General features: G+C 44.0%; 1 protein-coding gene across 2 annotated transcripts; it reads right to left on the reverse strand.

Annotated features, from left to right (window-relative positions):
• Positions 1-5573: 5573 nt before the first annotated feature.
• Positions 5574-56926, reverse strand: LOC138266670 (pulmonary surfactant-associated protein B-like). 2 transcript variants are annotated; one of them, XM_069215474.1, is made up of 11 exons: positions 56726-56926; positions 49027-49172; positions 41120-41302; positions 40362-40527; positions 28101-28246; positions 23163-23369; positions 22112-22298; positions 19558-19715; positions 14747-14827; positions 6376-6427; positions 5574-5742 (listed from the first exon to the last, which is right to left on the reverse strand). In XM_069215474.1, exons 1-11 carry the CDS (start codon positions 56781-56783, stop codon positions 5675-5677), a joined length of 1452 nt encoding a protein of 483 aa, XP_069071575.1. In that variant the 5' UTR covers positions 56784-56926; the 3' UTR covers positions 5574-5674. The 2 variants fall into 2 exon arrangements, with proteins under 2 accessions (XP_069071575.1, XP_069071576.1); XM_069215475.1 differs by lacking the exon at positions 19558-19715.
• Positions 56927-72089: the final 15163 nt, after the last annotated feature.

Here is a 72089-nt window from a genome sequence, read left to right on the forward strand (position 1 = left end):
CGCTCTTAAAGGGGTTTGGACATGGTGTATTAATGAAAACCGTCCAACTCAAAGAATACCAAAAATTATGAAGTTCATAAAAAGAGATTGGAGTTAACATTCTGAAGATATAGTCCAAAGGAAGAACCTCAGTACATGAATTCATTCTAAAGTATGTATTAACAAATATTCCCCTTATAATTTACCCAAACTGGAAAGCCTGTGAACATTGAAAAACAATTATTAACAACCAAGCCATACCAAAGGAAGAAATCAGGGCCTGTGACTCTATACATGAAGCTGGCCATCAAGACAGGTGGGACGGCCCCTGTTGATGTTTAATATTTATACTATAATATTCACTCTTGATTACATCATGCGAGGGGATTATGACATGCTAAACAGAACTAACATACTACGTTTACTAAAAAATATTCCATCATTAGTATACCTCGCCTCACAAAAATTAAAAACATTGTATTTTAAAACATGCCCCTGGATTGGCCCCAAGAAATCGACGATACTAAAGGAAAGCAAGTACTTTGAGGCATGGGGAATATGAATTAACATTCTGGTGACAGAAAAGTACCCTCACATGCTATCACAGATTTCAAATACAAGCCGAAGCCCTGGGGAGGTAATGGCATCCTGCGAGGTACAAAACAGCAGAGAAAAATAACAGTCCACCTTACAAATAGTCTGGGCAACAGTATTTCTGCCAGTCATCCAGTAGAAAACCTCTCATTGGACGAGCAGCCCAACTGCAGATGGCTACCAGCATCTTCAACATCTAAGGACCAGCAGCATCCCTGGTACTACGAAACAAAATAAAAAACGGGTCAGAGAGAGTGTTAGGGTGACCAGCTGGAAAGTGGCAGGCATAGCAAGTCTTCTAGAGCAAAAAGAAGCCGTCACCTTTCTGACCACTACCAATATTCTGTGCTTACTGTAAACTTTTGGCCAGATGTAAAAATGTAAGTGCGATTACAAAATAGTGAATTTTTGCGAATCGCTATTGGTAATCGCAAACACATATGTAAGGAAGTGTGTTTGACACTTTTTGCGATTCCGAGTGGGTCGCAAATAGATCTACCTCATTAATATTCATGAGGTAGGTCACACTTCGCGAACCATTGGGCATGACAAAAATCACCTGAATTGTGACCTGCTGGGGTCAGCAGACCACCATGTCTGTGATTGATTTTAAATAAATAAATCTGTTTTTTTTAACGAAGCAAGTTTTCCTTAAAGAAAAATGGAATGTGTTTCAAAAATAAAAATGAAAAGTTTTCTTTTTATTTTTTAAGAGTAGGCGCTGCCTGCTCATAAAACAGTTTTTTACAACCATTATCAAAGGCGAATCGGGTCCCTTCAAGACCCCTTCCCATTTGCGAATGGGTTACCACTTACTTGAAGTAGGTGGTAAAATGCAAATGTTTTGCAGCTGCATTTTGGGCACAAAACATTCACACGGACCAATGTAATTTGGTATTCGGAAGGGACGCCCTAAACACTTCCTTATCTAATATCGAACCGCAAACCCTATTTGCAAATTGGTAATATGTTACCAAATCGCAAATAAGGCTTTTGACATACAGAAATACTTTCTAGCAATCACAAGCAGCCCAATTCTCTGAATCGGACCGTTTGCAACTGTTAAAAAGTTTTGTACATCTGACCCCTGGTCCAAAGTGGTTGCTTCAATACCAGGTTACTATGCATTTCACAAAACTGCCCAGAAGACCAATCTCTTTAAAAGGCCGACTGGTAAGCTATCAACATTCATGAAACTCAATCATCAACTTAAAAAAAAAGAGATAAAAGTCTCCGGCCACGACTTGCAAGGACTCTCACTCAGCGGCTTGGGGGCCAATCCATCAGTATAATAGTTCTCAATAAATACAACAATCCAAATAAAGAAAGCAAAAAAAAGATTGGTATGGAAGCTTGTGATCTAATACAGGAAATTGTTTATCAAAATCCAGATCGTGAGATTATCCTCGCAGGCGACTTCAACACGTGAAGTTAGGGAAATCAGAAGATGTCCAGAAGGAGGTCAATCGGCACCTCCTAGAGGACTACTTTAAGGAACTTGACCTACACACAAGTGACAAACTGGATACCACTAACAGCAGACCAAATATACAAGGAAGGGGATTTTTTGTAAAGACGGGGTGCTCACTATCGTGTGAAAAAATGTGTATTTAGTGGACGGTGATTCCCAAGGTTGTTCCCCTAAACAACCTTGAATCAGAAAGCCTGAAAGCAATCCCTAGCTAAGCAAACCATTGGAAGCACTCAAGTCCATGTAAACGTATTAATAAAAGCCACAGTTCCAAATTGACATGTTCATCATCTTCTTTAATGTTTCTTTTAGCAGCTACAGCCAAGCCAACACGTGTTTCATCTGGGTAAACATCCCCCCACAGACTTTATCAGGGCTTCTCACAACTGGTACGTTGAACCCCGTATTTATCCTTAACTGTAAAACTAAATCCAGTATATCCCATCTCGCGTATACCAATTGATAGTTATCTTTTAGTAAATTATATTTATCTCTCTCTTGTAACAGAGTCCCGTTAAATGTGGTAGAGGACCGAGTACACGCGTTTGGTTAGACTTGTCGACACTCGATCACAAACTGTAACATTATATACAAAGGAGGCATAGCGCACAACGAGACAGTCCTAACTTGGCTCTGCTTACGTATGTAGATTGAGAACAGATGGGGGGGCTGAATAGAAGTGACCTCAATGATATTCAGCTGTGGTTCACTTATGTGAACTAATCCATGCACAAGGAGTGATGGCGATGTTTGCATTTTTTTTTTTATCTCACTGGAGTTCAGAAGACAAAAGTTAAGTATCAATACCTATTTCATAGATCTTGGCAGCTAGACTGAGATAATTCAGAGTTTTAGACATGCCTCTTTTGGAGAACCCCCTTCCTTATTTTGATACTACTTAAAACAGAGAAGCAGTGTTATGCGAAAAGGAATAATCCGCAGTTGTGGCCACTTTTTTTATGGTGCCCGGGCCTATTTTTCATGCCAATCCGACCCTGCACAATGCCCCGCAAACCTCCAACTTTGCTTGAAATCACACATTATTCCCACATTTTTGTGATGAAACCTTCCACAATCTGCAGGAATCCACAAAATTCCTACCACCCAGTATTGTCGCTTCTATACCAATAAAGATTCTGCCCCTCTTGTCAGCCTAAAATGTTTTTTTTTCAAACTGCCCTTTTGGACCCACTTTGGTTCACCCTCAATTTCGACATGTTTTTGGCTCTTCCCTTTCACAGGCACTTTGCCCACCTACACAAGTGAGGTAAAGTTCTTATTGGGAGACCGAGAGGAATGTTGGGTGGTAGGAAATTTGTGCCAATGCGGTGATTCCACACAGAAATGTGGTGAAATGTTATTTTCTTTTAGCTAAATTTGAGGTTTGCTTAGGATTCTGGGTAAGACTGGAGGATCTATGCAAGTCACACCTTCCTTGACTCCCTTGAGTGTCTAGTTTTCAGAAATGTTTGAGTTTGGTAGGTTTCCCTAGATGGCTGCTGAGCCCAGGACCAAAAACGCAGGTCCCCTCTGCCCAGCAAAAACAGGTAGTTTTGTATCTGATCATTTTGATGTGTCCACGTAGTGTTTTGGGACATTTCCTGTCGCAGGCACTAGGCCTACCCACACAAGAGGTACCATTTTTATCAAGAGATGTGGGGGAATGCTGGGTAGAAGGATGTTTGTGGTTCCCCTCAGATTCCAGAACTTTGCAGTGGTGAAATGTGAGGAAAATGTGTTACTTTTTTTACAAATTTTGAAGTTCGCTAAGGATACTGGCTTACTGAACCTGGTGAGAACACCACAAGTTACCCCATCCTGGGTTCCCATAGGTGTCTAGTTTTCAGAAATATCCAGGTTTGCTCGGTTTCTCTAGGTGTCGCCTGAGCTAGAGACCAAAATCCACAGCTAGGCACTTTCCAAAAAACATGTCAGTTGTCAATGTAAACATTTGATGTGTCCATGTTGCGTTTTGGGGTGTTTCCAGTCGTGGGCAGTAGGACTAGCAACACAAGTGAGGTACCATTTTTATCGGGAGACTTGGGGAAATGCTGGGTGGAAGGAAATTTGTGGCTCCTCTCAGATTCCAGAACTTTCTATCACCGAAATGTGAGGAAAAAGTGTTTTTTTGCAAAATGTGAGGTTTGCAAAGGATTCTGGGTAACAGAACCTGATGAGAGCCCCACAAGTCACCCCATTCTGGATTTCCCTAGGCGTCTAGTTTTCAAAAATGTACAGGTGTGGTAGGTTTCTCTAGGTGCAGGCTGAGCTACAGGCCAAAATCCACAGTGAGGCACTTTCCAAGAAACACATCAGATTTCAATGTAAAAATGTGATGTGTCCATGATGCGTTTACTGTCGCGAGCATTAGGCCTACTCACACAAGTGAGGTTCCATTTTTATCGGGAGACTTGGGAGAATACAGAATAGAAGAACACGTGTTATTGTCCTTTATCTTTCTCTAAATTTTTACCTTCAAAATGTAAGACAGTGTGTAAAAAAGACGCCTATTTGAGAAATGCTCTGTAATTCCCATGCAATTATGGGGACCCCGGAATTCAGAGATGTGCAAATAACTCCTGCTTCTCAACACCTAATCTTGAGCCCATTTTGGAAATACAAATGTTTCCTTGATACCTATTTTTCACTCTTTATATTTCACCAAATGAATTGCTGTATACCCATTATACAATGAAAACCCATTGCAAGATGCAGCTCCTTTATTGGCTCTGGGTACTTAGGGTTCACAATGAACCTACAAACCCTATATATCCCCACAACCAGAAGAGTCCAGCAGATGTAATGGTATCTTGCTTTTGAAAAGTCTGTCATAGCTGGAAAAAGTTCTAGAAGAAAACGTGGACAGGAATGGTTCTTTTTTCTCCTCAACTTCAATATTTGTTTTTATTATAGCTGTTACTTTGTATAGGAAAACCTTGAAGGATCTACACAAATGACCCCTTGTTGAATTAAAAATGTTGTCTACTTTTCAGAAATGTTTAGCTGTCCGGGATCCAGCCTCGGTTTCATACCCATTACTGACACTAACTGGAAGGAAATTGAAAGCACAAATAAATAGTAAAAATGGGGTATGTCCCTGTAAAATGCCAAAATTGTGTTGTAAAATGTGGTTTTCTGATTCAAGTCTGCCTGTTCCTGAAAGCTGGGAAGATGGTGATTTTACCACCACAAACCCTTTGTTGATGCCATTTTCAAGGAAAAACACAAAAGCTTTCTTCTGCAGCCCTTTTTTCCCATTAATTTTTTTTTTAAAACTTTTTTGGCTAATTTCGTGGTCTTCTCCAGGGGAACCCACAAACTCTGGGTACTACTAGAATCCCTAGAGTATTTGAAAAAAGGACACAAATTTGGCATGGGTAGCTCATGTGGACAAAACGCTCTCAAAATAGTACTTCTTAGTCCCATTAACTCATGTGCATGATGTACACCAATAGTACCCTCCTTCTGCAGATTGCATCCAATAACAGGAACCACAATACAAGTAGACAAGAAGAAACTTTATTCCTCTCCATTGTAGAAGCATCAGCAGAACTGCAGGTGCCAAAATGTTACGCCACTTGCGAAGCTTGAGCACAGTTATTCACGAAGATCATGGGAGGACGGTTAACCTCAGTCATTGACCATTAGCAGCTGAGTGGAATATGTATCTTCTAGGCTTTTATGTTGCGAGGCAGCACCTTTTGAATCAGGGAAAAAAGATCTCCATCAGTAAGGATCAAGTTTTACTATTGCCATATCAAGGCCAATAATATCACATAACGTCATAAGGCTTGCATTCTCCCTCATCAAGTTTCCCATGTCTGTCTCACTGTAATCTAGAATTTTAGTTCAGTTGAGGTTGTGTAGGACTACAATTTCTAAATACATACCCAGGCAACCTAATATTGCCTAATCTCCTCTAGCTCATCTATTAACCCCACCAAACATCTGCATGAACTTCACATATCCACCTTTCCCCAATAATGATCACACATAACTCCTATTACTTTAACCTACCACAAAGAAACTGGAGTGAATGCATAGAATGGTTTGCTTGAGAAGACTAATCCCAATATTCAAGAACCACTGGATTAAACACTAAACCTTGAGTTCTAACGCAGTGTGCTGTCAGCCCGACATTAAGCACTTCAACGCCTCTTCAGGAGTAGCGAGTGCAATGTAAATGCAGATACAATAGAGTAAAATAAGAATCCCACATTTTGCTTAATCATTTGTATACCGTGGTGTCCCAGAAAGAGGGCTGTTTGCCAGCTTTGGATAAGCAACATTTGGAAGGTTGTATGCACTAGCGTAAGGCACGTGTTACTCACGTTTCACACCAGACTGTGACATTGAGATTTCCGCCTCACACGCGCCAATCTCCTGTAAAAGCAAGATTCAGGTCATTATTCTTGCAAGTGCACTCCTTCATTAGAAGTCAATGAGGGCAATAGAGCCTTGGGGGTGGAGAAGGGTCAGAAGAGAAGGCGCTTCAATGTCATTGAGACTTTATCCACAGCCTTTCAGATAGGAAATGGATGACTAGTAGGATGACATACTGTGGTGCTCTACGGAAAAAAACACCCCTAGCTGCCATCCCCCAAAGACTATAACCTATTTACCCCAACAATATATTTACATTAAGGATGGTTTGTCCATATAGAATGTTCACTACTATCATATGTAAGGTAGCTTCTGCCCATTTGACTTTAAGTTGCTTTTAACACAGTCATTGCAGTCACTAATTAGCAACTATATAGCACTATATTTAAAGGGTTGTGTTATGGTATGATGTAATAACTTGTAAAGCATTTCATGCCCTCCTGAAGCTGCCTCAAAGTCCAAGGAAATTTGGGGCTGGCGCCTGAATGGCTGTGACAGTGACAGTGCAGAAGAGGTGGGCTGGAAAGGAAGGTCCCAGACAAGGGTTAGGATTAGGAGAGCAGACGTGAGAGCTGAGCCATTTAAACAGAATGATCTTCAACAAAGTGCTCACACCTCACAAGACATTTGCCAACCCCGCACCAATTTAGGTGGTAGGCTACCAACACAGGCACAGTGAAAACCTTAAAACAAGCCCCTCACAGCCATGAGGGCTGTCTAACATATGGAGTAAATCCTGGAAGCCAATCAGCTGCTGTTACACTTCTGGTCAGCTGGTGATTGGTGCGTTTGCCATTGTCTGGAGCTTTAGGCTTCATGGCACAGCAGTGAAAATATGTGTCTATCACTATGAGGAGAACAAATCACAGCCACAGGAGAAATCGTCTGCAAGACTCTTATCTATAAAAAACATCAGGAAGCACAGGTGTTCACTGGCACTAATGGTAATTTGTAAACGTTTCACCTGGCAGTGATGTGCGAAAAATGTAAAAAGTAATGACAAAAGGAAGCATTTAAAAAAATACTGTAAGCCTTTAAAGAGCATGCTACATGGGAAAATCTCCCAATAAGTGTGAAATGGTTGTACCTTTCAGTTATTAGTGGAATAATAAATAATGCCACAGTTTGTGTATCTGTGATTTTTCAGAGATTGAAAAAAGTGTTACTTTCTTATCTGGGTATCTAAGCTTGTAGCTACAGCCTTGATTGTAATGTGCTGTATGTGCTATTATAAAAACGTAGTGCAAGGAACTTTACGCACACAACGCCTCTACAGGGGTAGTAAGCACAATAGTTCTGCAATTCAGTTTCAATACATTGAAATACATGTGTTAAATAGGACATAGGCCCTCATTATGACCCTGGCGGTCTGAATACCGCCAGGGCCGTGGTGGCAGTCTCACTGCCGAGGGGCCGGCGGTGAAGACCGCCACATTATAAGTGTGGCGGTTTGGCCTGTGTCAGACCTCTGCATCCCCGCTGGTACCGCCAGAGCGGTTTGACAACCGGGCCAGAGATCAAAATCTACGACCCGGCAGTCCACCCAATACTGCCAGTGGCATCACAAGTCCCCTTTCTTTAAGGGATTTTGTGGCGGTAGCACCGCCATGAAATTCTTGGCAGAAATGCTACCAGTGATAGTAATTTGCATTCCTGGTAGATGACTAACCCACCCCCGCCTACTCAAAGGCTCCCCCACCCCCTTCCCTTAAAATATTCCCACCCCCCACCTCCTCAAACCACCAGTAACACCCACCCCTCCGCTCCCAGTAGTGACCCCCCTATCTCCTGCATACACGTACATACCCACAGACACGCACACCCTGACACGCACTCACACTCACTACACCCTTACACTCACGCGCATACACTCACAACACCCTTGCGCTCAAACACACACACACGCAACCCCCCAAATCCATACACACATACACGCACACACACACAACACCCCCACTCACACACGCACTCACTACATTTACCCCATTGACACACATACGCACTTCATCCCTCACCCCCTCTTTTCCTCAACGTACAGACGCAACCCCCACCCCTGTCTAAACCCATGCACACACACACCCTGACCCAGCATTCACATTCACCCACACACACCTCGCCATCACCACATTTACACACAGACACACATGCATGCACAAACACTCCCACTCCCTCCCCCCATTTCTGACACGCATGCACACACTCACACACATCCATTCACACTCCCCACCCTCCTCCCCTTGCAGAGGACACTTACCTCGTCTGACGAGGTGCTCCTCCCTGAGGGGACGGAACCTGGCGCTCCCACCAGCGGCAGCAGCCCACCATTAGGGCACCGCCAGGCCGTATTACAGGTCGTAATATGGCTATCTGAGTCCTTTTGGCAGAGCCGGCGGTGGAACCACCTCTGCGCCTTTGACTACCAGCACGACTACTGGAGTATTTCCACCCAAATTGTGGTGCAAATCCTTCAGTAATCGTAATATAGTGGTCTTCTGGAGCCCGTGGCTTCGGCGGTCTTAGGAAAATTCTGCCAAAGTCATAATTAGGGCCATAGTCCTGAATATAACAAATACGTATCGTTCAGTAGACAAAGTGGACACAACGGACAGAATGCTGTAAAAATGACACACGTAGTGTACAGGTAGTAAGGATACAGTAGTGTCACATATTACTAAGATAGTATATGGTTTTAAAAACACACAGTAGTTACTGGCCGTAATCTTTTGAATTATACTAAATTGAACTAAAGTGCTGGATGGTTGGGTGTAGACGATGTAAAACACATAATAGAAAAAAGATGAGTGATAACTAAGAGGATGATTTTTATAACCAAACTTGAAGCCCACGATTTATAAAGTATAGAGTAACACTGGTGGTGGGCGGTCTGTACAACAATAAACAGAAGAGAGACAGGGCGATTGAGAGTGAACGGACTCAATAGAGCACAAAGGGAAGCAAGGAAAGAAGACAGCCAACAGTGGGTCCGGTGTAAGGCAGGGGCTGTCGATTTTCCAGAGGCTGTATTTTAAAATCGCTGACCTTTCACACTTTTGCAGGTTAGACAAATAAACAAGGGACCATGCTCCTTGTCATGTGAGTGACACCGGTGGATGAAGTGACATGTTAATGCATTTGTTTCCTGCTAACAGTGTGCTGCAATATAAAGCGTGAAGAAATCACATGGTGACTCCAACTAGGGTACCCGTGTAGATGGCATTTCAAGGAAGCGGCATCGTTGCATACAGTTACAGCCCACATAGACTGCTGGCAGCCTTCTGGTTGAATACAGATCCATGCCTTTAAAAGATACAATTGAAAAAAGCCACCAGCCAAGTAGGATTTCCTGAAATGCATGCCAACAATAGTCAAATTACCCTCGAAAATTCCCATTTTATTTTCATTTTAGATCTGTAGTAGTATGTAGGCCTTGTCAGAGATCTATGCAGAACACCTCGAAGTGAACAAAAAACTCCTTCACGCTACATGGAGTTCCGCGAAGTGGCAGTTTTTGTGAAATTGCGCCGTTTGCACTGATTTTTAGCACTGGGTGTTTGTCCCGTGCTGTAAAATCAGCGTAAATGGCATCATGCGCATCTCAAGAGGGCGCTGCTTCTTTTCTGCCGCTCGACTAGATTTTCTACTTGAGCTGTAGCTTCCTCAACACGAATGGAAGGTTTCCCCGTGTAAGCGGAAGGGACCATCTGAGACAGCCCGCATTGAGAAATCTCGCCGGGAGATTGTCTGGAGTAAGATTTTCCTCGCTCGTGCCCGCAAACTTAACGTTGCAGCGTTTTTCAGAACACCACACTTTAAGCAGAGACCAGAGTGGGAAGAAATCCACAAACTCTGCGAGCAGAGTGGAGGTCACCACCCACTCCTAGTAGTATGTAAAACAGTGTATTACAGTGTATTATACGGGTACCAGGTTCCATATTCCTAAATGTGGTTTTGAATAGGGCTTGAAGATTTCCAGATCAAGGTTTGTGAATTTCATTTTGGAGTACTGCAAAATGGCTTCTCTGAGCAGGTCTCCATTTATGTTTTATTGAATGCCCCTCATACTTTGCTTGACTTATTGTAATGGAATGAAGCCAGAAGAGGAGTTTTAGCCAAAGAGATGAGACTGGTAATGTTGCCTTTTCACGATTACTTATTGTTGTTTACATTTGTTGAACGCAGTGTGTGGCAAGTCAACAAAATAGTGCTCACAATGAGAATCGAAAGTCTTAGCATCACATCTCACCACTTTTAGAACTGAAAATGCACCTACTCTGTTAGGAAGCTGATAGCTCCATTGTGTTTCCTTGTACAATATCTTAGTGTCATGATGTCTTGGGGAGCAGGTTTCGATGCTTTATAAATGTCCACACACCCACTTGATATCAGGTATTGCTGGTCATCTTAAAATCACTGGCATTGGAACTTCTTATTTATTACTTTGTTTACTTTATTTAGGCATTTATCATAGTACAGTAACTTTAGAAATGCTAGCAGGAGCGGCTCGCGGGGTGGCACAGGGTCGCAGGTGGTGCGGGGGGCATTGGGCAAATTTCTAAAACAAAATAAAAACAAAAAATCACTCACCTGCCCCACTCACATACTGCAGTGGTCGTCTCCTGTCGCTGCAGACAGGCACAGGCTCCCAGCCTCCCCTGCGCCTAATCCTGACGCTGCTCAGAGCAGACTGGGAGCCTGTGCATGCTCTTGCCAACTGTGTTGCTGGGTTGGAGAGAGCCTACTGGGCATGTATGTTTGACTGAACACACATGCGCAGTGAGGGGAGCACACAGTGCACTCCCCTCATCTCGTCATCCCCAATGCCCCGCCCCTTTAACAAACGAAAGGATAATAAACATGGTTTATTATCTTTTCGTTTGTTAAAGGCGATTTGCAGCGGCCACTGCTGGCGGGGGTGGGGGTGCCACGCCCTAACGGAGGAGCCATGCCTGAGTGCTAGCACAGACCGGAAAAACAGAACAGGAGGATATAAAGACTAAAAGGTTATTGACCAGACCACTAGACTCCACTCTGGTGGGCTGATCTTGCCTTCCAGAATTCTTAAGTTGTTACCCCTGTGAAAGCCTTAGGTATACACCTTCATAAAATGTTTGGGATTTAGCTGATTCCAGAATCAGAGATATAGCAGTGGGTGGCATAACACAACGATGCCCCCCCAACCGCAGAATGTGGTGAGAGGCCTGTGAGACTCTCGTATCTCTCATAAATTCATAGGCCGAAGACTAAGTGGAGAAGGGAGATCAGGGGCCTGTGTTGGGCTCCTGATCGGTAGTTAGATTTGCGCTCTCAGGGATATCCCCTGATGGTTGAAGAAACATGTTGGGAACTAGACGTGACATTGCTGACCATTAATTTCTGGTGAGGGTGCAGTACTGAGCCAGATTTTGTAAACATGATGGGCATTTATTCCAGCAGGCCGTGTGTATGGTGCACATACTTATCTTTTAAATTTCTATATTTGCATTTTGAATATTGTCTGTGATTATATATAGATGTGCAGATAGATTCTCAGTTATATTAGACATGTGCCTGTTTCTGATAAATAATTTGTCTCTCACCTCTCAAAGTATATAAAAACTTGTTGTCTTATTCCTCACTCAAGCACTAACACTCAGTTGATCTTTGTTGGTTCTTCCATTGTTTTCGCTGCACCCTTAGGTAATTTGTCTCAACTCTGTTCCTTTCAATAAGGTTTTGGGTGGTCATAGTTACTGAGGCACGTTGACCTGTAGCCCCAGTAGGGGATCAATCCACCCACTTCAAGGGTGTCTTAGTATCATCCTTTTCAGCAAGACTCAGGAGAACCCCCTTCCATTCTATTATTCAAAGCTGTCCACCCTCCTGCCCATTGTTCTTGATCTATACCTTTCCTTTGGCCTCCACTCACTTAGAGCGCTCTCCTTGCCAGTTGCAGTTGGATGTTCGAGGTTTGCTTTCACTTTTCCATGATACTGGTAGCTGCCTCTTGGTCAGTAGAAGGGCCAAGCCTGGAAATCTACATGCCAGAATACATCTAATGGCCCTCCCTAATAAACCTCGCATACCTCTTTTGGAATTTCTTTCCACCCTGGCGTTTGCAATCCTTTCTTTCCTATATTAATTTATAGTTGGACTTCACTTCACTAAAATGTATGTAGCAGGTCATCTTCTATAACTTGGCATCTTGGGCATGCGCTTGATGATGAGGAACATATCTTGTGGAAACAGGTGGGTGTCAAATAAGTGCGGTGTAAGGTGCTGTATGACTTTTAATCTAGCTTTCCTGGACACCGCTTTTGGGTACTCCAGTACTTTTTACCGCTCCACATCTGTCAAGTCTAGTACCACGTGATTTGGATCATCTCACCCGTAGAGTAAGCAACTCTGCCTTGATCATGTCCAGCAACACCTGGTATAATTGTGTTACTGCTCTTCTTCCATTTCCTAATCGCAGCACGGCAGAAGCTTTGACAGCTCAAGTTCAGTATTCTGCATCTCTTCGAATAAGGCTACCGATGCAGTGAAAGCATCCCTCCAGGATGACCATTTCAATCTGAGGATCTATAACATTTGCATTCTTTTATCATTCACTAGATCTCCAATGTCTGTGTGTCGCCACCTGTCCTAACATCTATGTCAATTCTCCTGCCCATCTTCACGAAGTCCACCAGAGTACAGAGTGGTAAGTGAGGGGGGTTATGCCACCTTTGTATTTGTGTGCCTATGGGCTCTTATCCTAGAGTTCCTGGCTACTTCCAGTAATGCAAGTCATTTTTCATGTTTATGTGTAGGTGCAAATAGTTGTGTGACCAACAAGGCATAAGGTGATATCCCAGTAATTTTGTTAGACTCCAGCAAGTCGTGTAAGGATATCCCTGTGGCTATCCATTGGCACAGTGCCACCAAATAGTTCTGATCCTTGTCTGGCTACTAAGACCTCCCTCTGAGATAGGGAGTTGTAAATCAATCAAAGATGTTTGTGTCTACGCTTGTGCCTACGTAAAGTCGCCGGCATACTGTTAAGCTTCCCAAAAAGACCTGTGGAGAATCCAGATACAAGTAGAGACTTTTCTGAGCTGGTTTGATAAGGTTGTGCTTATGTAAATAGAGGCATATCTTCACAGATCCATTATAGGGGTGGGCATAACTGGCATAATTCTCTCTAATGTAATTATTTGTAATTACAGCAAAATTAATTGTAATTATGCATAGTTAAGTGAGAGGCATGATGCAGCATTTAGGGCTATTTTCTTAGCACACAATGCGCCCTTGCCTCCACAATGGGTCTGAAGATGTATTTTGCACTAAGAGAATAGCACTAAGTGCTACAAGACATAAACAGCAGTAGCCAGCAGCCACTCTCTCTCTCTTAGTTCCTTTGCTTATGCAGTTGGATCTTTGCTCCAAATAACTCTTAATTACTCAAGCTGGTGTAATTGCATAATTTTACATCACAAGAGTAATGCATAATTACTCCACGTACTCTAGCATAATTAAACTTTTCTCCCAGGACTCCTTAATTTCAAAATCTCTAAAGTCAAATTCTTTGGCAGACCTGTGTAAATTACGTTGCAATAGTTATGGCAATAATTGTCACTCATATTATCTGTAAAATAGCACATAATAATACTTTGTTATAAAGTGAAAGTGTATATGCACTGCCTTTGTAAGTGAGGCACGGGTCCACATTTTCACCTGAAGATAAGAGATTCTCTGATGTTTTTGTCCGATTCCTAACACACTTCCCCACATAAGCAAAAATCGATAGGATGGTTGTTACCACAGTAGTTTTGGGAAATACGAGAATAACTTTATTGTTATCCAATCGGAAAAGTTGGAGCAACCATAATATATAGAAGACATCAGTTCTCAATCCTGCATGTACTGAGGAATGGTCTTTATTCCATGAGAAGGGGCCAACAAAGTGCGGTCTCTGCTGGTAGATCTATTTCATAGGGTGCGGTCTCTAATCAGTTAATTAACAGATTCTAGGGTGGTAAAGTTATGCCATGAGCACCCATTCATCTCAAGCTCTAGATACAGTTCATTCCAGCACAATGGTCCTCAAAGTCATAAAAGTTTGATGTCCTGATCCAAGCATCCTGAAATGGCAGATAGACCCTTAATAACAGCTTAAAGATACCTTGGTTGGGAGGTGAGATTACCCTGGTAGCTTCAATACCAGGCCATGGTTCTGAGGCTAGGTTAATCAATTATGAGAAGCTCACCGCCCATTTACTCATGTTGTTTATCTCTGGACTTCTAGAGGTCTCAAGCATACTTCTGTGCCCTGCTGGTCCTTTCCACAGCTCTATCACTTACCCGGCAGGTGGTGACTTGGTCCCAGGGCTTTAGCAGGACCTGCTTTACCACTGTGCCATAAGTTGAAAGGAAGCCGTTGCACTATGGGGGAAACATAAAAAGGTAGAATGAAACTTTAGTAGAGAGACGAATGGAGGAGCCTTTAAACATAAGAAGCACAAAAGGAATGTAAAATTGCAGAGCAAAACAGGGAGAGATTCAATGAATAAGTCTAACTACACACTACAGATAAAATGGATATCAGTTGGACCTCACTTCACGAGTTTCCTGGCCGAGTGTGTTCATTGTAGTATGCACGCATTCCGAGTCCCACAGTCTGACCACAAATCACTGTCTGAGTCACATATTCTCCCCTCTCTCTCTCTCTCTCTCTCTCTCTCTCTCTCTCTCTCTCTCTCTCTCTCTCTCTCTCTCATCTCAGAGCCCCTTTACCTGACCACACACCCTAATATCAGCACCCTTTATTCCATCCTAGAGATACCCACCTCAGAGCCTCCCACTTTGGCTGCACAACATGTATCAGAGACCCTTATACTGACACCCACACACCTTTGCCAATCTCCCATACCCTGAGCATACACCCCAGACTAAGATCTCCCAATCCTGACTACAGTCTCTCTATCCTCAGAAGTTCCTTAACCAGGCCCACTCTGCCCATTTTTGGGTTCCGTCTTCTGAGCGAGCCCCTTATTCAAACTGCACTCCCTGAGCTCGATGTGCCTCACCCTGACCAAGTCTCCAGCTCATTAGTACTAGTCTCCAAAATATTTATCTGTGTTCAGACATTTTATTTCCCACTTTTAGGTTCTTGTAGACACAAAAGTACTGTGGTATCCAACGACTATGGCAGACATTGCCTATTGACACATTTTCTTAGTGTACCAAAATATCTGACTTTGTCAATTTTCACTAGACTCCTATCTGATCCACATAAAAATCAATTAATTTTCCTCATATTTCTGATAAAGCCTTTGCTAATGCTAATACAAGAGCCAAAACCCACTGACAATATTATGCACAGACTTATTTTATATAGATATTTTTATTAGCATTTGCAACACAAAACACACAATACCTGTGGGCCAGTCAACAAGCCCCCCCCCACTCTCTCCACCTCCCAACATAAACTTTGCCCAGACAGGCAGCGTAAAATTGCAAATGATAAGATCTGGTATGGACTTGGAGCTCCAGGGAACCGCATGGCTCTTCATTCCTCTAGAAATTCCAGACTCTCTCAAATTTGCGGGAGAAGCCTCAGGCTTTGTATACCAGCTCCTCCGCCCTCATACACTAGTCAAAGTTTGATTCTCACTCCTGCACCTTGGGCATAGAGGGGCTGCCCTATTGTTTGATTAGGTCCTGTCGGGCAACTACCAGGACTATGTTGCAGAAGAGCAGTGTGTATCGTTCCATTGTTTGCTAGCCTCATATACCAAATGTGACCAACTGGGGCATGAGGTGTAACTGTGTCACCCGCCATTTTACCTAAATCCCTATCCACCTGTGTCTGAGTGAGTCTAGGGGGAGGAAACTTTGAGCTAGGAGTGAGTTAGGAGTGTTGTGTAGACTAGTGAAATGGCATGGTTGTGCAAAGCAGAGACCAGTAACCTATACTCAGGGGGTGATTCCTCCAGCTGGTCCTCCAGTGGGGGTTACGCTTCTTAAGGATGTGCAGCATCTGCAGGTATTTCAGGAACTGACTACTCATCAGATCATATTTGGCCTGAAGCTCTGTGAAGTGATTAAACTGTCCTTCCTTCCAGACATCCTCAACTCTGAGATACCCAGCATGTCCCATTTTTGTAGCCCTCAATCTCTTGAAGGTCCCTTAGGGCCTCTGACTCCCACAACGGACGTCATCATCATTATCTTCCCTTGCCAGCCTGTGACTCTCACCTTCTCCTCCAGATATCCACCACAATACTATGATTACTGCTTGTAATGAGATCCCTTATGTCTTCCCTACCCAGTACAGGTGACAGAGATAGCCCACCAGGTCTAAGGCCCTTCTATCTGCCAGAAGGGATGGCTTGTGCCGTTCAAAAAAAAAAAATTATTCCCCACCATCAGCTGTGCCACCTAGTAGTACAGCCACATGATCGGCAGCGCTATGCCCCCCGCCCATGTTTTCATTATCATCTTCACTGGGGCAATCCGTGGGACCCTCGCACCCAGATTGTTTCTTCGAGTGACCTCATCCACGTGCCAGAAAAACCTATACAGAACAGCATAAGATTTATTTTAGAGGACATAGAGGAATTTGGTCAGGTACATAATTTTGTATAATGTTGCTTTGCCCAGCTGTGGCAATGGGAGACTCTGCCAATGGCCTATGTCCTGCCTATATGCCTCCAGGATTCTTCCCAAGTTCTCCTGGAAGAACTTTTCCTGATCAGTCATTACATAAATACCTGGTTACTTGAAACCAGCTGACTCTCAGTGGACCAGAATGTGTCCTGATGTGGAGGCACCTATCTGTCAGGGGATAAGCCACCAATTTTCTCCAGTTGATCCGAAGCATCATGAATGCTCCAAAGACTTGCAGTGTCTCTCTCTTATCTGGGAGGGACTGGCCCAGATCAGCCAGATAAAGAGGGATGCCATCTGGGTACAAAGAGATTGCATCCTCCCAATCTGGGTCCCAGCACAGGCTCCGAATTTGGGCATTGCTACACATCCATATCTAAGTGGCTCAAGGGCCACTGCAAAAAGTAGTGGAACATCCCTGCCACATGCCCCTTTCTATCCATATTTTCTCCAAAAGTGTGCCATTCGCACCATTGCCCCGGGGTCCCAGTAGAGCAGTGTGACCCACTCTAGAAAAATTCCTTCCAAAGCCCATTTTCTCTAGGGCAATTTCACTGAATCAAGTGCTTTTTCTGCATCTAGCGATAAAATCACCACTGGTTCCTCAATTCTCTCTCTCTGCAGGCCAAGCAACAGAATAGGCACCTGAGGTTGTGTCACGTCACTGTATGTGGCATGAAGCGCAACTGGTCCACTGTCACCATAGATTCTATTACCTGAAGCATGTGACTCGAAACAACCCCAGGCAACACCCTCACTTCCATATTTAGCAGCGAGATGGATTGATAGGATGTGCAGTCCTACTGGATTTTCCTGCATTGTATATGGGTCTCCTTCCTGCCTGGCACTCCTGAGCAATTCCCAAGTTGGGGTACAATCTGAGCATGGAGGCACCTAAAAAATTCAGGCGAATAGCTGTTAAGACCCAGTCCTTCCCACTCTTTAAGTGGGTCAGGGACTCTGCTATTGCAGAGTCTGATATCTCAGCCTCCAGTGTTTTTCAAGCCACTAATAAACTACATTTATTATTGTTTTGTAGTAAAAGGGCGGGGCCATGGGTTATGATGGGAATCAGTGTGCATGTATGTTTGGCCGGCCGTCTCGAGCCAGCCAAACATACATGCGCACTGGGCTTTCTCCAGCCCAGCAACACAATTGCTGGGCTGGGGAGAGCAGGCACAGGTTTTCAGTCTGCTTGGGAGCACCCTGGCTGGGCCCTCCCAGCCAGTCCAAATGCTGCTGTCAGCAGTGTTCGGATTGGCTGCAGGACAGGCTCGGAGCCTGTGCCTATAGTGGAGGAGAGGAGTGGCGGCAGCAGCGGCAAGGCAGTTAAGTAATTTTTAAAATTATTTTTTAAATTAATTTCTCCCGCCTGAATACCCCTGCCCCATTCGACACTCCTCCCCAACAAAGCCCTGCGAGCCGCTTCTGGTAGCTCCTGCGAGCCGCATGAGGCATGCATGCGGTACACATCCCGCAAATGTGCTGTTATCTTCCAGGCTGTGCTTCTCGCCATACCACCATCCCTCCATCTCAGCCTGCGTATCTATTTCTGTCCTGCCCTTGTTTTGCCGATAGCGAGCCCTAGCTTCCTGCCATATCAGGTGTCTGTAGTCCTCTTAGTTCTTCTCTATCTTATTTGTCAATTACGGAGTTGGCAAAGTTATGTACTCTGCCTCCATTTGCACTGTTTCATATCTAAATCCCAACACTCCTGCTCTCTCCACTTTTCTTCCCCCAAAGTGTGGGAGATCAGTTGCCTTCAGATTAACCTCTTATATGCTTTCTTACATGTGGCTATAGATGCTATAGTGTGACTACCAGATTAAATGGAAGGGTATTGTCTATGAAGTAACAAAATTGTTCCATAGAGCAGTCAGGAACGCTATCAGAGCACTAAAGATAAATCTGTAACTTAGGTTTCATATTTCCTTCCAGCACCTATACTGGCTTACAGCGATGTTCAGACTTCTTTAGTTAATTACAGATTTTCTAATTCTCGTTTGCAGGTGTTTTCTTGAGTTTTAGTTTTATATGACATACATCTGTGAATTTATATTTAAATTTAAATTTATGTAGACCATATCAGTTCTACTCCTGAAAAGGTAAAGAAGCAAATGTAGCAGATTTCATTCATAAATAGCTTGGCTTTTCAAGTTATTCAGAGGTAATATGTTTTGATTGTGTGAAATGTTTTCACAAAACATATTTCTTCCGTGAAAAGGTGTTGGATGGCTAATGAAATTACAACATTCTCAATAGGAACATTTAACATTGATGTGATCTATCTGGCCTGAGGTTTATGGGATTATCATTTACTCTTGGAAAACTCTCCTCAAAAGGTGACATTTCAAGTCATAAACGCATAGGGTATATGGACATCATGACTGGCACTTTGCGTGTATGAGGAATAATTCCCACATTGATTCGTCAACTCTTCACTCGCCATCAAGTACATTTTCTCTTGAAATACTAAAAGGGAACATAATTGCAGCAGCCCTTACCGTAGTCGAATTACCAAAGTGTTCCATGCAGAAACCTGCCAGCACTTGCCCAGTGGCTTTATTTTGCACTTTCTCAGTAAGCAGAGGTTTCACAAAGCTGATGAATGCTTGGCAAAAGATACAGGTCGGACCAACCCTTGGCGCCGGGAGTTGGGGACCTGGGACAGGAGACACAAGGACCATTCTAACTGATAATCTTGTTAACAAAGCTGCCTACAAGGTGGGTATCCTCATTGTGAGTTGCCTCATGAGTATCACATTAAATACTCTCTTTTCGATACATATCCATATCTGTCTATCTGGCGCTTGTATATAGATAACTAAAGATGGTGTGTGTGTGTGTGTATATATATATATATATATATATATATATATATATATATATATATATATGTGTTTGTGTGTGTGTGTGTGTGCGCGTGTCTGTCTATTTATGCCTGTCTTACTATGGCTAGCTACCTAGCAATATATAGAAAGATATCTACATACTTATGTACCAAAACACTCTAAGTAACTATCAACTGACAGAAAGATGGATATATTCGTATCTAAGGATAGATAGATAGATAGATAGATAGATAGATAGATAGATAGATAGATAGATAGATAGATAGATAGATAGAAGTCATACAGTGTAGTTGGCTAATGCAGCCAATTCTATCTGAAGGAGAACATCTCAAGAAGAAAGTTAGCAGTTATGTAGACCCTACAAAAAGAAATCTGTAATATCGAAAATGAGTTCTTTCTGGCACCACTGTGTTCATCTCCACACATTCTGACTGTCCCATTAACAATAACACTCCAGTATATGAGTAGTATAGTTACGTTGACTACTTGAATGTCAATCCAGCTGGAACTCTTTCCTCTAATGGCTCTTTCATCTTTAAAAAGTACATTAACCAAAATCATTTGATACCTTTAAGGATTTGAATTTTGGCATATCATTGGCAAACTATTATTTTGGACAATAGTCACAAATCTCCACATCTTCAAAATGAGTGCTATTTTTTTTAATTTCAGAAATAGTTAGGAGTATTTTAAATATAAAAGCTTCATGAAACATTGTGAGTCAACATTGGTGAGGAGAGGCACTGAATAGTATAGCTTTTTAGAGAGAACTGAAGGCACTCGATGAATGAGCCTTAGATTTGATCATTTTAGAAAATAAACCATCTGAGAAGGCAAGGGAAGGTTCTCAGTGTTTTAAGGGTAGGAAGGATCCTGTTAAGGCATATAGTGGTGTGGAGTTTGAGGTGGCAGAGTAGACCAGGTAAAAGGAAGGCAATGAAGAAGGCAGATTCAGAGTTTCTGATAGTCGTGATCTTATTATGGATTGTTATTTGTGGTTAAGGTGGTCTGTGGAGAAGATCAGTGGTTGGGATGGGGGTGCGAGGAGTGAGTTCACTGTGTGGGACAAATACTTTATGAGGATCTAAAGAGATATAATAAGGTCTTGATAGCACCTTGGCCTCATTAAGGGCAGCATTCATGGTGTCAAGTGCAGATTTGTACAATTCAGGATTATCACTAGTGAATGATTTTCTCCATAGCAGGTGCACATCATGGTACTGAGGAGCAAAATATTGGGAGACATCAATTGTGATGAGGTGGATCAGGTGAAAATGAGAAGTGGCTGTGGACATTGAGGGTGGAATGTAGTGTGCTTTCTGAATGTTGTTTAGAGTTTTCATCCACCTAGAAACAAAGCGTTGTCAGCCATGGACTCCTTTTTCAGAAGAACATATGAGTTGAGGTTACTAGTTCTATAGCCATTCACAGGTTCCAACTTGCTGAGGAGTCACTGGACACCAGAAAAAATTAGATCAGCAGATGTTAACTGGAGAATCAGTCTTGCAAGAATGAGGACCATCTCCAGAAGAAGCAACTAGTTCTTGATATCATTAGAACATCTTCTTCCTAGAGAAGGCATTGAACTCCAGCACCTATAGTGATCAACAGGATAACCGTCCTCTAGGGGCAGAGTTTACAAAGATTATAGGTGGGCCAAGGTGATAATCAGAGATCCCTATCAGATTGTGAACTCCCAGAAGAAGGGATCCGAGATCACTCTACCAACCAAAGATCCCTATTAAATAACTCCCACACAGAATCAGAGATCAGACATCATCTGGGTTGCTCCAGATTCATAAGAAAACACTCTTCAACTTCCAAGAGAAGGAAATGGAGACTATGGAGACATTAGAGATGTTAATGCAAGTACCTACAACATAAACAGCAAGGGGAAAAGCCAGTTCTACTAGATCTAAGGGAACTCTTCCCTCCAGAACAGGCTTAATAGTACAGGCTAACAGTAATAGACTCATAAGAACGCCCAATCCCAGGGACAGGAAGCAGATGCCTATGTGGTAGCAAAAGGTCCATGAGAAAATGTTCTCCCTGTAGTAAATGGACAATCTCAGGATTCCAGTCTTCATAGGTGACGTGCAAGATGATGTGATAATATCAGAGCCCAAGGGTTCTGACTTATCACCTCAAGGTCTAGGTTATCATAGCACCTTGGAAGTGCAGGAGGCACCCCATCCCATCACCTTACCCTCACTTTCCTCCAACTCTTGGCCCTCACACAACTGAATCTGTGTGCAGACGTCTTTTGGGCTACCCCCATTCTTCACAGCTGCTACTAGGTCATCCTTGCTTTTCTCCTTCATGGTTGTGCAGATTTTCATGATACTGTCATCCACCTTATCGCACATGGAATCAACAGCTCCTTTGATGGTGTCCTATAAAAATATAGGATGTGTTAAACACACAAATGAAATGTAATGTGGAGAGTCTAAAATACTTTCTACAAGGTAAAGAGTGAAAGAGAGAAACATACAATGAGTGATCAGCACCCGTCAATACCACATAACATGCCATTCCATCAGTGATTCCCACCACCATTGGCTTTTTGTTACGGATCTCGTTATATGACTTCTCATTGTGACATTAAAAATATTTTTTTTAGACCCTGCTTATAATTATGCAAAGTTTGGTACATATGTTAGGCTGCATTACTTTGGACATTTTGTAAGTGCTTTGCTTTTTCAACAGAGAAGAGAAAAAGCACAGGCGTAGGTAATAGGTATTTGTCTGTGTTTATATCAGACAGCTCGTCATAAACTCAGTTTGGACTATGAGAGCATATTTAGCTTTCTGAATTGTTGTGATTGGTGGCCAAAGGTAACATGTAATTTCTAGAGATCCAGGGCATTAGCCTGGAAGGATAAAATTATTATTTGTTTGTTCTAGCAATTACTTTCCAGGGATCAGCTAATATTCCACTTAACCATGAAATTATGAAAAACAAACTTCAACTTTAAACATGGCTCATAGACCATCTTTGAGTTCTGGAATAGCTTTCCCCTTTCATTCTGCTTGCCCCTCCACCTCACTCACCAAAAGTTCTGTGTAGTTACTCGGCCTCGAGTAGAATGGAGTAGAAAGGGGGTGCCCCTGGTCACTCACTACAGAGATAAGGGTATTAGGGATGGATTGGTGTACCTGGTGAGCAACACCAAGGAGAGACTGGTAAAAGTGGAAAGGTACGCTTTAGTCTAGACCTCAAGCCCAGATATTTCTGATGCCAAGTTTAGGTCACTCACGTCATCAAGTTTTCCCCCGACATAATTCTTCAGGTTTGTCACAATCTGGGTGCAGCCTGAGCATTTCACAGCAGTTTTCTCTTTTCTCTTGTTTTTCTTGCCCTTCTTTCCTTTCTTGTCTTGCTTCCCTTTCTTGTTCTTCTTCTTCTTTTTCCTCTTCTCGTCCTCAGTTGCATCTTCAGGACCGCCATGTGAAGAGGCCTCGAGCTGTAGAAGTGACAGAAAGAAGACTACAAATCACTGAGACATTGACCTCGATTTAGTAGGGGTTTCACAGGTACTTGTGCTGTGCTGCACAATTTCCTGCGGTGTAGCAGGCATTCTTAATTGTAAGTTGATCTAATAGTTTGCATCACATTTCATCGCTTTCTGCCACTTTGCTCCACACACAACACATTAGTAGATAACTCCATTAGAGAAGTCAAAGGATGGGCTAAAAATAAGGAACTAGTGTGAAGGGCGTACATGCAATACAGTAGGCGTTCAAACACTCCCAATGACCTGCCATTCCTTTTTTTATTAACTTGTACAATGTGTACTTGATGTACTAGTTGTGTCACACACATACACAATTTCCAACCTTGCCATCCCAGAAGAACTTGCAGTAGGGCCCTTTTACCAGGAACCTGCCCCTTGGAGTCTGACCTGGTTGTAACGAATGATGCAGGCATATATTTTTCTGCCAGGGATGGTCTAATTCAATCCACCCTAAGATATCTTCAGCACTTATTGGCCTTCTCTCTGATCCCCTTTATGTATAGAGAGTGGTGAAGAGCATGTACCTCTCTAAAGAGATTCACCCAGATCAATTGTACATAATGGGCCTGATTTACAAAGCAGTTTTGGTCATAAACATATGTAGCTGAAAATTGCTGAATTTGGGCCTGCTAGATAACACAAAGAACGTGTAAATCCATGTATTCTTCTGTAATTAACAATAACCAATAACACTAGTTTAACCACTAACCTTGAGTCTGGTGCACTATACTGCCCAGTGTAAAGCACTTCAATGCCTCATCAGGAGAGTGAGCACTATCTAACTGCAATTACAAGCACAACTGTACATTATAATTATATGCAATTACACTTCTCTGTGAGGGGTGGAAAGTGGTTGCTACAAGGCACGGTTCAACTTTTTGGACGCCCAATACTGAAAGTTTAAAAGCATTCTAAAAGTTTTTTCGATTTCGATCAGGGTAGGAAGGGGCAGAGCACCCTCAAGTTTCATGGTGATGTAGGGAAGGGTTTTCTACACTGGGAAAAATAGTTTACATCTAAGATAAAACAAAGCAAGAAAATCAACACTTGCACATAGATGCTGGAACCTGTGGGAATCAGCGGTGGTCGCCGCAAATCTCAAGGGGAGGGGCGAGGGGTAGGGTACGGAGATGGAGGGGAGAAAATAAAAAATAAAATAAAATAAACTTACCTTACCGCTGTCTCTATCTCCTGACGCCTCACACTCCTCTTTCCTCCATGTGGTGTCCCAGCATTTGCTGGGACACCAGCACAGGCTCCCCAGCAATCCTGGTGCTGCTTTCATGCCAACCATAGCATGAATGCAGTGCCAGGATTGGTCTCAGACAGTGCCTTGGGGTCTGTGCAGTTTCTGCAGCTCTCCCGTTAAGCACAGCCGAGCTGGAGAAACCTAAGTGCGCATTTGTGTTTGGCCGGCCTAAGACGGTTAAGTGCGCATTTGTGTTTGGCCAGAGACGTCCTGAGACGGCTGGCCAAACACACATTCACACTTAGGTGCACACTCTCTCCTCCTTCCCCCTCCCACCTCCTGTGGCCCTGCCCCGCCCTTCCCTGTACTTCTGGCTGAGCCAGCAGATGTAAAATAAAACGATAGTGCAACTATCGTTTTTTTTTAACATCCTAGCTCTTGGCCAGGGCGGCAACACTCCTTCGCCATAGCGAAGGAACCACCCCTGATGGGAATACGAAATGTAAAAATGCCTTATAACTGTCAAAGACCTACACTTGTAAAGCTTTAACTGGTACAGCTTTTTGGAGAAGTACATCTGGGAAGTTGTGTAAATTCCCGAAAGTTATACATTTAGCCCCGTGAGCAGAAGTACATTTATGGGTGCAGATTTACAACTTTTGCATACGAATCGTGCCCCAAGTGTTAGGGAGTGAGTGGAGCGGTTAGAGTATGAGATATGGGCAGGTGTGCCTGTGTCTGCATCTTGTATGCATGTAGACAAAGTGATATATTCCGCAGCTATCCATGGCTGTCCTTTGTCTTGCTTGGAATGTGCCTTTGTAGTCTCCACATTTCCCTACAGGACATGATGTAACAGCATCCTTTGACATTAGATCCCCCTCGGGGTGAGATCATAGGTGAGCAATGGATGCCGGCATCACTAATCATATATTTTGCACCGCCCACTCTCTTACAAGGCGGGAAATCCTAAACCAGCTAATCAAAGATGTCTTTCTCTAGATTTAACGATGGCTAATGTGTCCCTGAGATGAGAGTCAATATTTGTAAATGTAATCCCCACGTACCTTGCTGCCTAGGGAGATAAAATGTATCTTATCACAGAGAATAATCTATCTAGGAGTGTTACATGTTACCTTAGTTGATGGCTGACTTCAAAGTTTAATGTTATTCAGTTTGGGGACTTGGTACTCTCTTGACCTCAGAGCAATGCACTGGGGTTTTAGGCAGGAACCGCATGCAGTACAGGATCAGGAATGTTATTCCTCATTTTGGGCCCAGCAATTTGTGAAGGCGCGTAGCTGGAGTGGAGTTTTTGGCTGGAATTGATAATTCTCCTAGTTTAGTTGGGCAATCTCAGAAGGAGGCCCCATATGCTCTCCTAAGTCTGTTTACAAAATGCCTTTTCTACGCTTCATTCAAATGGATAAAACAAAATAAACACATACATGGTAGGTAAAAAGGACATGCGATAAGCCCACCTGTATTCCTATCTGCAACCTGGTCACTAAGAGATAAATAAACACTGCTCTCCATTGTACTGACTCTAAATTAATGAATTCTCTAATAGATACGTACTTCTTTTTTCCTGAAAGGTACTGCTGGAATTATAAGTTCCGTTACTTGATTGAGATGACTTTTTTCTAGGGACATTATTTTCCCATTAAATTCTGGTAATATTACTTTTTGGCAGTGCCTCATATCATTAAAGAATCAGTTGTATCCGACTTCGTCACAGTGGTGCACTATATTACGCATTCTAAGAAACTTATTGAAAAAACAACCACTGGCAAAGGCAAAGGGTCTGGTTTTGGCTGCCGGCGTGTTGACTTTGTCAGTGCTACTTTTGCTTTGTCATGGTTTTTATAGAATTTTATTGTCCGGCATGCTACTGGGCCCTCGTCAATCTAAAAAAAAATCATTGGTTAAAAGCAAAATTATTTTTGGTCTAAAAAATTATTCATTGCCATAGTAGGTACTGGCATGTAAGGGAACTACTTTGTGTGTGGTGGGTGTGTGTGTGTGTAAGTGTTTGTGAAAAGGCAGAATGCTGTCACTCACACTGTTAGCCAATAGATTCAGTGGCCTAACCCACTGCTCCATGCTGTAGTAGGGCAGAAGGAAAATTAAATCTGAACACCACATTAACAAACCAGTGTACAAATGGGGCTGGCTGAAAGTCCCTATACGTAAGTATATTATCCATATAATAATAGTAAAATCGAAAAATCCTAGCTAGCACCAGACCTAATGAATTGCCTTGCCCGGTGAATCTGCTATGCCATAATATAATGTTTTGATGCATCATATGCTAGATACATTACTGAATGAGAAAATAAACAGAAAGCAGTTCCATTGAATATTGCCCACAGTATACATTAGCACACAGCTTCTGACAATGGTGGCAGCGGCGGCTGGAGGAGAGTTGCCCCACTGCTTTATGCAGTGGGCGAAAGGGAAAAATACAATGCTAATAACGTAAAGTTATTATCATTTTTTTTCCTCAGGGAGCCAGGTTAGGGTGGTGTGGGGCTGGGCTGGAGGAGGGCTAGAGGAAGAGTGGTGAGTGCACATAAGTGCGCATGACGCTTTGGCCAGCAGTGTTGGCCCGGCCAAACAGTCTTGCACACTTTGCATTTCCCCACCCAGTTGTATAGAACAGCCGGGAGGAGAAAGTGCACAGGGCTCTACTCCCTGTCTGAGCGCTGAAGCAGGGTGCTCAGACCAATCACGATGCTGCTGTCATGTTGTTGACAGCAGCGTCATGATTGGAGGGGAGTCTCGAAGCCTTGTGCTTCCGGGAGTCCGAGAAGGAGAGACGGAACCGTCTCTCCCAACATAGAGGTAAGTTTTTTTTTTAACATGTTTTCTTTTTTATAACTCCCCCCTTCCCCTCGCCACTCCGGTTGACAAGTGACCGCCACTGGACGGTGGCTTTCAAAAGTATATTGCTGTGGCCAAGTCGAACAGTGCTTGTTTTGTATCTCACTGCAAAATGCCAAACAATAGTAGCATGCTTTGTTACTTGCTTACTATGCCATTTTTACATCTAAAAGAATTACATATTTTGGTCTCTGTATCAACACTAAATACTTTATAGTGAGGCCAAACAAAAGCACCTCTCCATATCGCATTGTGCACCTCTGCCATACTTTCCCGCACATACACACACGTTTGGAGTTTTGCTCGCCGTCTGGAAATAACCTCCTTTGATATGTCTCTGAGACCATTTCTTTCGTGGTACTGCATTTCATTCATAAGCAGCACAGAGTAGCCAACACGTCAGCATCTTTAACTGACCACCATCTTAAATGAAAAACCACAAACAACCAGACCACGACAAAATGAAAACACCACTATAACAAATTCTGAATGCCCATATAAAATATCGGAAAAGGGTCTGTGCAGAACTTTTAATTTAGCATTTGTGCCAAAGGAAAAACTGATGAAGCAGAGCATGTCATAGTGAGTATTATTTTGTGAACCCTTACCTCAGCAAGGGCGTTCTGCCAGAGCTCCATGCAGTACTCTTCTTTCATGCACAGTGAGGCTGTCTCTTCACTTTGGCACCAGTATTCGGAGCCTTGCAGGCACAACTTTGGGTCGTCTAGATGGGACAGTTCCATATCAGTTCCCCCTGCAAACAAAAAAGACAGGAACACAAATAAGTGATCCACGAATGTGGACTCAGAACTAAACAGCATTATTATTGGACTAATTCATTTAATATTTACCTAACAAAGTAAGACTTGGATCATGGACTGTTTAGCAGCAATAATGGTACATAGATCGGTGAGGGGTTGGATGGCTAGCATAGTTTTGAGACTACGGACCGGATTTAGAGTTTAGTAGTTATAGTTAGGGCCTAGTTTCCAATGAAAAAGTATTTTTGACTTGCCTATATCTTTAGTATCGTTTGCTGAATCTTCATGAAAGTTTCCCTAAAAAGTGCCCTCCATGGTCGTGTTGAGCATGGAAAGTTTTGAGATGATCCATCAAGCGGGGGCCAAGAAAAAAGGGGGATTAAAAAGTGTGTTTCCCATGTTAATATAGTCTTTAGACATGCCTGCAGCCTGAACCGCTGGATGCAATTACACGGAATTTGGCAGAAATGTAGCTCTTGATCCGGAAAGCGCCTTTATTGTTATTGGGTGTAAACCCATTCAGTAGTTTTTGAGATATTAAAGGAAATCCAAATTTGCATACATGGGGGGAGCCTAAGCACGGATCTCATTGTGAGATCTGATTGGCTGTCAGCACTTCAACCAGAAAGCGATGGCAGCCATCTTGGGACCAATATACATGATAGCACCCTATTGAAATGCACTGTAGTGAATGGCAGGTTTTGAGGATCACAAAAAGGAGAACGTATAAACAAATTTTAGTTACTATATGAATCATTTGTTGATGGTACAATACTAGTTTTAGGAATTATGGTGTTTCTAGGGTGATTTTACCCTGCTAGGAGTTCATAAATTATGTTGGAGAGAAAACTGTTTTCTCATGATTTTCACATAGAGGTTATGGAAGGTGCTCCAGAAGCTGAAATGAGAGCATATTTTCTGTAAATTCACACTATCTTTCTCAGCCATATGAGAATGCAGTCTGACATTCTCAGCAAAACATGAACTTCCAATAGGAGCAGTCTATCAGTTGATTCCCTTGTGTTCTACTGCAGCTTTCCAGAGTGTTCTAAAAAACAAAGAGCGCTACAGTCTTACTTATGACTAAATTGTGACACACCTGAAGCCATCTTGATTGGATCAAACTGGTAAAACTTAAAACATTTATTTTAGAATGGACCAAATGATGGGGACCATTTTGTCATAGAAATTATGGGTAATGCTGAAGAAATTAAAATTAGGGCACGTTTTACGCCAGTTCTCAAATATCTTCCTTTTCTATTTCATTAAAACATTCTGACATGCAGACTGAAACATGCACTTTCAAATCCAGCAGCAGACTGCCAGTTAACTCCCTGGCTAGCAGCAACTTCCAATGTTCTAACATTCTGAATTTTTGCTGAAAGTGTGCAATTTGGATGGAATCAAAGTCAAAAATTGAAAGCATTTTCTACTGAAAGTACTGCAGTAAATGAGGAGATTAGGGAGCTCCATAACAAATAAGTCTCCCAAGATGGCCACCAGAGAAAAAAGCTCAAATGTAGCACAAATATCACCCAACTGTAGCCCAAGTACAGCCCAATGACAGAAGTGTGCAAAACACTTAATTCTATGACAGGACCGGAGGCGAGGATCATGCAGTCCTTTCTTCACCTTTATTAAATACAGCAAGTTCAAAGTTCAAACTAAAAACATCGCAAAATATTCCAACTCCCATGAGGCCATCAACGTAGCCATGGAAACCATAAACCAATCATAACAGTATCCGAATGTCCATATAAATGTCCGTCGGATCCAGTCCTTCCTCTTTCTTCACTGCTGACTCATCAGTTAAGTCCCTCGCTTCTTTAACGTTTTCTTTGTGTGTGGGGTTGCCTTGTGTTAAGAGCACTTAGCGTGACTTGTTTCCTGTTGTTTGATATAACATTTTCATTCCTGCAGCGCGGAAGGCTACAGCCCGAGTGCACCTTTCAGTACCTTGTGGGTCCACTAGGTGACACACTTTCGCACCACACTCTGTCCTGTCAGGTGTGCTCCAGTCTGTCTTATCGCTTTGAGCAGAATGTATTACGGACTACCAGTGCGCGATCGGAGAACAATCTGCCCCTTGCCCTCAGGGTCTGCAGGATCGTTTACCCCTTCAACCGTCGCTGACACCGCTTTAGGCGGTAAGTGACAGACTAGGCCTGTTTTTCCTAATGCCCTCAGAGGGCAAGGGACTGCTCTGTGCAGGCACGACCTGTGCAAGATACCCTCTCAGGGCAACACTAAAAGGATTAGGCCCTAGATTGTGGCCCTGAAGTACCAGCGAGGGGGCTGCTCATAATAATAGTTGCAGGGCGTGTGACAGGTGCTCTCACCCCAGTAAATGCAATTAATAACATTGTGGAGAGGACACTGCACATATCCCCAGAATAAATAGAACTGTTTAGACTATTTACATAATTTTGGCAAATTAGTCTGGAGTCCTTCGAGGATCATGCATATGCCCCTAACCTGGCTGCAGATGAGTGACCTCCTCAGCACCACCCACCTGCAGGGGTCAACAGACTTCTCTTGCAGGTGATTGCCAAGGAGCTGGCACCCCTGCAGGACAGGATGACCAAGCTTGTGGACCAGATTTCGAACACCCCAGGCATTCTGAGGGACTCAGGGGCCCAGACCAGTGCCTCGACCAGGTCTTCCTCCTCCAAGCCAGTTAAGCACGGCACGGGGCACCTGGAAGGCTTCAACAAGCTAAGGGAAGCCTTTCGTAAGAGTGCGCAAACGCTAAATAAATTTAACCTGCCAGGAGGATGCAATACCCAGAGAGCCTGTTGGCACAACCGCCCTCAAAGCGAATCCTGACCTGTGGTTCCCCGATTCAGGAGGGGTGATTCCAATGAGGAGGGCTCATCGGATGAGGGGTGCGATTCGGGCAGACCTTGGCGCCCGACTGCAACCACCTTAGGCTATGATGAGGAGGAGCTAGAAAACACAGATATGTTTGATCCCGAAGACATTTACCACCCTAGGTCTTCAGAGTGAGTCCCGGATTCGAAGGTGGTGGCTTACCTGGCCAAGGCAATAAGGCACCCCTTGGACAAGGAGGTGAGGGCCCACTTGTGCGCTGAGTGCCCCAGGCCTCCTTTGGATGGCAAAGTGGCAACCACTCCATCCATTGATCCAAAACTTTGTACTTTTTTTGCCAAATACAAACAAGCAAGGATCAATCGCTCCTGGTAATCTTGCCAGGACAAGCTCCTGGTCATCTTGGGACCCTTAACCAAAATTATCGAGCTGGCAGAATCTTCCAGGCAGCCAGGGTCACCAACGGCAAAGGACATATTCGCGGGCTGGGCACAGCGGGCGGTTTGCCTGCTTGGAAATGCCAATTGTGCCATCTCTGCAGAGAGACGTCATTCTTTCCTGATAAAAACTGACCCCAAGCTTGGAGAACTATCCAACTCTGAAGCTGGAGTGATTGCACAGGGCCACCTTTTTGGGGGACCCTTTGAAAAGGAACTCGGAAAGTTTGTGGTGACCTTTTTGGCACTTGATAAAGCTCAATCTTCTATTAAAAAGATTTTCCTCTGGAAGGTTTTCTATGGGGCCGGAATGCTCCTCCAGCCGCACCTTCCAAGCTGACCCCTCCAGAGCACAGGCCCGACGCAATAACGGCTGGAATGATCGAAGGCAGCGAGCCTTCTTCCCCAACTGAGGAGGCAGTAGAGGCAGATTCTACCGGTCCGCAAGAGGAGGCGCTAATGCCCCGGAAAGCTCTACTGTTAAGCAGTAGCCTTTCTTCCCCTCAAAGTCTGGGAGGGAGACTGAAACTGTTTGCATACAGTTGGAGACAGATTACATCCGATCCCTGTGGGATGGAGACAGTCAGGCATTTACACATAGAATTCTATGGCACCCCAATTCAAAAGGTGAGACCACATCCTATACAGTTCAACTTACAGGAGTCTCTAATGATCGAGACAGAGGTACAGGAACTGCTGTCCAAGGAAGCCATCACCCAATCAAACCTACACCCAAGGGTTTTTTTGAGCAATCTTTTCCTCGTCTAAAAGAAAGACAAGGGCTTCGGTCTGGCTACTAACCTCAGGGAGTTCAACGAGTGGCTAGATTATCGGCACTTGAAGATGTGTCTCTGCCTCCTTCGAGAGACCTCTTACTGGAAAGCGATTGGCTGGTTCGCCTGCACCTCAAGGACGCTTACCTGATGGTCCCCATATTTCCTCTGCATCGTTGCTTCCTGCAGTTCAATTTGGCCTTTGGTTGGTGCCCTAGTGCTTCACAGAGTTGCTGAAACCAGTCGTGGAGACCCTAAGGACTTAGGGCCTCAGGCTGATAATTTATCTCAATGATATCCTCCTGATGGACCAATCTCGCACACAGTTGCTGGTCCACCTAAGCACAACTATTGTCTTATTTCGGGACCTTGGATTTGTCATCAACAAGGAGAAGTCAATGTTGACCCCGTCACAATCCACACTTTTCTTGGGATTTCTAATAGATACCATACCAGCCAAGTTAAAACTCTCGGAATACAGGAACTCCAAGATCAAGAAAGAACTTTCAAAAGTGATCAGGAGAGACATGATCTCCAGCAGACAAATAGCGAGGGTTGTGGGACTTTTGTCATCCTCGATCCAGGCTATTATCCCTGCACTACAGGCCCCTACAGTGGCTGAAGGCGTACCACCTCAGGAAAGAACTCACACACGCTCTGAGCTGATGGAGTTATCGCTGGAAGCCAGATTGGAGATCCAATGGTGGATAGACCACATGGATACATGGAATAGGAGAGCGATCTTTAGCTGTCTCACAGACTTGATAATAGAGTCCGATGCCAGCAGATTGGGCTGAGGAGCCCGATGCAGATAGATCTCCATGGGGGGACAATGGACACAGGAGGAGTTAAATCTTCATATGAACTGACTGAAATTCTAGCGGGCTCATTAGTGATCCAATCCCTGATGCAGGACAAGGTCTCCTGTTGCATCCTGTTAAGGATGCACAACACTTCAGCGGTTCAGTATATCAACAGACTGGGAGGCACCCAGTCCAAGGCTCTGGCAGAGCTGGCCAAGGATTTCTGGCACCACTGCCTACAGAAGCAGATCTAGGTGACAGCAGAATATCTTCTGGGTTCACAGAGCATGGTGGTGGATTGAAATTCCCGCTACCTCAAGGATTCCAGTGATTAGCAATTGCATCCTTCAATTTTCCAGTCTCTGATGGATCGATGGGGACCCTATAGCGTGGACCTTTTTTCACCCAGATTGAACACGCAGCTCCCCAGGCACTTCAGTTGGAGACCAGATCCGGAAGAGGAAGCAGTGGATGCCTTCCTGCAAGACTGGATGCTGGGTCAGGGATATGCCTTACCTCCTTTTCTTCTGATCCCCAGGGTGGCAGCTCAGGTCAGAAGACAGAGAGCTTCTCTAGTACTAGTTTACCCGATTTGGAAGTCTCAAACGAGGTACCCGACTCTGCTGGAACTTTCCTGGATGGAACCTTTGAAGTCATCTGCTTTGGTGGGGGGTCCTGCGGGATCCGGCAGGATGCCCACACCCTTTAGTAACCCAGGGGCATCTCAACCTCATGGCATGAAGGATTTCAGGGTACAATGGCAAGACATCGAGTTTTAAGAGGACACTAGCAACCTTATCAGACAAGCTTGCCCACCAGGCACGACTAAGAGATATTATTCAGCTTGGAACCGATTGGTCCCATTGGTGTTTGGAGAGGATCGTGGATCCCTTGGGGGTGCCCGTCACTCTCATAATCAATTTCCTGGTAGAACTGTGCAATTCTGGATTGGCGTATTCCACGATCAATTCTTTCCGGTCAGCCATTTCAGCAGGACACCTACCCATCAACAGCGTACCAGTAGGGGAACCCCCCTGGCTGAGTATGCTTCTGAAAGGGGTCAGATTATCTAGACCTCCGGAACCCAGATATTCAGGTTTATGGGATGTGAATAGAGTGCTCTGCCTTCTTTCAGCCTGGCAGGATAATCAATTCCTATCTAGGAAAGAGATTTAGGTGAAACTATCCATGTTGTTGTGTCTTATCTCCTGCAAAAGGGTTTCGGATGTCCCTGTCCTGGACTTTACGGAAAGGGTTTTCACCCTTGAGTGGCTTGTGTTTACAACTTCCAAATGGACCAAGACAAATACCAGGTCAGTATCATACCCTAGCTTTGATTCTCATCCTAAGCTGTGTGTGTTAAGATGCCTTAAAAAGTATGAGGAAATGACTGAGGAGATAAGGTCTCCGGGAGAAAGGCAGTTGTTGATCACTATTAAGAAACCACACAGGGCGGTTGCTTCACCGACTATTGCCAGGTGGGTTTGATAGATTATAATGGAAGCGGGCATCGATATCCATTGTTTTGGCACTCATTCACCAGAGGAGCCATGGCTTCAAAGGCCATAAAGGAATGTGGTAGACTGGAGGACATTATGAACGCGGCCGACAGGTCAACAGAATCCACCTTTAAGAAATTCTATTTCAAACCTATACATGAGGCCACGTCTCTTACAGGTATTTTATGTACTTTTTCCATATTTATGGTATTTATTTTGATTCCTATGTTGTTACGTAGATTATTCTATTTGGGGATCAACTGTTTTTCATGACAATTGTTTTACTCGTAAGCATTGGTTTATAGTGAATTTGGATGTAATATTGCTTTGGGTAGTCTCATCTGCTTTGAAACCAGAGCATTCATATCTTTCTATGTTTTAGGAGGCGATTCAAAAACAGATTGAGGCCGCTCGAACTTAACTTCCTACAGTGAAGAAGAAGGAGGACTGGACCCGATGGACATGTATATGGACATTCGGATGCTGTTATGATTGGTTTATGGTTTACATGGCTATGTTGATGGCCTCATGGGAGTTGGAGTATTTTGCGATGTTTTTCGTTTGAACTTTGAACTTGCTGTATTATATTTTAAGTCCTTGCCTCCGTGTCCTTAATAGAATTTAAACTTTCCTTCACGATAGCTAGGGAATTACTAATTTCCCTGTTTTTTTCAGTTTTATATAGCACAGACTTGAACCGAAGGTACTGGAGTGCTTTACATGAACATCAGTTATATTACACAAGGACATATTAATTTTGGTTTTAGACATGGGGAGAATAGGTGATTTCCCCAGAATCACAGAATGTCAAGCTGACGCTGAAACGTGAACCTGGTTCCCCAGATGCAAAGTCTGCAGCTCTAGCCATAACACCATATCCTCTCCCCCAAGTGAAACATAGAATCATGTGATCAACTGGATAAAAAAACATTAATACAGCAAATAATTAAGAAAATGCTTTGTCAGTATTTGGGAACTCAGACAATATGTCCTCATTTTAGTTTTTTAGAGCACTAACCATAATGTCTATCGAAATAAGACCCTCTAATTTGTATAATTTAAAAAGGAAATGATTTAGGAATTACAATTTTGATTACATCAAGATGATGCCAGGTGTGCCACACTTTTGTAATAAATATAGGATGTTAGCAATCTAGTTGTTCATTAGGATACTGTGGTGTGGCAGAGGTCAGGGGCACGGACTCGGATAATTGAGTGCAGGGAGGAGGGTGCAGAGGCAACAAGTTGACCATGATGGGCAGGCAGGAGGGGCAGTGGCACCACAACGCACCGTGGAGGGCAGCAGAAAGGGGGGCAGGGGCAACAAACCAACCAACCATGCAGGCTATGCAGGAGAGGCTATGGCAATATAGCAGACCATTGAGGGCAGAAGGAAGAGCCAGTGGCAGTATAGCTCTAGAAGCCGAAAAACCTGATTCAGGCAGGAGACTCACAATGTTTTTAAGCCCAAAAAGGCTTTATTTTCTCTGTCTCCTACCTATAATTTCCTCTTTTTCAATGTAAGTTAATAGGTAAAACCTATTCCCCAGGTTTCTTTTTCAAAATCTCCCTCTCACCAAGTTCAGAATGTTGGCAAGTATGGTACATTGGTTATTGGAGAGCAGGAGGAATGTGGTAGGGACATGGACTTGGATAACAGAGGGCAGAAGGGAGATGGGCAGGGGCACCAAACTGGCCTTACAGCAGGTGTCAGGGGTTGCAGCAGCACAATACACCACACAGGGCAAGTGGGACGGCAGTGCAGCAGAACAGACCATGGAAAGCAATAGGGAGGGAACAGGGACATGCATATGGACAACAGAGAACAGAGGGAAAAGAGGCAAGGGCAGCAGACTGACCATACCGGACAGACTGGAAGGACAGCTGCAGTGTAACAGACCATGAAGGGCTGGGGCACGTGCAACGGACCAGACAGAGTATGAGGGAGGGGATACAGCCCTGCACATAGAAATGGAGGGCAGGAGGTAGGGCAGGAGCAGAAAGCTGACCATGAATGGCAGACAAGATGGGCACTGGAAGCACAACACATCATGGAGGGCAACCGTGAATCTGTAATGCCATACACACAAACAACAGAGGTGAGGTGGCAGGGGGCCAGGGCAGCACGTTGACCACACAGGGGAGGTGGGAGGGGCTGTGGCAGCACAGAAGACCATGCATTGCAGGCGGGAGGGTTAGTGGCAGCAAGGGCCAAGGTGGGCAAGAGGGAGGGGGCGGGAGCATGCATAAAAGGACCATGGAGGACAGAAAGGAGAGGTAGGGGCTGGATACAGAAAAGAGAGGGCAGGGGAAGTGGCTTCACAACAGATCATGCAGGCAGGAGGGGCAGTTGCAGCACAACTGAGCACAGAGGGCAGAATGGGAGTGCCAGCAGAATGGACCATGCAGGACAGGAGGGAGGTGGTAGTGGCATGGAACTCGGACAGGCAGGGTGGAGGTGGGAGGGACAGGTGGCAGCCATCTGACCTAGCATGGAATCACAGAATGCTAGGTCAGATGGCTGGGCAGAGGCAGCTCAACACAACACTCAGAAGCAGATGTGTGGGAGGGAGGTGGCAGCTCAACACAACACTCAGAATAGATAGGAGAGGCAGTGGCAAACCGATGGAACATGGTGTGCAAAAACGAGGGAGCAGGGGCATGCCCACAGACATCAGATGGCAGGGGGGAGGAGGATAGGGACAACAAGCTAAGCACAGAGGCTAAGCAGGAGAGCAATGATGAAACATAGAATTGGGCAACTGAGGGCAAGAGGAGTGGGCAGGGATGTCAAGGTAAATGGAGAGCAGTTGCAGCACATCAGACCATACAGGGCAGAAGGAAGAGGGCTGGTGCATGGACTCGGACAACAGAGGGTAGGTAGGAAGCGGATGGAGTGACAAGCTAATTGTTCAGGGCAGACGGGAAGGGCTGTGGCAGAACAACTACCACACAGCGCTGTAATGAGGGAGCAGGAGCATGGACTTGGACAATGGATGGCACGGAGGAGGGGAGCAGAAGCAGCAAGCATGGCTGAGGGCAGCGCCCAAGGCCTTGCGTCCAGCCCCCCACCCCCACAGTGCATTACGATGGACACCTTACTCATTGTTAAAAAAAAAAATCCTTCAAATTCACTAAAAATAACAAAGGTTACAGGGACTTTATAATTAGAAAATAGAATTTTAGGAAATACGGACAGTCACCAAAAAAACACATGTTGCAGGGGTGTTATAGTTAGGTTCATGATTTTACATGCACAAAACCATAGAAATTCAGCTGTTATAGTTAAAGTTATTTCAAGTAACTATAATTCTTGCCCTAAGGTAACTATAACTCACACTCTTGCCATCTACTGATAATTACCCCAGATATTACATCACTCATGACATCTTCTATGGCATCATTGATAATGTCACTGTAGCATTTGCATTAAAATTATTGATGAGAAAATTGTACATGGTGAGGGTGCAAGTTATAGTTACAGTTACCTTAGGGCACGCTTATAGTTACTTGGAATGCCTCTAACTGTAATAGCTGTGTTTATGGTAGTATCAGGGAACTGAACGGTAAAACCTGGCACACCAGGCTATAAAACAAGCCCACAAACAACCCAGAACCGACCAACACAGTGACATGTTGGACTTTGGGTACTTCCAGTTTGCGCCACAGGCCAGTTGGACCCTGGTCCGCCCGTGTGAATTTGACTGCATTTAATTAGTCCAACTCACTATTCGAATCTGATAGGACAAAGTCAAAGACACACAAAGAAAATAAACTGGCAGGGCAGCTGAACTGAGGTGGAAATGTGCATCTACTTGGAGCAAAAATGAAAAGTTAGTGATCCACAACTCCTCTCTCTGTGACAATTTTCTTTTAAAAATATAGGAGTGCAGCAAACGAAATATAGCACAAGTGACAGTGTCCCGTTAATTTTATGTAATTGTTTTATACAGCACTGGTGATCACCTAGTTGTGGCCACAGAGCGTTTTGAGTGTCATAACAAATTGAAGGTCGTAGGTGGCCAGGATGTGCACTTTGAAAACCCTGGAAGTGTATAGGAATTATAGGAATAGCTTCAAGAATAAGATTCAAAAGATGTCACAATCTTTAAAGGTACAAGTTCTGGGGCAAATGAGAAGTGTGCCAAGCATCTAACCAACACGGCTATGACCATTTGAAGGAAAGAGGAGGAATTGTTAACCATATGCGGTGGAGATGGGCCTTACGCATGCTAATACCCTATATGGTGATCTTTGGGTTCGGGTGAGACAGGTTTATAATTGTGTCAGAAGCACAAGATGGCGCTATAGAACCACTCTGCCCTCCATGTATTCTCTATGTGTTTGCATGTGCATCTTTTTATGTGCACAAAGCAATGTGCAGTACAGTACTGAGATGACACAGTACATTAGGTGATTAATTGGGAGTGTTGTCCACAGAGACAGAAAACCAGCACAATGGCTAACCTTGTCATATGGTCCAATATAGCCATTAAGAGGAACTGGTGACATGAACCTAGGGCTTAAAGTAAGCCGGTTCCTCCGGATCTCAAACCCGGTAGTAATTAAAAACTGGCATTGAAACGGGTCCCTATCAAGACCTATATCCATATCCTTAACTTTACTGGCAAAAATACTGATCGATTTCTGAACAATGAAAGGTAAAAATGATGGAGTAATATTTGTCAGTGATTTAGTCCTGTTTATTTTTTTGTGTAGTATATTACTCTTTGAACTGAGCTACATCTAGGTGTATATAATGGGCCTTGTTTGAGAGCTCATGATTTGAGGCTTAATGCAGTGAGAGTTTCTCCCTGCGCCTGTCAGTGGGTCATAAAGGTGTTTGGAATACATGATAATGTAATTCTTGGCCTCTGCAGCATGCATAGAGAAATGGTCACATATTTCAGTTGCAATTGTAATATTGTGCATGCGTGTGTGAAGGAGATACACAGCTGTCAAAATATTGACTAAGTGAAAATAAAAGAAAATGTAATGCTAACAGGTGAGTGGGTGTGCACTTTGTGTTTGGAGAGTGGTGAATTGAAGGAGATGTGAGAAAGTGCATTCAGAAGAGAAGAAAGAGACAAGGTGAAAGATATGCGGATGGACGAAATGTGGAGACAAATATGGCGTACATGTCTAACATGAGTGAACATAATAGGAGTGACTTATACAGTCCGAAGACCACTACCCCTTCCAAAGGCCTCAGTAATGTTTAATTCACACTCACAATTACAGAATTGTAACATTTCAAGTATCAATTATTTAAAACAAAATCATTGTGTTGCTCATTTAATTTATAGTTGTCAACCATTGACAAAGCCAATGGCCCTAGCAGGTTTTAGGTGTATGTCAGTCTTTGTGATATATCTGGATGCAATAACAGAAAGCTCAGAGAGGCACACTATGAGAATCATAGAACTTTACTTTACATGTATAAGCCATGCATATAGAGACAGCCTTTTTAAATCCCACTTAAAACCCTGCATAAATCATGTCCGAAGGTAGAGTGGTTTGTTTAGTTCATCAGAACCCAGAGGTTTTGCAGTTAATACAACTGAGTAGATATTTGTACACACTACGCCTACTGTTGTCATCATCCTTAAGTTGTTTTTAACATGCCTATAAACTGAGCAGAAGAACATAGGCACCTGTTGCTTCAGAGACATCAGCTTGTAGCACTACAGAACTGGTCAATGTTTCATGTAAACCACCTGTGACTCCTGAAGGAGAATCACTTCCAAGGCTCCTGAATGATCCTCACCTCGGTTGCTGCACAGTTTAACGTTGACACAGAACTTTGTCGGGTTCAGGTGCTCCTCGAAAGCGTGCATAATCGCATCCCTGAATTTCCCAATCGCCCATTGGCAGGGCCACCTTAGAAAAAATGTCTTTAGGCACACGGTGCTCAGTGCACCTCTGATCTGACCCTGCAGCAGATGCGAGAGAGTGAACAAAAATATGGGTTTAATCACATGCATGTGTTTGTTTGTGAAATATAAATGTTATTTATTGCACACTGAGGCGAGGGGGTCTACGGTTGAGCGAAGGGAGACAGACACTGGGTTGGATGGCTCAAGAGACTGGCGCTGGGATAGAAATCCAGTCACCTCTAGTACTGGACTGCTCCTGGAATTGATGCAGGTGAGCGGAGCCTGTCTTCTTAGATTGTATGAACCCAGGGGTTAGGGTACAGAACCTGTGCCCCGAGGCCTATAGTGCTGTATGGCTGACAGGATCGGATCACAAATATTGCGCCAGTCACCTTGAGAGCTGGACACACACACACTGTGCTGTTTTAACGATTTTTGAGCCCCTGGGAAAGTCATATTTTGCGGCCCTCACAAAAACTGTTGAAATGTGTCTTTCTAAAGCCCCCAAAAATCCTTTCACGACTGCTGCACGAATACAAAACTAGTCATCCCCTGGACTACATGACTCGGGTAATTAAATACCTTCTGCCACTCCAACAGAGCGATTTTTGAGGGAACTTCACACACAGCCTCACGCTGTAATACTCACATCGCTCTGATCATCAACTACATTCCTTTTCAAAAAACCGAATATGAATTTGCAGGCCTTGCACAGGAGCCACCAGCGACCACGCAGCTTTATAAATCGGTCTTTCCTCCTCCACTCCATGTTCTCCCCAAAGGGATTCTTCAGACTTCCAGCAGACTCTCCAGCGCCAGAGCCAATCAGCGTCTGGGGCAAAAAGAAATAATGATAAAAGTGAGAAAGAGTTCATTCTACATACCCAATACTGAGGGGGAGGGGGGTTCATTTCACAACCCACCAGGCGAACCAGCCTACAGTAAAACTGGGAGATGTGCCCTTAGGATGCTGCTTCTGAAAGCCCTTTAGGCCTGGGGTAGAGTAGAGTCAGTCACATGACCATGGGGCGTCTCTCAAAGGCTGGGCAAGCAGGAACAGTCATGTGTAGCTGAGCTGGTGGTTCAAAACCGCGTTTTTTTAGGACATAATCAGTTATATCATGTCACGCTGGTGTCAATCGGAGACCTCCAGGACTGGGATCAAGTCGGGCATATGTCATGCCAGTGGCTTTAATAGGCTGGTAGGAGAGAGAAGAGGCAGTGGCATCCCAAGGCTGTATTTTTTGGAGACTGTACGGGCGGGGATAGAGTCAGTCACAAGTCAGGTGGGTACCTCTGAAATACTGACAAAGCAGTGGAAAAGCCAATTGAAACCCATGCCAGACAGCACTTCTATGTGGCTAGGTGATTTGGAGAAAAGAGAGAAATATTGTGGTGGAAATATCTAATAAACACCTCAAAATAGTGTTTTCACTGTCCCATAATTCATCTAGAGATGCTTTCTCACCTACAGAACCCCTGGGTCAGGCCCCAGCTTCTACAATGCCATTCCCAAATCCATCACCCCACTCGCCATCAACTCCAAACACTACATCGTCCTCGGTGACCTCAACTTCCACCACAATGACTTCAAAGATACAAACATTGTCAATCTTCTGGAAAGCATGAGCAACATCGGCCTCACTCAACTGGTCACAAACTCCATACAGCACAGGACACAGGCATGACCCAATCTTCACTGCTAGCAACAGAGTCAAGTACAGTCATGTCACCAAACTCATCTAGACTGAACACGCCACCATCCACTTCACCTTCGCAGGATCCCCTTACACCACCACCAAGCGCCCCAGCTCCTCCCCCCACAGCTGAAACAGAGTGAGAGAGACCCAATGGATGGATACCTTCAACAACACCCATTCCGATCCAGCAACCAACCTGGAATAGGTCCTCAAGGACTTCTTTGCCTGGATCACTAGCTGTGCAGACAGTTACCCCTATCAAGCTCACAAAGACCAGAAAATCCACCAAACAAGCCAGCTGGTATACCAGAACTCAGGACCATGAAACACAGCTGCAAATGCCAAGAAAGATGATACCACACCAGCAAAGCTCTCCCAGACTAAGCCGCCTTCAAGTCAGCACTCAACAAATACCATCAATGCCTGAAAAACACAAAAAGATGTGCCCTGGTGGATCGTATCGAACCCAGCTCGGAACTCTTCAACATCGTCAGAGAGTTGTCCTGCCCATCAGCCTCCAAAAACACAATCTTGCCTTCCTAGGAACTCTGCAACACCTGGGGGACTACTTCCACAACAAGATAGCCACCATTTACAAAAACTTTGAACCCCAAAACGCCAACCTTGACAGCCACCTCACTCGAATGGACTCCACTCACATCCATCCGCTCACCACATGGCAACAGTTCACCACACACAACCCAGCCTTGATGAACTCCATCTACTCTAGAGCACCCACAGACCCCTGCCCCACCACCTCTTGAACATTGGGAGCAAGGAAATCAGCGGCAAACTCACCTCCATTCTCAACATATCCATCACACAGACACCTTCCCTGACCAATGGAAACACCAGAAGTCAGACCCTCTCCACAAAAAAACCCTCCTTCGACCCCAGCAAACTAAAGCCCCATCTCTCTTCTCCCCTTCCCTGGGAAAGTCCTCAAGAAAGCCATCAATCATCAACTCACTGGACACGGAGAGTAACAACATGCTGGACACCTCCCAAACCGGCTTATGTGCCAACCACAGCTTTGAGACTGCCTTGATCTCTGCCACCAGTGACATCAGTATCCTCCTCGACCTGGGAGAGACCGCTGCTCTGATCCCTCGACTTCTCAGCTGCGCTCAACACTGTATACCACCACACCCTTATCAGGAGACTCCGCCACATCGGGATCCAGGGAGATGCCCTGAAATGGATCACATCCTTCCTCAAAGGTCAAACCAAGAAAATCCACCTACCGTCCTTCACTTCAGAATCCAAGAGCATCATCTGTGATGTTCCTCAAGGCACAGCCCTCAGCCACACCCTGTTCAAAACATACATGATGCCTCTGGCCAACATTGTCAGAACCCATGGCCCCTACATCAACACCAGTAAAGCTGTCACTCAAGCCCTAGTCATCCGCCGGCTGGGCTACAGCAATGCACTCTATGCAGGACTCACCAACCAACTCCTAAAGAAACTCCAGACGATACAGAACTCAGCTGCCAGGCTCATCCTCGACCTCTAAAGATGAACCCACATCACACTCCACCTCAGGAACCTCCACTGGCTCCCCATCCATAAAAGATGTCAATTCAAGATGCTGATACACAGACATGACCAAGGACGAGCATACATTAGCCACCACCTGAAATTCCATCAACCCTCCAGACACCTCACTCCTCCTCCCTCACCCTCACTCACACTCACACTCCCTCATCTGCCAGAGCCACAGTGGAAGACATTCCTTCTGCTACCTCACTGCCATATCCTCGAACAACCTTCGCCTGCACCTCTGAACAGCATCCTTTTTCCCCTGAGTTCAGAAAGGAGCTCAAAACCTGGTTTTCCGACTGACAGCAGCAAGAACACAGCACCTGGATACTCTCACTGGTGATTAGCTGCGCTGTACAAATTTGTGTTGATTGATTCTTCCAGAGTGTGTGTGACCTTGCAGCTTCGTGGCAGGGCTGAACCTGTCTGTACAATTGGTCTCTTTTATATATGAAACAAGTAAGATAAAAGGTCATAAAAACGCTGCCACAAGGTTGATTGTCGCTATAAGCAGAATTACCTCACAGAACTACCGCAAAGAGACGAAACTCTGAAATGGAAAATACCACTTCAATAATTCTTGGATGGTTACATTCCATTTTGGAGAAATGCTAAGGCCTGGAAAACCAAGTCCATAAAATACAAATGTGTGAGATCATGCCACTTTTTGTGTGGTCACCTCTATGTTTTGAGGACTGATGATCTTGGCTTTTTGGCTCACACAACATTAACTCTGTCCAATAAGGAACTGCTGTTCATTCTCCAGAGTATCTGCTCTAACACTTAAAACATGGTAAAACTGGACAAGTTATAAGGTAAAAACTTTGAGCCGGCTGACCTGATTGGCTCCATCAGAGTCAGCCTGAGGGCTCCTGGGTCCCAGTCAACTGGGAACAGTGAGTTATGATGGCCACTTTACATTTTTGTGCTTTTAGTCTTAAAAAATATTTTTAAATTCATATATCCTGCCCCCAAAGAGTATTTTAGTGGTTTTTATGTATTTATTTAATTTTTTGTAATCATCAGAAATTGGTTGTGAGATTTGCAATGTGTGGTGTTTAGACTTTTTGACTGGCTTAGAGTTGCAAAATTCTTGCACAGTTTTCAGAGTTAAGCCTGTTTGTTCTCTGTCACAGCTACAATGGTTGAGGATACCATTTAAGTATTGAAACTGTGTGTTTGACCTGACTGGAGTTTGGGACGTTTCACTTGGGAGCTACTCACATCCTCCTCAACTAATAACTTATTTTCTTACAAGACAATTTCCATAGATAAACCATTTTCATGAAAAATAACCAAGTACAGGGAAAAACGACACAGTGCGAAATCCCAGGTTAGGTATACAAACAAATGACAAACCTATTGTAATCCATAAAATAATATGTATTGTAACACCAATTGCACAAAAACAAATAAAATACAGGGGTCCTATGCAAGGTACTCAGCATTGCTGTGGTGTGTTTCAATGTCCACTGCTCAGGAGCCCAGAAAAGGGAGTTTCAGTGAAATGGTGAGTAAATTAAAACAATTAAGCAGATGAAAGAGGTGCAAAGTGGAGATGAAAGGAGCAACACCAAACTCCATGAGTGCCCCACAAAAAAACAAGATACAAACAGTTAAAAACTCATGGGAAAGGGAAGTTTGAAGCTGGGCAGGGAACAGTAAAAATTGTTTTATTTACCTACATTTTAATTTGGAGTCAATAACTCATTGCAATCCTAAATAGAATGCCGAATGTTACATATACAGTAGAACTATAGATGGGTAACAGTGACTAACCCAAGGGTCCTGAGTGATATCAAATAAACAACAACAACAAAGGTACTTGTTTTTTTTGCTTGATAACTCTTAATCTCTTTTTAGTTTTACACATTTTTAATTTGAAAATATATTTGTCATTTTTGTTAAAATTAAGTATAATTTTCATGCTACTTCTCCAAGTGACGTTGTTAATGGCGACCGTTGTTATTTACTGGTTAGTGTAAAAAACAAAGTGAACACCTAATAAAGGATGTCTTTAAAAAAAGTATTATTATAATTGAATTATCAATTAGTATTAACGTTTGCTGAAATGAGTTGTAATCAATATAGCAATGTTAATGCACTTAATCAAAGCAGCTTGTCAGGAAGTACCCATTCTGTACTGTCACCAACAAGAAGCCTGCCACAAGCTTCAGAGCTCATTTCGGGCTTTGATATATGAAATATTTGTCCATCTAAGACCACATGCAGTACACATGCCACGTCACAAATTTCAAAGTTGCACTATGGCTCATATTAATACCTGCTTTGCGATGAATTTGCGTCATTTTCTTAACGCAAATTTAGCGCAAAACGAACTCCATATTTAAATTTTGACTTTAGACCATCAAACTTCAAAATATTGGAGTTTGCACCTTTTTTTAGATGCGTGAACCTACCTTGCATCAATGAGATGCAAGGTAAGAGTTCCCATCTAAAAATGGTGCTAACCCAATAGCCCCATATTTATCCCCCGTGCTAAAATGACGCATGGGTGGGAGGAGGGGCTAAATAATGGTGCAAAGCTTGCTCTGCACCATTATTTAATGCCTGGGTCAAACCAGGTGTTAGGGGACCTGTGTACCCATTTCCATGGTTAAACACCATGGAATGGGTCAACAGGTGCCCTCCTCAAGCCCCAGGAACACCCCCACCCACACCAGAGGGACACCGGAGGATGGGGAACCTCATCCCAGGTAAGTATAGGTAAACAAAATTATTTTTAAATTAAAGTGCCATCAGGGGCCCAACTTGAGGCCCCCTGTGCTAGCCATTGGGGTGGTGGGCATGACTCCTGTCTTTTCTAAGACAGGAGTCATGTGGTATGGGTGTTTTTTTGTCAGAAAATGACACTAGGCTGGTTAGAGGCATTTTCTTTTCTTCTAACCAGCCTAACATCATTTTTTGGTGCAAAACCCCCTTCTCCCATACTGCCACCCCCACCCAGCTAACGTAATTTTTTTTTTTTACGCTAGCCCACCCTTTGCACCGGGTTGCGCCATTCCATAAATATGGCACCCGCTGGTGCTCAGGAATGGTGCAAGCCGGTGCTAAACTTTTTGATGCAAAACTGCGTTAGTGCAGTTTTGCATCAAAAAGTATAAATATGCCCCTAAATGTGGGAGAAATCCTTCCATTTGCTAGGAGAACGACAGTCATAAAATCTAAAATCAGCCAGTCTCAGTCCTCAGGATAATGACTAAGAATTAGAAGCTGGCAGGTGGACAAGAGGGACAGAGCTAGAATGAAGAAGACAAAATTAGGCTTGCTCTCTAAATTAATAACCTGTTGGGTCATATTGTGGACACTACAAAGAAGAACATCTGAGTAACTGGTCTAATAAGTTGTTTTTCTGTAATAATAAGATGTTTCTAAATTGTTCTTCTATAAAACAATAATAATAAAGTGAGTTTATGACAGTGGGTACCATTTACATCTAAACAGGGGCCTTGCAGTGTGTCACTCAGCCACTTGTTTTGCAAGTGATTGCACAACCCAAGAGTTAAATGGGTAGGGACTTGAGCGGGTTTAATAAGAAGTTGTTTCTTTTTTGTTTTCAACAATGTTGAATTTAACAGAAAATGACACGGCTCAGGTTACATTGAAACTCATATGGCTATTGGATGTTCTGCAGTTAGGCCGCCTGACATTTTGGAAGTAATGAAGAGAAAGCTTAGGACCTGATTTAGATCTCAGCAGATTGAATACTTTGTCTCAAATGTGATGGATATCCCATCCACCGTATTACGATCTCCATAGGATATAATGAGATCATAATACAGCAGACGGGATATCCAGCTTGTTTGTGACAGTGTTCCTCTCCGCCAAGATCTAAATCAGGCCCTTAGTCTAAGACATCAGGTGAAACAGTCATGCGTAGAAGTTGGTTATGCTCCTGAGTAGGACCATGGTGCTGGAAATGTGCAGGAGAGTGGAATGCAGCCCTGTAGCACTTGCTAAAATGCCATTTAATGTTACATTGATTTCTCATGTGTGGAAGGGCGTTCCTGGCAATAGGTACATGTTACATAAAAGTCAAGTTTGATTGTATGCCAACATGAGAGCAGTGACTCCTTACTGTCTGTGCGTCAGGCTAGAAGTCTAGAAAATTTGTTTCTGAATGGTAATGTTAACTGTGTGCAAGATCACCATTTTATTTTCAGGCATTATTTTCATAGCTGATGCCGAAATACTGCTGTCCAGCTGCAGACTCAATGGCTTTCTGAGGTACGAGGGGATACTTTCAGGACTTAAAAAATAGTAATGGGATTCTAATAATCATTCAGCCAGTGGAATAACCATAACCCTGATAATATATATGTAAATATGAGGTAGGGGACTAGACTAATCTAATGAAGATAGCATGAATGCTCAATGTTTGAAGTATTTCTCATATTCATCCTATTTCGTATTATGACTCCTGAAATTATCGTGATAATTACTGTCATTCTGATACATAACAGTTTTGTTTGAATAGTGCATTATAAATTACCTTGTATTGTGAAATCTCTCCAACTGTGTGTTTCTATTGTCTCCGGGGGGCAGAATAGTAATCCATATCCATATACAATATTCCCCATGTAGATGAGAGTTATTCTCAGGGCTGTTTCACTCCTAACATTTCGTATCTATATGAGAGCAACTTGTAGTGTTGAGGCAAAAAATACGCCTATCTATGCTCAGTTTCTGTGAAGAGCATATGCTATGTATTATTCCTCTTGTGGCTTAGGAGCTCCACCGGGGTACCTCCGCCCCTCCCCCCTTTCACTGAGAAGTGGAGCTCACGACAAAGTTCCATCCACAACAATTTCATCACTATTGGATTTTAAGAATATTAATATCCAAGTTCCGGAGGACTCTGTCTCATTGAGTTGTGTGGATGTGGTTAATGTGCTGATTGTGTGCAAATGTGTGTTTTAATTCTCAGGGTTTAGTGTGGTTTTCTGCTGCCAGTTCCTGGACTGCTGCAAAGAAGAGTTTTTTGCAATTATGGTTATGATGGTGCTGCCTAAGCTGGATGAGGTTACCTTTGCCAGTGCCAGATTCCAGCTGCCCGAAGCATAGGCCACTGTGTGCCTGTTTTCCTACAGTGCTCTACGGTAAGTCATCATGATGAGAGGATCACTGCTGTGTATAATTATTTTGTATTATTTTACAAAATCTGACCTATAGCTCAAGCCCTCTCCAGGCCAAACCTAAATGTCAGAAAAGATCCCTGTTCCATTTCTCTGCGTCCTTTTTAAGACAAAACAAGCATAATTTCTGGGAGATAATCATTTTTCTAAAGACTTACCTCAGCAGGGGCATTCCGTAAGAGCTCCATGCAGTAATCTTCTTTCATGCATAATGAGGCTGTCTGTTCACTCTGGCACCAGTATTCAGGACCTTGCAGACACAGCTCAGAGATCTCTAGATGAACCTGCTCCACATCACTCACTGCTGCACCAAAGCCCAGACAAGAAGACTAGTAAGTGATCCACAGATGTGGTTTGGAGATAAGCAGGAGACATTACAACCAAACTCAATTTTTATTTGTCCGAGACAAGAAACCTCGAGAAACTCCAAAAGCGTTCAATCCAAAATCTTGACTTAATAAATATGATTACATATTAAATCTCTGAGGCTATTCCAGGAGACCTTAACAGTTCCAAAGAAAAACATTGTCCATTTCTGAATTTATTGGGGAAGTGATGTGGTTCATGGTCAAAACAGGACCCATCTGTATGAATTCCAAAAATTGGGTTTCTTATTCGATACATTTTTGCCTAACAATCTGTAGAAAAAATGCTAACCTTTTCCTTACCAAATTTGCCAACCGGTAAGTTTACTTTAAACAGGGTTACCTTACTATAATGGTAAATGTTGTGCTTTCATTACATACAGGCTGTAAGGGTGAAAGCCTCTGATCTGTGCCATCCTTGCATTTTTTCATTTGCCCATGAAGTTTCCTATGTCTTTATGCTTTTTGGCAGCAGTTTGTGGGGTCCCTGAAATATCTGAATCTCCCGAAATGCAAATTAGCATTCCTAGAGAACACATCCTTGGTTCACTTTAATTTTCCATTGATCTCTCTACTTTGTGTTCTCAAACACTTAGGGCCTGAGTGAGAAACTTGAGGGAGAAAATTTCTCCGTCACAAATATGACGGATATTCCATCCACCGTATTACAAGTTCCATAGGATATAATGGAACTTGTAATTTCCCCCACGTTTGTGATGGAGTAATTCCCTCTGTCAAGGTCGTAATCAGGCCCATAGTCTCTTGTTAACCCAGTATGTGCAAGACCAGGCTGGAGGCTTAGAAAAAACATGACCCTTGTGTTTATCGTTCTTGTGTGTTTGAGGTGTTTCACAAACATTAAGAGTACATGTTTTACAATGCTAATTATGACGTGGGTGTATGGCCTATGCTTTACAAATGCTATAATTCCACCCATCACTCAGGTTACTCATATCTATTTGCATACAAGTCTTTTTGCAAGATTCACAATTGCAAGGGGATTGACACTGCCCACAGAGGACAACCTCCTACCCTTCATCTTTCTATTAAGGTTCTTTGTTTCCATGGCTTTGAGGAGAGAATACTCAAGCAACTGATGCAATCTAAAGGAGAGTAGGAGATACAATGCTGAATGTCTAGAGAATAGATTTGTTTCAGACTAGGAGCCTGTGCACATTTGTCCAGCATGCTGCATGGAGTGACCAGATTTTCAGCACAAAAACCAGTACACAGACATTGACATGCACTGACCACCAGCAATCTCTCTCTCTCTCTCTATATTCCAACAATTGGCAACCGAGCCTGCGAACTCTTAAATGACGGGTGCTTCCGGCGTGCATGTGGTCTGCACGAATAGATGAACCAACAACAAAGTCCCTCCACCAGGCACAAACGGAGCACTCCTCTGGCTTGAAAATTGCATTTATTTCGCTCCCTAAGATGGATCAGTTCCACTCAGCATGACGTCTTTCGGCTACCAAGCCTTTTTCAAATGTTCTCCGTGAAACCATTCTCTCACGTGCATGTATTTTAATTGTTGACTTGGCTCCTCCTATATATTTCTATATATATATATATTTATATATATAATTTTATTTTTTTGCATCCAATAGAGGTTTGTGTATAAATAAGCACACAAGCACCACCTGAGAAGGCTCATTCAGCCCTTATTAAATCATAATCCTTTTGTGCTGTGTGAATGAGACCAGGCAGCCCTGGTGCAAAGAGAGGGCCGGTGTGAATGTCACCCTTCACAGCAATGAGTGTGCTCACCTGACCCACTCTCAAAACAGGGACATGTACTTATTTTTGCAAAAAGTGTGATGCTGAGATAGTCCTTGAAAAACCAGGACTGTCTGGGCTAATCCAGGATGTCTGGTCATCCTAATACTGCACTGAAGAGACTTGCTCTACAGAGACTCATACATGCCACAAGATACAATTCAGGCAGGAGACTCCCGATTTGAGAAGCCAAAAATGGCTTAATTTTAAGTGTCTCCCTCCTAAAATGTCCTCTGCTTCAATGTAGGTCAGTGGAGAGAATCAATGCCCAGTTGCCCATTATGACCTCAATGAGGGCAGGATCCTGGGAGACTGACTTGGTCTGTTGATTTCTGGAAAATGCTCCCTCCCTCCACAATGGGACGGATCTAAAGCTAAAGTTGTATTTTTGCCACGCTGCTTATAGGTGCTACAGAATGTAATCTGATACCTTCCACATTTGTGCAGTTGGATAAGATGCTGGGGACAATGGTGTGTGCAGGTGGACAGAGCTGGGTAAAACTGGGCACACTGAAACTTCCTTGGAGAAATGGCAGCATTGGGCTACCTAATTTCTTCTGATAGTATGCGGGCAAGCAACTGCACTGTGGTGCAATGGCTCAGTGAGAAACCGACTTGGGGAAAAACCTTTGCTGGTAGGCAAACACGACCCCTATACCCACCTAGAGATATTCATGATGGGGAAATTTGTTTCAAACTCCCTCCTGTACTTATTGCAACAAACAGGCTGAGTATGACCTAGGGTGCTACCCATGGGCTTGTGAAGAGCACCCTATGCCAAAGATATGCGCCTATTGGCTTTTTCCGCCCTCCTAAAATATATGTCTTTCGTGAGATGGAGGGAGGCTGCATGAATGCAGGTGATATCTGCCATAACAAGCAGTTCCTCACCGTTGAGCAGGCTTAGGAGCTGTTTGGGGAGGGCCCAGAGCAATTCTTGCAGTATGCAAGGCTGACTCACATGGCCCTAGGGCTCTAGACCTCATTCCCGGAGGAGCCACAGGAGCATGCATTGATGGCATAGCTAGTGGGTTTGGCAGGCTGTAGGACTCTTTACACACCTCCAGGGGACCCTCTCGCAGATACGTGGGAGGGACAACGTGTGCCAAAGATAGATGAAAGGCAGATTGCCCAGATAAGTTGACAGATGCAAAGTGGCGGAGGGCATGCTTGCAGGTCCGACTGGTAACACCCAACACCTGTTTCAAGCTTATTCAGTTTAACTTTCTGCATGAAACCTATATGACCACTAAGAAACTCATTAACATTTATCCTGCAGCTCTGGCCAAGTGTGATAACTGTGACCAGTCTTCAGCAGACTTTTTGCATACGACCTAGTCCTGCACCCAGTTCGTGGACTTTTGGACCAAAGTGGTCACTATATTGTTGCATGTAGTTGGAGTTATCTTGATGAGAACAGTGACATTTTGCTTGCTGGGAGTGCTCCTGTGGACTAGGGTACCGAAAATGCCAGCGCAGATGCTGGCACTTGGGGTAGTTCTGGCACATGATAAATTGCTGTCCGATGGAAGGTGCCTCGGGCGCCAGAGATCCGACCTTGGAAGCGCGATTTACTTAAATGGGTGGTTGCAGATGAGCAGCATATCAAAGTGACCCCCAGAGATGACATGGTTGTTGAGGATTTAAAGATCTGTATGACCCACACCCCCACCCCGAATACCAGACATACATAAAATGTGCAGCAAGAATGACTACACTGGTTGTAGGTGATCTCTATATGGTGGCTTGGATTCCGGTTGCCCTTGTGACACTGATTTGAGATGTTGAGATGTGTTTTTTTAATGTGTTAATAATCATATCTGGTTCCAAAGGAAACCAGAGCTCAGCTAGACTCATTTCCAAGACCTTTTACCTGTATTTACTGAAGTGTGGGAAGTAGGAACAATGCAAATATGTTAGAAGCCCCGGGCAAGATGTTGCCCCTGAAATGGTACCTATAAGATAGGAAAAATACAGCTGTTTTGGGCCTTTCCTTATTTTGTGGTACCACCTTGTGGTTGCACATTGAGTCTGCTAACTTACCTCGCCTTAAAAAGACTTCAGCATTACAGGAAAGTCAAGATAATGGAAACAGGCACATGTCCACTACTGCCCTTCTACAACCCCATTGACTTCCAATACTTTACACATCCAATGCTTCACTACTTACATTACATGGAGCACAATGTTACTCTAAGATTCAAAGTTGAAAGACTGAAGTTATAATAGTAAAAGTGCCCTGTTTCTGCAATATTGAGTCGAAGTAAAGGCGAAAACCTATGCAGTGACAATGGAGGAAGTGACAAGCAGCTGACGTAAGTGCCAGTTGAATTGATGTTTTTTATCCCAGGTGAAGACTGAGCCAAAATAATAGGGAACCCTGAACAGGCAGATCACACTACGAACCATATAAAGGAGCAGTAATACTTGGAAATTATTTTAAAAATATCAACTGGATGCTGAAGTCAAACTTTTCTAAATCATTTACAGGTGCACAAAACTCAATTGCAGTCCACCTAAAGCTAGGGTTTAACATTTCAAAGCTATGCTCTCCTATTCTCCGTTGTCTTCGTAAGTGCCCTGCATCATTCTGCTAGAGCGCTTAGACACAAATTCGTTTGTAGTGGGAAGGTATACAAGCCAAGCAAAGAGGAAATAAATGAAACAGCTCAGGTGGTTTAGGTCCGACTTCCAGAGCTGTAGCTTGTACAGTGGGCAACCAGGAAGGGAGGGGTCCTGTTAGGCCACAGCACAAGGTGCAGCATTACAGGAGTACACGTTAAGGAAAAAGTCCACAAGTTCAAGGTGGAACCACTTTTTATAGACATGAAAATGGAAGGAGGCATGGAGAGTGTAAGAGACCCAATTTGTTGTTCATCTGAGATCTATGAGGGAGTATAAAAAGAAAGTCACCTGCTTGAGTAAATTCACAATCAGGATTGCCAATCTTTGCCAATGTGGACACTTTAGCAGTTTGGCAGAGTTCCACAATCAGAATCTAAAGGTTGAGGGGTATTTTAAAAGTAAATGAAGAAGATGAACTCACACAGACTCTTAAGTTTGTGATTATTCATATTTCTCTTACATGTAGGTTTTAACTTAAAAGCACATGTAAATATACTCCTGTTATTGACAAGGATTAAGTAGGTTTCCAGGGTAAGGGTAAGAATAAGGAATGAACAGCTCTGTCCTTAATGGGGGTGTACTTTTTCCCCTTTACATGTATAGGTGTAAACAAAAATAAAGTTAAATGTGGTAATGCACATTATTGTCACATTTTTGCATGGCGAATTTTCCACCTGTTAAAATTGTGCATGCATTCACGTAAGCGTGTCTACTCCTGAAAAATTACAACTAGGGTCGTTTTTCAGTACTAGAGGAATTTGCACTAAACATAAGAGTAGTCCCAGTGGTGCAAACGAATCCATGCATACATTCATTTAGCTCATGAAATTTTAGAACACATAAAATCAGAGTATTAAACAAGGGAATTGAAAACAAAGACAGTTTATGTATTATAGGGTGGCCAAGTGTCCCTTTTCCTGCAGGTTTGTCCCCCTTTTGGATTGTCAGTCCTGTGGCCCACCCTGAGTTGCTGCTACAGGGAGCCAAATGTCCCACTTTCTGGCTCCTAGCAGAACAAGTGAGACAAAAGCTCACTGGAAGGATTTGGGCAGCCCGACAGCACACCCTGAGTGACCTGTCTGGATGTCCTACTATCAGCCTTTCAGCTAATAAAGAGATACCTACAGGTGGCTAGTATTTTTTACTGCATTACTGGAGGGAGGGGCTGCCCACAGGTGGAGCCCTGCACAATGCAGCTTCAGGGAGGTGTTCACCTTTAAAGATGCTGATACAGAATGTGGACATCTGCATTTACAGGGCACTGAAAGTGTGAATGAAGACCATTAGGACTGTTTCAAGGCCCCCACTTCTCGTCAGATAAGAGACAGAGAGCATGAGATTTGCCCCAAACCAAATGGTTTGCAAAAGTACACGATCTGAGATGGCATTGCAATACTGCTTGCTCCAAAGACTATAACTTTACCACCATATTGCATTTTGGCTAATAAACCATGAGAATGAAGGTTGCCTACCCCGAGCTACTACACTGTGGTTTGTTTGTTTTTTCACACACTAACTCTCAGCTTTTAGAATGGATGTACAATTTCCCTGGCTTGACAAAATGGTAATTGATTACTACGTTCAAAAAGTGATTGGGCAAGAGAAAACAATGTCATCAAATGGAAAGGCTAGGATTCAAATCCATGTCTCCAGGTGCGTTATGATAAGGTTCAGGCTCTCCCCTTCTCGGAGAAATGTTAGTGTGTTGCAGATCCTACGCAGGATTATAATTAAGATTTTATTTCCAACATATCTAGGCAAAGTGGTGAACCCAAGATTAGATGGCATGGATCCTCAGTCCATGGCTAAAATGTACTCCCTGGACCACTTCTAGCTGTGATGTCTGACCACCCCGGTGAACTGCTCCACATGTCAGGGGCCCTGACAAGCTAATTCTTCTGGCACTTACAAGAAAATATTTTAGTTCGAGGGGAAAAAGGCAGAAGTAGGTTGTGAAACCTTTAAACGTTTTCAGTGGGTCCTAAGGCAGTATTTGGTTATTGGGCAGCATTCTTGGTGTAAATTGTTAACATTGGCATTCCTAGGTATAATACAATTTCATTACATTTCGATAGATAGAGTTATTTAGCATGTTAACTTAAATCTCAAGAGTTGGCAGTAGGAGAAAGTCAAAGTTTACTCAAGGGATCGTAAAGAGAATGGAACTCGAATATATAGTGACACGGTAATCACACTCTATACGCTACATTTCCAGGTGAGTTATGTCATATAAAAGAGCCTGATTTAGATAAATGGAGTTAAGGAATTAAACCCAAAAATGTGCTGTCCGATTCATAGGCCCCTTACACCACAACAAACTCCTTCTCAAGCCTTCATGTATGCAGTGTGTCTCCACGCGCAAAGCCCCATGCAAAGTAATAACGGAAAGTTGCCCACTCTATGGACCAGGCAATGACTCACTGGTCACAGCAGCGTAAGAAAGGTGTGCGCTCGCCACTGAAGGTGTCATACCTATCAGCATCCTCATAGAGATCTGCATGTGACTGCAAACTATGACCCCCCTCTACCCACAGCTAGCCGTGTCCAATTATCCCTTAATGCACCTATGCAAAATATCAGGTAACTTGTAATTACGTGAAATGCAAATCCATTATTAATTGCTGCATTTTAACACAAAGCGTGTCCTCAACATGAGGATACAGTTTGCACTAAAACATAGCAAGCAAAACAGAATTACCTCCAACAACAGGCACTTGAGTTCTGGTATCCAGGTTGTTCCTGCGCTCCGGGGTATAACTTTTGCTGCATAAAGAGGGATCACTATGTGACTGCTGTCACGGTGTAAGTTTGCGAATTTCGTGTAACAGGCATAGTGTGAAATTCTCGAAATTACATTAATTAAACTGGCATAATTTAAATATCCCCCTGAAAAATATGTACATCTTAAACAAAGCGTTCCCCTGATAAGACCATCTCTTCACAGCTGAAACCTGCCCCAGAATGGTAGTAACTAATGTCATGAGAACATTCACGTGACAGGAATATATCCTCATATTCAGGGGCACGAATCCCACCTATCCCCACAGTCCGCCTGACCAAGCAGAGATGCTTTCCCATCTCTTACCTGTGGCAGTGTGTAGCATCAGCGGCAAGATGAGGAGAGCTGCCATTGGTCCAGCCATTCTCCACTCTTCTGGCCCACAGTACAAGAGGCTTCTCTGGCTGTCTGATTCGATCTGACTGTGGTGGTTTCGGATACTGAGGCTCAAGCCCCTTCACTCCATAATCTGTTTGAATTATTTAGTCAGAATTCTGTTTCCTTGTTGATCTGTCACACATTGTCAGACGCAGAGATGCTCAGCCCTTTAATAGCTCAGCTCTGAGAGGGGCAGATCTTCCTCTCACCAATCAGTTACTCTTCGCACATGTTCAGCCGTTAGTATGGGGAACCTCAAACCACGGTCCTCGCCCTTCTAAGCACTTCTACCATCATCGTTTCTGCAGTGTACAATCTGTCAGCAATATAGCTCAAGAGATGAATGTACTTGCAGAGGAGGGAGAAGTGAAATTTGCCGGATGCTGAGTACTGTCCCTGTGATTGCACCAAAGCCTAATATTTGTTTAACCTTCTGCTCACAGGATAAATACCAATAGGAAAGCTCAAGGAGCTAATGCGTCTGGTTTAGCTATTCATGAATAATGTCTATGTCATATGCTCACAGGTTACATTGAATGTGCTCAGTACAAAGAGAATCTCAGGAATGAATGCACCAGTCTGAGGTGAGTATGTGTGTGACTGCTTGTGTGCGTGCAGTGTTGGATGAGTGCTGCTTAGGTCATTGTGTTATCTGTAGGGCACCTGTTTTGATCCTATGGGGCGAGCTCAGTATTTTAATTAGGTCCAGGCGGAAAGTGGAATTTGGCAACTCTGCATTTCTCTTGTGATGCCACGTTCTGGCCAAATTTCGCCACTCACTGTGTGGTGGAATTTTTTCTCTCATGGGTCTTTCCTGGTGAGCGCGAGTGAGATTTGGCATCCCTTGGTGGGATTTCTAGACGCCTGAAGGACTTTCTATGAGATTTTGTGGGTAGTTGCAGTCAGAGGGCTGCTTCTCGAGAAGATTCTCTACTTGAGCGGCAGCAAAATCAACTTGATTGGCTGCATGCTTTTGCGCTCCATCTGGTGTCACTCCAGCTGATTTTTTTAACATTAGCACGAAACGTGATATTGGCGCTAAATCACAGCATGAGCAGCGCAAGTGTTGATTTCCACCCATTGGTGGAAGGCCACTGAATCTCACAGTTTTTATGTAACTCTACAGAATTCCATGGTGTGAAATTCCAAAAGTTCCTCCCATCCCTAGTTTAATGTAACAGCTATCTGCCGGTCTACAAATCTTCGGCTAATGAACTCCTTATTAGGAGTGGACATGAAATTCTGATGTCCCCCTTAACAGGAGTTAACAAACCCATCCAGTTCACAGGTTTTGGTGTTTCACAAGGAGATTTTGGCTGCCTTATGTCCGTTGTTTCACGGCCCAGCAATTAATGGAAAGATAATTCCATGGCAGGAAAATATTAGCGACTTTAACAGGCTGCTCCTTTTGTCCTTTAGGGGGCCTGAACATGATAGCTCCATTGGTTAATTACCTGATGCAGACTTTTGTATCTAAAGAGCAGCTTGCATATTTGAAATATCCTCAAGCATCTGTTGCAGAGATGTGTGTGCATGCTGCAGGGTACAAGCATGAATCGTGGTGAGAGAGTTTGGTAATTTGTAACAATGTTGTGTTAATAGTTTACACCTAAACTAACTGACTCAGCTCATTGAAAAATAGTATGTAGTAAACGATCTACATAGTAACAAAGTGACTTGCAAATAGATTTTATAAAAGATGCCTACAGCCTATAGTTCTTATGGATTTGCGTACAGGCCCACACAGCACATTCTAGAAAAATAAAATGTACTGTGAAAGTGGTATTTTGAGTAACCTGTTAGTACCTATTCTGTTAGAAGCAAGTAACATGTTTCAATCACCTGATTCCTCATCAGCCGTTCACACTCTTTAAGCCAATGAAATTAGTAAAGTCAAGTTTGATAATACCTATTTATAATATAGTAAGACAATTCAGTTTGTTGTCCAGTCTACATATTATTATTCTTAATTAATTTTTTGTATAAAATACTGGGCAGTTGCAGTCCTGTTGGCAAAAAGACGCACCACGATGATTATAATCACAAATGTACATTAAAAAAAAGATTTTCGGTGGCCATGGCCAGGCAAGATGGCATACCACATGTACTGAGCCGATGCTCTGCAGGCCTCCCGTGTGATTCGTCATAATCCGAAGCCCCTGCAGCTGCCTCCAGGGCATGGGCCTGTGTTCTGCTGTAGTGGGAACCCCGTGCTCTCACTGACGGGTTCGAACGACCTGTGGCAGCATCCCTGAGGTGATATCTGGATGCAAAGAGCCCGACCACAAGAGGCCGGTGCAAAGATGTCGGCCAACCACGGGCTCTGCTGGATGCCGGGCCAATAGCTCCTGGAGGCAGGGCCGACTGGGGTCCCGCTGCCTTCTTGGCCAGAATGTGAGGGATGATAACCCCCGGACCACAAGGGGAAGTGCTGGGGTCGAGGAAGAGAGTGACCGCCATGTACCTGTGAGAGCAGGCACTGCCCTCTTCGAGCACCTGGTGAACCCCCCGGTGGGGGCAGAGGTGGGTCCGTGATTGTACAGGGGAAGAGACCAAGCCACAAGGAATCCTGCTGGAGTGGGTTCCCTGCCCTTGCACCCCCAGCCTGCAGTTTGGCGCCTGTGGCCTTGAGGTGCTGATTCAGTGGTGAGGGAGTTGGAGCAGTGGGCTGAGGGAGTCATGTGGAGTTTGGGACGCCCCCCCCCTTCAGATGTGCTACCAATGGTAATCACCTGACTGGATGGACTGCTGGGAGAGCCCCCCCCCCCCAACTGAGCTGATGTTTGTGCCTGAACTTTGATTTTGCTGGAGCAAATGTATGATGGAACAACGAATGCTGGAACCACGCATGCCTGAACAAACCGGTCGGAACAACAACCGCGTTGTTACCATGAACGCCTTTACCAATCATGCCTTTACAATGATTTTTCTTTGTAAAGCATGCCTAGTAAAGGCATGTGTGGGAACAGCATGCGTGGTTCTAGCATGCCACCCCCACCTGCCCTAAGGCCCAGAAGTACCCCAAACCTAAAACTACCCGACCCCCTCAACCCTAAAAACAAAACTACCCCGGATACCTCCCACCCACCCTGAGCCCTAAAACCTTCCAGACCTCCCCCACCCACCCTAAAAACAACCGACTCCCCCACTCCGCCCCAAAAAACAAAACTAACCTGAAACCCCACCCCCAAAAACAAAACTACCCCCACCCCCAAACAAAACTACCCCAACCCCCATCTCTACAAACAGAACTACCCCGATCCCCCCACCCTGCCCCTAAAAACAAAACTACCCCAACCCCCACCCCAAAAACAAAAGTATCCCAACCCTCACCACTAAAAACAGAACCACCCGACCCCTGCCCCTAAAAACAAAACAACCCTGATCCCCAACCCTATCCCTAAATACAAAACTATCCCGATCTCCCACCCCCCAAAAAAAACTACCCCGACCCCTCACCAGTAAAAACAGGACTACTCCAATCCTCCCACCATGCCCCTAAAAAAACAAACTACACCGACCCCCTCACCCCGCCCCAAAAAACAAAACTACACCAACCCCCAGCCCTGCCCCTAAAAACAAACCTACCCCAATCCCCCACCCCCAAAACCAAAACTACACCAACCCAGCACTCTCACCCCTAAAAACAGAAGTACCCTGATCCTCCCACCCTCCCCATAAAAACCAAACTACCCGACCCTCTTACCCTCACCCCTAAAAACAAAACTAGGCAGACCCCCAAAAACAAAACTACCCGACCCCGCACACTCACCCCTAAAAACATAACTACCAAGATCCACCCACCCCGCCCCTTAAAAACCAAGTTACGCCAATCCACCCACCCCACCCCTAAAAACCAAACTACCCCAATCCCCCCACCTCTGCCCAAAAAACAAAATGCCCCAAACCCCCACCCCTGCCCCTAAAAGCAAAACTCCCCTGACCCCCCTCACACCCAAAAACAAAACTACCCCGACCCCCGGACCTCCCCCAAAAACAAAGCTACCCTTACCCCCAACCCCCAAAAACAAAACTACCCGACCCCCCACCCTTCCCTAAAAACCAAACTACCCTGACCCCCACTCCTGCCCCTAAAAACAGAACTACCCTGATACCCTGCCCCTAAAAAACAAACTATCCCGATCCCCCACCCCTAACAAACAAACTACCCCAATCTCCCCACCTCTGCCCCTAAAAACCAAACTACTCCGATCCCCCACCCCTAAAAACAAAACTACCCTGATCCCCTGCCCCAAAAAACCAAACTACCCTGATTCCCCACCCCTAAAAACCAAACTACCCGATCCCCCCACCCCGCCCCTAAAAAACAAACTACTTGATCCCCCACCCCTACAGACAAAACTACCCGACCCCCCATGCACTCCCCTAAAAACAAAACTACCCAACCCTCCACCCCCGCCCTAAATACCGAACTGCCCTGATTCCCCCACCCCCTTTAAAAAACAAACTACCCCAATCCCCCACCCCGCCCCTAAAAACAGAACTACCCCGACCCCCAGCCCTGCCCCTAAAAACAAACCTACCCCAATCCCCCACCCCCAAAACCAAAACTACACCAACCCAGCACTCTCGCCCCTAAAAACAGAAGTACCCTGATCCTCCCACCCTGCCCATAAAAACCAAACTACCCGACCCTCTTACCCTCACCCCTAAAAACAAAACTAGGCGGACCCCCAAAAACAAAACTACCCGACCCCGCACACTCACCCCTAAAAACATAACTACCAAGATCCACCCACCCCACCCCTTAAAAACCAAGCTATGCCAATCCACCCACCCCACCCCTAAAAACCAAACTACCCCAATCTCCCCACCTCTGCCAAAAAATAAAACTGCCCCAAACCCCCACCCCTGCCCCTAAAAGCAAAACTCCCCTGACCCCCCTCACACAAAAAAACAAAACTACCCCGACCCCCGGCCCTCCCCTAAAAACCAAACTACCCTGACCCCCACTCCTGCCCCTAAAAACAGAACTACCCTGATACCCTGCCCCTAAAAAACAAACTATCCCGATCCCCCACCCCTAACAAACAAACTACCCCAATCTCCCCACCTCTGCCCCTAAAAACCAAACTACTCCGATCCCCCACCCCTAAAAACAAAACTACCCTGATCCCCTGCCCCAAAAAACCAAACTACCCTGATTCCCCGCCCCTAAAAACCAAACTACCCGATCCCCCCACCCCGCCCCTAAAAAACAAACTACCTGATCCCCCACCCCTACAGACAAAACTACCCGACCCCCCCATCCACTCCCCTAAAAACAAAACTACCCAACCCTCCACCCCGCCCTAAAAACCGAACTGCCCTGATTCCCCCACCCCCTTTAAAAAAAAAAACTACCCCAATCCCCCACCCCGCCCCTAAAAACAGAACTACCACGACCCCCCCTCCCGCCCCAAGCACTTAATCCACCCCACCCCTAAAAACTACCCCCAAGCCCTGCCCCAACCCCACTTACCTGATCACATCCTCTCCCGATCCACTCTGCCTTTTTCTCTGTCTTAACCACGCATCATGCAATGCTGGCCGTTGTGGGGGTTGTCTCTCGGTCAGACGTTTTGGACAGTAGTGGCAAAGATGATGCCTAGTCACATGCCGCTGCTCCTTGACATGCTTGTGCATTGCAAACCATGAGTGGGCCTTTTGTGATCAGTGCACCATTTGAGTTTGTACTTCACCAAATATGCCCACCTCAGTATCTAATAGGTGACCTTGGGATGTACCAGCAATGGCTTTAAACACTAGCATTTGAAGTTTATTAGAATCAATATTTTTAACTCAAAGACAAGTAAGTGCCTTGATGGTTATAGTGTGAAGTCGAGGTATTTCTGAGGATACTTTATTTTGCTCGAAAGGCAAAGTTTATGACTTTTTCTAGTGGTGCAATGGCATGAAGAGGAAAGCTTGCTGAAACAATCAGAAATAATCCAGTTGCTGATAATCAATGAATTAATTATCTGCTCTTTAGCTGTGCAGAAAGGGCTATACGAACAGATCCTGGTTTTATTTAGGATTTCATATTCTCCTGCAGTGGCAGTGGTGTGTTGAAAGATTCTAACAACACTGAGGGGTTGAAAAGGTATCTTACAGATGTGACAAAAGTCAGTGTGACTTTGATGCAGCTTGTGGCAGAATTTGTCGTAGAGAAGGAGGAAGTATAGGACCCTTACCTTACAAAAGTGCAGCACGAAGGAATGTATCAAATCCAATTATCAATGTCAGTTCAACAGTGAGATTTTAGTAATGGTAGATGAGGGTAGAAAGTGGAGAAAGAGAATATTTGGATATTATGTGCTTGAAGTGGTAAGAAACCCAAAAGAAAGTAGTGTAAAGTCCTATAAAGCAGATATAGCGAGGGCTGTCGAATAAAGTAGGTTGGTCAACAGTGTTGGAAGTTGAATCTACATCAAGGTTTATGAGGATATGTGAAGGTGTGTGAGATATGATTGCGTGAGCGTTGGTGATGTAGGTAGGTACACATATGAGGGCTCTTTAAGAGGGGTGCATAGAGCAGACACCTGACTAGAAGTAGTTGAGCAAGTTGTATAAATAAATATAAACGGTCTGGTGGTTGGAGGATTTTGTTGTGTTTCTTCTCTAATTATAGAAGCAGCACAGATTTAAAGTATGTGGTACTGGTACCTGATAAGAGCGAATGAGTAAATTAGGAGTTCAGGTCAAGAAATACCTTGGTGGGTAAACCAAGATATTTAATGGTTTGAGGACTAAAAGAGTCAGATGAGGCACAAAATAGTTTAGTAGATTTGAGTATTGCCATTAGCTCTATAGGTGAGGTAGAGGTAAAATCTAGAAGCATTGAAGAGTGCAGTTGGTGAGTCAAAGGAATGCAAGAGGAGGTAATAGGCCAGTTATTGCATTGAGTGTTAGTACAGTTTGGTGCTTTTTGAAGAACAGAAGGGTACAAACTTTTTTAAGGAGCGAGAGTATAGAGATATAGTTGTCTGAGCAAGAAGAACATTAATTGTGTGCATCAGTCGTTGTTTGTGTAGGTGAACGGAGTTTATGAAGTTTTGAAAGTAGATTGATTTTGCATTATTGGAGGATGTCTGTAGTGCTTTTCATGACCTATTTGTATGCATAAACATTTATTTGGTCTTATTTTTGCACAATTTATAAATAAATGAGTGTATCAGAATTTTGGAGGAATAAATGCATAATATAGCCCTTGGTTGTGGCCAATGTGTGCATAAGACAGAGTTGAAAGCATGTTGTTGGGTCTGCTTCAAGTTTGCAAATGACGTATGCAGTTGTAAGGGTGTGAAGTGGTCGGGGATTTGGCCTAAGAATGCTATGAGGGAGCCGAAGAGTGTTATTTTGAGGGGAAGGAGAAAGTATGAGTGAAGGTGTTGGTAGAAGGGGACTGATATGTTAATAATTACATCACCAGAAGGCGAGGATTTGATGGTGGGTAAGGTGGCAACCTCACTCCAGGTTATTGTCAATACTACCTCTACACCTGAAATTATCACCATCAATGTTTTGATTCTCTAGGGGTGTTTTGAAGTATTAGGTAGTCTGTTGTTGGAGAGTAGCTCCCTAAAGAGAGTGTACTCTAGTTGTTTGCTAGGGTCCAGCTTTCAGACTCCCACAATGATGAGAGGAGTATAGGGAATTATCTATTTGAGGACATAGTCAAGGTCTTCAAAGAGGAAAGATGAAGCACTTGGAGATAGAGGGTCAGTACCATAGCCTTTAAGGGAGTGATTATTATTGCTTAATGATATTCAAAGGCAGGTAATGGAGTGAAGGGTGCCTGGACAGAGGCAGCCATAAGTGATTTATGTCAGAGAAGGCCAGCTCTTCTGTGAGGTGTATGGGAAAATGGGACCAGGATGTAGATCTTCAGGATTGACAGAGTCTTTGGGATCAATCCAGATTTCAGCTTAGGTTAAGAAGTAGCGGGAGAGATTCCAAAGTATTCACTGATGTGGGAAATCGTATTTATTGCAGTCAGAACAAACATTCCGAAGAGAACAAGTATTGGCAACACAATAGGCTTTACTTATGTGAGAGTTATTGGCTATGCAAATGTCTTTTAGCCACATTGCACAGCAACATGGCTGCTGTCCAGCGTGACAAAAAGTTAGTGGCAAGACATAGAACAGATTGTCATAGAGTAGAGTGACATAGAGGAGAGTGGCGCAGAGGAGAGTGAAGTTGAGTGGCATACAGTTTAGTGGCATAAAGTAGAGTGGCTTAGGGTAGAGTGGAGTGGCACATAGAGAAGATTGGAGCTTGATAGAGTGGTGTACAGTGGCAGAGAGTGGCATGGCATAGAGTGGCATTGTGTGGAGTGGCGTGGACTGGCATAAAGTAGAGTGGTGTGGCACAGAAAGGAGTAGACTGGAGTGGTGTAGAGTAGATTGGTATAGAATGGAGTGCTGCAGAGTGGCATAGAGTAGAATGGCATAGAGTAGAGTGGCGTATAGGAGAGTGGAGTGATGTAGAGTACAGTGGAGTTGATGGTGCAGAGTGACGTGGAGGAGACTAGAGTGGTGTAGAGTAGAGTGGCTAAGAGTGACATTGTGTGTAGTGGAGTGGCATAGAATGGAGAGGCATGGAGAGGTATAGAGTGGCATAGAGTAGAATGAAGTGGCATAGATGAGTATAGAGTGATATAGAGTGGGGTGTAGTGGAGTGGCGTAGAGTAGTACAGTTGTGGGTTTGACTAACTAAGGCATCAATAGAAATGGCAGAAAGGGTGAAAGCAACATAAATAAGAAGCCATATGCTTGTGTTAAAAGTAGGAAAGCACATTGCACATCCAGGATTAATACCGAAATGCTTACAAAAAACATAGGGGCATATTTACAAGCCCCGTGGCGTAGTGCAGCACAACAAGTGACCATGCTGTGCTGCCCTGTACCACATTTAAAGAGCTTAAATGTACTGTATCTACAAGATACAGTGCATTGCTGTCCTTTCCCCCGTGCGCTGGCACACAAATTACTGCCTAGTGCCAACGCAGGCACCTTTGCACCATGGTGCAAGGGTGTCTGTGTTGTCAGCAAGATTGTTTTTGTCCAGGAAGGGGTACTTTTCTGCACAGAAACAATCCTGGGAGGCATTTTCCTTTTTCTATGTGCTGCAGAATGCAGAATGCAGCACACATAGAAAGAGGAAACAATCAGGAGAAATAAGGATATTTCTCCTTGTTGCACCTGCCCTGGGGAGGCGTACAGTTTTGACGCATCACCAGGTTTACAGTTTCTTGTAAATCTGAGAATGCGTCAAAACCCGTGGGTGTTGCTTGGGAACACCCACAGCAACACCCATGATACAACTCCCTGACGCAGTGTAAGGCAACACAGTGACTTGCTCTGTGTTGCCTTACACCATATCTACAAGACCATTAAAATCCACACAAAGCGGCTTTGCATTGCATTGTAAATATGGGCCTGCACTATACACCACCGGTTTGTCACAAAATGTAATGCACCGGCGGCGCACAGGGCCCCATAGTGTGTTGCTAAAAGAAGTGGAAGAACAAAGACAAAGAAGAACACATTTACTTGATCCATGCGCCACTTAGGAGCTAACATAAAACAGGAAGGGAAGACAGTGGGAGCTAAGCAACTGAAAGACTGTAAATGAGAGAATGAGTGGTATGCTATGCTTGGGTTGCAAGCCTATTGAACTATAAACAATACGTCTCGCAGCACAGCGCATGCACTGTGTAGGCAAGACCTAATAAGTGACACAGCAGTTTCTCAGGTAGGGCTCACTCTGTTTGCTAGGAGTTTACTTAATATTTACTATGTAATCTAAGTAAGCAGTCAACTGGGTAGGGTTCCATGAGGAGGTTGTGTAATGTGTATGATACTGAAAAGTGTACACAACTGTGGAGACTCAAGGTTTTGGAGAGTGAATCAAGAAGAAGAATGGAAAGAGTGAGGGGTAACAGCATAATGTGCACTCAGGTTGTTTGTCTCAGGATGTTTTATAGTGGGCCCAGTCAATGTGTATGTAGTTCAAGGGCCAATGTGGTGTAGAAGAGGTGCAGTGAAAGTGTTAGCTGCAAATCACCATGTAAAGCCAATCACAGTGTGGAGCAAAGTTTAAATGTGGAGCAAATCACAGTGTGAGGCAATGCTACAGTGTGGAGCAAGCACAGAGCGTCTGGCAAAGTGTGGAGTAAATCACAAGGTGCAACAACATTAGAGTATGATGCAGGATCACAGTGTGGAGCACAGTCACTGTGGAGCAAAGTCGGTGTGGAGCAAATCACAGTGGAGAAAGATCAGTGTGAAATAAGTCACTGCGGAGCAAAGTTACAGTACGGAGCAAATCAGAGGGTGGACGAAGGCACAGTATGGAGCAAAGTCACAGTGTGAAATCAGTAGCAGCTGGGAGCAAAGATACAATGTGCATCAAACCAACGGGTGGCCAAAAGTCACAGTATGGAGTACAATATTGTAAGGAGTTCTAGAGTTTTTGATACATATTGAAGACTGCAGCGGCAGAATTCCGGAGGTCTGCCCTATGCATACCACCGTCCATATGTGGTTTGTCTGATTAATACACATATATAAGGCTGATCTTATGCTGCAATTTCCAACTAAGGTGTGATTCCTTTTTGCGTTATGGCATAGTTATGTTGACACGCATTTTCAGTGTCTTTCACACCCAGAGTGTTGTCCCAGACCTCACCAGCTCAGTTTGCACGGAGAAATTAGATCTAAATGAATTGAAACCCTTTTGAACAAGCTTGAGATGCTAAATTGTTTCTTTTGAGACAAGGAATCTGATACGAGCTGAATAATATAATTTGCCTTAGTATATTAATACTATCGAAGAATAATAGGGAGTGCTCTGAGGTTTCCATATCTGTGTTGCAAAGGCAACAGGGGCTTAGTACCCTGCAGGCCTCCGTGCTTTGGCCCTCCAACCTTTTCTGTGAAAAAGCTACTGGTGTTCAATGAAAACCATAAGAGCTACTATTTGTATTAGTGTTGTTATAATGACCACATCAGAAAACATAACAGTAGTGGCCACCATATTCAAGATTAATAGCAGCGATTTCCTATGTGCATCAGCCATGGTTGCCAATAACAATGTATAGAAGACTTTGTCAATTAGGAATGCCTCTTCATGAGTAAAACAGTCATAGCAGCAATGCCCCTGTCACCAAGGTAATAATATTTGTAATAATTCTCCACAGATTCACATAATTTATCTTTCAAATATTAGTTTGAGATATATTTTGGAAATTCAGCAATTTTCCTTAAAACATAAGTTATGAGTTGTGACAATGCACAGATTTTCTGTCTGGAATATTCACTCTCAGTTTTGGTATGCATATATTCATTCAAAGCAAATGCTGGCTGCACGCAGTAGAGCTACATACAGCTCTCTGGAGAGCTACCAGTAGCTCACAAGATACTCGTCATAGTTGCCTGGTGAGATGGTCAATTTGAACATTATATTTAGATACCTTAACTCATGGCCATTGCCTTTGCAGAGCATGGGCACAGACTCATCAAACCATTGTCTTTAGGCAATTCATTTAAGTAGACCTACTATCCATGTCCTCTCTAAATGAGTTGGAAGACCAACTTAAGGTCTTTCTTCTGACCAATAGTTGTCCCAAATAAGTTCTTATAGTCCTGAGAAAAGCAAAACTTCAAGTACCAGAATGCAAAAAAGAATCCATGCCTGGACTGTGACATATGCCGTGGGATGACGTGCACATTGTGAAACTCCTAGAGATCCCTCCATTTCCTATCTGATGCTCTCTTCCCATCCTTCCCATCCCTACACACCAGTACTTTGACATCTGCTGAGCTCTAAAATAACACCTGTAACAATATCCTCATACCCTGGGCATCAAGTACTGAAACAACTGGAGTTTTTTTAAATCACCTCTGCCCTGGCCTGCACTATGCATCTGTTAAACTGTATTGAGACAGTCAAGGATATTTTTAGCATGCTCCTGTACCCTGATGTACACAGCATTGAGACAGGTACAGCACTCTTACAGTGCATTCACCACCCTGTCCTGCAACACTGACTGCTATGTATATCAGTACTCACACCTCTCCAAACCTCTGGCAAGCACCTTTTTTCTGGCTTGCAATATGTGCTGAAATTAGGGAGACCACACGTCTGTAAATTTATTGGACCGTCCTTTTTTTCGGTCTTAAGTTCCTTGCCCTCATCCCTTTCAAGGACTCTTCCTGCCCATAATTGTGGGAACTGCAGTGAGCAGTGGCAGGTCTGGGACCTGAAGGGGGGGTGCGAGCTCTAGACACAGTTAACACGTGTCTAGAGATATACAGCAATGTCTGCACCAACTTTGGTGAACAGCTACACATCTCTTTCAAGTAAGCACTAACTGTGAACTGAATTTACCAGGATGCAAAGGGGCGAGCTGTGCTGGGATGTGAGGCAGTGTACTCCCAACCCCACTTCCTGTTTCAAAGGCTCCCTTGAGCCAGTGAGCTGCCGAGCTTTGGAGATGCACCTGTGTGCCTGTGAGTGATACTTGACCTGAGAGGATTTTGGCAGCATTTCCAGCAATCCCAGGTGAATTTTCTTTGTTCTCTACGCTATACTGATGAAAGGCTAAACCCAGAAACACGAGTCTAGAGATATACAGCAATGTCTGCACCAACTTTGGTGAAAAACTAGATATCTTTCAAGTAAGCACTAACTGTGAACTGCATTTACGAGGATGCAAAGGGGTGAACTGTGCTGGGATGTGAGGCAGTGTACTCCCAACCCCGCTTGCAGGTCTGGGACCTGTCAGACATTTCAACAGCCATGCAGCGCTCCCAGCTGAATGGAGGTAATGAACCGTGTCAGCCCTATCTACAGCTGTTCCCTACAAGAACCCTCAGTTTTCTGCTTTAGGAGGCACAGCTTTTCAACTGCAGGACCTCTGACCTTGAGTGCAGTGGGGGCGAGGGTCAGAGCCGAAGCTAAAAAGACAAAGAAATGTAAATTGTATCTAAATACAATGCACCCACCTTAAACGAATCGTAAACATAAGTTCATGTATCTGAAATGCACTTTTCTGGTAACAAAGCTTAGTTGGTTAACGCAATCACTTCAGACGTGTGTCTAACCGGAAAGTCGCTTATTTTAATCCTGTTTGGTGCGATGTGGAATAATGACTTTAATATGGTGCTATGAAGTCACAGCACGTGACAGAAAGCACTGTGAATATGTAAATCGGTCATTTAAAAAAAATCAGAATTAGACACAACATAAGACAGCCAGCTCTAGTTTAAAACATGCTTTGGCAAAGCCAATAGGTCTTGCCTTTCATACCTATTGGTATTGCCATTACATTTTGGCGATGCTGCATAGCGTCGGGCTTTTATCCTGACACTGTACAGCGTTGTCAAAATAAATAAGTTAAAAAATGCACGATGGCACAACTGCTGCAGGCGTCCGTGGTGATGTGCGTGCATGCGTCAGAATCAGTGCGTGCACCAGCGGAAAAATGTGGGAGCGGGGAGCGATTTACTTTCATTTTTATTTACTGATCCAGGATGGAGGATGCCACTTGGATAAGTAAATATAAAATGATGGTTTCTTGTACTGTGAAAGTGCAATTTTCTTTTTAAAATAAAGAATTGCAGGATTGATGTGACAGAGGTGTGAATGGGGGAGAGAGTGAGGGTGAGCAGAGGGGAAGCGTTGGGTGAAAGAGAGAGCAATACAGGAAGCGGAGGGACAAGTACGCATGGAGCAAAGAACTCAGAGCACAGGAAGATATGGGACAGAAGAGCAAGGAGCGTGAGCATCGGGGGGGAAAACGACCCACAACACCTAAAAGTGATAGAACCATAGGGAGCAGAGAAGAAGCAGGCAGGGTGGGTACAACATGTAGCACAAGGGTGGTCGGGGAGAAGTACACGGGACAGAAGCACGGAACCTGGATGGACACTTAGGGAGAGGAGAGGAGAGGAGAGGTGGTGTGAACTGGAAAACACGTTCACTCTCACGGAGTGCATAACTAAAAGGGAAAAACGTTCTGCTTTCGAGTAGCTCTTGAAATAAAGAAGCCAGCCAATGATAGATATGGTAAACAGGCTACGTTCCAGGGGTGGGACTAAAACAAGAGGGGCATGCCTCGCCAAGGAAAGCCATTGAATAAAAGACAAGCCGATGCAAGTGATAGTAAAGCTAACAAATTGTGAGAAACGGAAGGGCTGTAGACCCCTGTGCTGTCTGGTAGGCTTGACCTAAAATGTAATGCATGCAGTATACAAGAGGTTCCCCAGATGCTTTTAGATTTGCTGATTAACTACTTGCACATTTATACATTTCTTTCAGGAAACAGACAGAGTGCTTGTTTCTGCTATAGCTGTATGGCACTCCTCTCTCTTCACAGTATAGGAGACCTTAACTTTCCCTTTCACCCGGAGGCAACTCAAAATCAGCATTAACTATTTAAAGGCTGTTGTTTAACAGAAGTATGGGAACTGTTTTGCCAAAATTAAGAAAGCCAGAGAAGGTTGTTCCCAGCAGGTTCTGTCCAGTTCCACCTCTGTGCAGGGCACTCAAGAAGGGTTCAGCACAGATGCTAGCAACATGTGGATTGTCCTCTCAGCTCCTTTAGCAAGGTATAGTATTGAGACTGAGATCTTTGATGCAAGTTACAAACTGAGGCCTCACATAATATCTTCATTCACTCCCTTTTTATTCTCTTCTTCTCACATCGTTCCTTTTCTCTGTCTCCCCCTCCTGCCTCCTAACCTTGCCAATCATCTCTCCCTTTCTCACTTCCACGTGTTTTCTCTCTGGCCCCTCTATCTCACCTTTTACCCTTTACCTTCTGTTTTTATCCTTCTTGTCACCGTCAGCATCTTTCTGTATTTCCTTTTCCCCCTGTAGCCTGACTCATCTTCCTCTGTGATACTCTTTTCTCTCCTTCACAATCCTTTCTTTCACTCTCATCAGACTGATATTCATTTTCTTTCAACTTTTCTCACTGTTCACTATTAGCGTTCCAATCTTCTGTCTCTCCCTCTAAGCACATAGCTCTCTCCTCTTTCCTCATCATCATTTCTCTCTCCATTTTACACTCTCTTCCTCCTCCCTATCACCTTTCTTTCCCCTCTGTTTCACAAACTTGTCAGTGCCCTTTTTGCACTTTTGTTTGCGTTCTCTCTCTCTCCTAGGGTACTCTCCAACCCCACCTCTAGGTGGTAGTAGTAGCATGCACAGCCACTGGTGATGCTAAGGTACTGTTAGGACCCTCTTGACCATTAGCACCTCCCTTTTCAATGTCCTCTGC

Source organism: Pleurodeles waltl, chromosome 11 (genome assembly GCF_031143425.1).
Source record: "Pleurodeles waltl isolate 20211129_DDA chromosome 11, aPleWal1.hap1.20221129, whole genome shotgun sequence".
NCBI classification, from domain to species: Eukaryota; Metazoa; Chordata; class Amphibia; order Caudata; family Salamandridae; genus Pleurodeles; species Pleurodeles waltl.

What these genes read in the sequence shown, in the direction of transcription:
- LOC138266670 (XM_069215474.1), bottom strand. Translation starts at nt 56,783, where the DNA reads ATGGCTGGACCAATGGCAGCTCTCCTCATCTTGCCGCTGATGCTACAC. An exon ending in GATGCTACACACTGCCACAG is followed by an intron (nt 49,173 to 56,725) that starts GTAAGAGATGGG and finishes GCTTTGGTGCAG; the next exon opens with CAGTGAGTGATGTGGAGCAG. An exon ending in TCGGGGGAAAACTTGATGAC is followed by an intron (nt 22,299 to 23,162) that starts GTGAGTGACCTA and finishes ATATTTTTATAG; the next exon opens with GACACCATCAAAGGAGCTGT.